Source organism: Mucor mucedo (assembly GCF_025094135.1).
Source record: "Mucor mucedo strain NRRL 3635 chromosome Unknown EV154scaffold_22, whole genome shotgun sequence".
Lineage (NCBI taxonomy): Eukaryota > Fungi > Mucoromycota > Mucoromycetes > Mucorales > Mucoraceae > Mucor > Mucor mucedo.
The window spans coordinates 1-69,096 of record NW_026252306.1 but is presented as its reverse complement, the minus strand read 5'-3'; the positions used below and the strand labels follow the sequence as shown (position 1 = coordinate 69,096).

Genomic DNA, 69,096 nt, shown 5'->3' with positions numbered 1-69,096 from the left:
AAGCTAAATAAAGTCTCGTCCTTTTCTTTCTTTAACTTTGAGCCAGGGAATATACCAGTAACGTCTTGACTATCGATTTTGATAAAGCGCCACTGCAAACCTGGATTGGGAAACAGCTAAATATTCTTGGCAGTACAAAATGCTTTGCTTTATCATCTTTCTTCTTTTTTTCATCAGATTGAACCGTATCTTGAGGTCTTCTTGGTTCTGAGTCATGCTTCTGTGAAGTAGAATTTTCCGCAATGATTGATTCATACTTGGACAGAATGTGTCTTAATGCCGGTAAAATACCAAAAGGGGCAGTATTCTGAGTTGCCTTTGTAATTGTGAACGATGGCAAGCGGTTCTTGAGCTCCACAATTAAAGGGTTTATAAATCCCTGTAAACCATTTTTTGCTTCTTGGCTTAATGGTGGGAGGATATCATTATTTAGAACGGCAACAGGATCAGATGATAGTACTTGATCTAAAACATGTTCATATACAAGTTTCCTTATGACAGATTTTTTAACGTCCTAAATTAAGTTTGTTAATAACTTGTTAGTGCTTCCTGATAGTAACTTACATGAAATTCTTTACAAATCATATAAATGAAGTAGTTGCAGATGATGTTCTGAAAATTCTCAATGTAATAGTTATTATAACACGTAGCAGTAGTTTCACATGCAGTTGCAAGCACTTGACCATAATTTTTCAGCCCATCTTTTTCCACGTTTAAGTTTACTCCCTCTAGATTATTAAGCTCCATTCATACGTCTTCCAAGTGGTGAATTTTGGCATACTTTAACTGAAAGTCTTTGATCGACAGCTGTTTACAAACCACTCTACACAATGAATACCAAAAATTTTGCTGAAAAAATTCATTGGACAAATTATTGGGGTATTGTAAAATGTAGTCATTGACAAAGATTTGAGCTTTAAACAAAACAAGACGTAAGAAACTAGATAGGTCCTGGATCTTGTTTACGGCCTTCTGTAATCGGTCATCATCATCATCTGTTTCATTTAAAAAGCCCTTTAATGGAAGAGATATAGTATATCTTTGATTTTTAGCACCAAAATCCTTTTCGATCAATTCTTGTAAGGTATAGTTATGGTTAGGGCACAATTTACTTCTCGCAGAAGAATGACCACTTGTATCACAAGACTTGCAAATCAGGGTCGATGAGCTTGAAGACGCAGTGGTCCTGTTTCTTTTAGCCACACTCTTTTCTTTTTTCGCTTCAAATGTTTCCTTTCTCTTTAGGCCTGATTTATTTTATGAGTTATTATGTTTGGCTATATACCTGAACATATACAGTGCATTTTTACCTCTGTTTCCACCAGCAGGTTGATTCATTGTGCCGGTACTCGTTTCGTCCCCCATCTTAGCAAGTTTAGCTGTTATTTTGGCATTTATAAAATCTTCTGTAACTGGGTAAATACGAGGTCTCATATTTTTTTTTTTGTGAAAGAAGCACTGTTTGATGTATTGTCAATTAAATCAAGTTACATTATAATGCTCAAAGTCAACGTCATCTAAAGTAATTGAAATTCCGTTTCTCCCCCTTTTTTACTGTTATAACGTATTAACTGAGGATTTGTGTAAAAAGAGCTCATAAAAATACACCTTTAAATACATTATGAACTATCAATGCAGAATATAAAAACTGTAAAATTCATAGGATACATCCTTTGATAGCCTTTGTCTGGAATTTTTTTTTTTTTATTCTATTTGTATATATATATATTACGTTATTCTGAATCATTTTTTTACTTCTGTCTGAAATATATTTTTGTTCATCTGAAATCATTTTTAGGTTTATCTGAAAATAAGTTTTCTTTGTCTGAATTCAAAGTGCTAATACTGTAATAATAGATGTTGTCAAGTATTGTACAGGTACCGATAATTACTTGAGAGTGTGACGGTTGATTTTGCATGCAAATCTCAAGTTTTAGAATTGAGTGGGAAACCCTGTATATCTCGTTCAGAAATTACCATGGAGAATAAAACAAGTGCACCTCCCACCCCTCAAGTGTCGACATCACAGCATGGTCTTAAGACATTAGAAAAAGACTTTTCCGACGACTACAAGTTAAGTAGCGTGCCACCACCCACAAGTGATGATCTCGAAGAAACCAATGGGCTTGTCAGAGCAGGGTTAAGTACCAAACCACGACTGTTGTTAATGACAACCATTGGAACCTTTTGGGGATTCAGCATTGGAGCCTTCTTAGGCGGACAGCAATCAGGCTTGCAGTATTTGGCAGAGAATGCGCACAAATTACCAACCACTGTACAAGGTTGGTATTTCTATCACAAGACAAAGAACTATCGCATGATGTTGGGTGGTGTAAAGCGAGGCTTAAAGTTTGCAGGAAAGACTGGTGGATTATGTTTACTTTATGGTTCTGTTGAGGCGGCGATTGATGATGTACGTGGAGAAGCCGACGTTTTGAATTCTGTTACTGCTGGTATTGCGACAGGAACAATTTTTTCAACTCTTAGTAAGTGTATAAGAAAGAGATACCTTGAAGGTAGCGTCAAACTAATTTAAACTATGTAGCAAAATTGACAAGAGGATCTTTTAGATATTCAGTGATATTTGGTGCCATGTTTGGTTTGGCAGCTGGTGGTCTTTCTGATTTACATCGTTATGCATCAGGAGATACACCTACGTATGGAAAGTGGTTATTGTCCTTGAAGAAAGAACAGGAAAAGAAGATTGAGCAATAAATATGTGAGTGTCTCTGATGCTGCTGGTGGTCTTTTTTTTTAAAAAAAAGATTATGGGCTTTTCCTGTAATAAAATTCGCATTATGTAAGAGTGTAAAACGTGACAGCATGTTTATTCAGGGCATTCAGATGATTCTTAAGCGGTGGTTATAAGGCACGGCAGAAAGTTTTTCAAAGAGTGAGGGTAGATACATTGACCATTGCCCAAACATTAAAGGCAAACTTTAATTTAGTGTTCGTGTTCAAATGATTTATAGGCCAGCATTTTTGGAACACAGAGTAAAGACTAGTTTATCAATCGATCAATTATGTTTTAATGTAATGTGACCAATAGTTGAAAAAACCTCATGAATTCCTCATTTCAACTGTGGATTTCATCAAGCCTCTTTACCATTCCATTTAAGGTTGGAACTACTGAATCCAGTTATTGTGCTTTGGTGTTTGGGAACACGAATGAAACACAAGCACAACTCAAAAGGAAATAAAATACAAGTCACATACCCTTTTTTTTTTTTTTTGAAATAATCGTGAGAAAGTTCTTTTAGAAAAAGACAGCAAAGAAAATATTTTTTTCTTCTTTTTCTTTATACACTTAATTTTTTTTAACATGTCTACCGAATTACAACACATTTTTGAAAAGTACAACCACAAGCACAAGTAAGTTTTTATAAAAGGCTTTGAAAGCAAAATTCCGTTTTGTTAACATTAGCCTCTTAGTTCTGCTCCTGCTCCCAAGATCTCCAACACCATTTTGGAGAACATTGGTCGTACCCCTCTTGTTCGTTGTAGCAAGATTGCCAAGGAAGAAGGTTTAAAGTGTGAACTTTGTAAGTATATATTTACATTTAAAAAATAAATGTAACATGGGAATAGTCCCACGGGGTGCCCCTTGGATAAATTGATATTAAATTTATTTACTAGTGGCCAAGTGTGAATATTTCAATGCTGGTGGATCCGTCAAGGATCGTATCGCTGCCCGTATGGTTGAAGAAGCTGAAAAGGCTGGTACCATTATTCCCGGTGTTAGTACCATTATTGAACCTACCTCTGGTAACACTGGTATTGGTTTGGCTCTTGCTGCTGCCGTCAAGGGTTATCGTGTTATTATCACATTACCCGAAAAGATGTCCCAAGAAAAGGTTGATGTCTTGAAGGCTCTTGGTGCTGAAATTATCCGTACACCTACTGAAGCTGCTTGGGATGCCCCTGAATCTCATATTGGTGTTGCCCGTAAATTGAGAGATGAAATCCCCAATGCTGTTATCTTGGATCAATACACTAACCCTTACAACCCTATTGCTCATTACGATACTACTGCTGAAGAACTCTTGGAGCAATGTGATGGTAAGATTGATATGTTGGTTGCTGGTGCTGGTACTGGTGGAACCATCTCTGGTATTGCCCAAAAGCTCAAGGAAAAATTACCCAACATTAAGATTGTTGGTGTTGATCCCATTGGTTCTATCTTGGCCCAACCTGAATCCTTAAACACTGAAGGTGGTTCTTACCAAGTTGAAGGTATTGGATATGATTTCATTCCTGATGTCCTCAAGCGTAACTTGATTGATGTCTGGGTCAAGTCTGAAGATAAGCCTTCTTTCTTAATGTCTCGTCGTTTGATTCGCGAAGAAGGTCTCCTCTGTGGTGGTTCTTCTGGTACTGCCATGTACGCTGCTGTTCAAGCTGCCAAGGAATTAAAGGAAGGTCAACGTTGTGTTGTCATCTTGCCTGATTCTGTCCGTAACTATATGACCAAGTTCTTGAATGACGATTGGATGAGAGAGAGAGGTTACACTGATGAAAAGTTTGAGGAATCCAGCTTTGAAAACAAGGCCAAGAAGGACTTTGCTGGTGCCACTGTCCGTGACCTCAAGTTGGCTGATGCCGTCACTATTGACAGCGAGACCACCTGTAAGGAAGCTATTGATTTAATGGAAAAGAATGCCTTTGATCAATTGCCTGTAACTGCTGGTCCTCATCGTCGTCTTCGTGGTCTTGTTACCATGGGTAACATTCTCTCTCGTATTGCTACTGGTCGTGCTAAGCCTGATACCCATGTCTCCGAAGTCATGTTCCATTTCACTAAGGGATCCAAGGAGTTTGAAGAAATCACTGAATCTACTCCTTTAGATAAGTTGACTCGTTTCTTCGAGACCAACTCATCTGCTTTAGTTACAGACTCTCATAAGGTCAAGCACGTTATCACAAAGGTTGATTTACTCTCTTACTTGGTCAAGAACGTCAAGGCTTAAACTTACAAAATAATTTCATATTTAGACGTATACATATATTTCATCCCTCTCTCCTCTCTCATATACATTTTCTTGTCAGAAAATCCCAATAAAAAAGTATTTCCATACCTTTTTTGTGTGTACAATGATGGCAATTAAACTTTGTCCGTTGTAATGAATATCACCTACTCTCTGCTTTTTGCCTCTTGATTTTTTTTTTTTTTTTTTTTTTTTTTGTAGGTAGTGATTTTAAGTATTGGTAGCAGACACGCAACTTTCATTAAAATGCTGCTGTCGAGATTTTCAAATTAGTTATCGCGCAGAGCACTTGAATTTATCAATCATGGAGTTTGAGCAGCTTTTTGGACGCTATTTTGCTCTCTACGAACATACTTTTGCAAGCTCTAAAAAGGTGAAAGTTGCTGCTCTTGTATCAAGATTAATGAAACAAAAAGGGTAATTACAGCAGTATTCTTTTGTGAGTTTAATGTGTTTAATTAAGGAAATAAATAAAAAAACTTTGCCCCGCATCCATTGAGGGATCAGGTTCATCAAATATTTGTTACTATTTCGAGTTGAGTTATGTCTATTGTCCTTGCTGTTTACAAGTTTAGACTTTTTATTCAAAAGAGCTTTTGATCTAAACGTCGCTTTAATCAAAAGCAACACGAGAATAACAAAATACACCAAAGTATTTAGTTCATAGCAAGTTTTACGAGCCGGTTGATAGCAACAGGGTGTACAAAGTATGTGAAGGATGGTAGAAAACCAGACTTTTTTTGGTAGAATCGGTCCATGGATACAATACGTTTATCGTTTTTCCTATGATGAAAGTGGAAAACAAAATAATTTCTCGCGGGGTCCTTGAACCACGGCCATTCAGAAGAGCAACTCAACTGAAGGTCATCTGACATTTAGCATACATAGTTATCAGCTTTCTTAAACGACTACAGTTTAATATATTAGTTACCTTTTGTCTCTTTTTTTTGTTAAAAAAACTGCAAAAATCACAATTTGTTGGACCTATCAGTAATGCAATAACTTTCGAGACCATGAATAGTTATAGACAGGCACTTGACCTTCCTTCTAGATTTTTTATGGAATACGTTAAGACCTCCCTCCACTATTAAGGATGGAACGCCCATTCGATACTTCTTAAAGAGCAACAGTCCTGCATAAATGAAAGAGTAAACAATAGTATATCTAGGTGGAATTATATTCGACTCTCTCTTCTTTTGCCCTTTTGTTCTGCAGATTTATTTTGTTTTGTCTTAATTTGTCTAGCTTTAAAGGTTCAGAAACACCCGAAGTTGGATTAGGATTTTTTTTGTCATGTTGCTCCCGAGTATCATTGATGTAATTCGCGCTCGGGATCTTGTGCTTGGGGAATTGTACATGTTATACAGTCCGGATGGTAGATATCGTCCACCCAGTCCATTGCAAAAGGGTCTGGCCTTTCCCACAACTTTTCATGTCTTCGTACCACTGTTACCTTTTCAGGGGCATTTTAAGCTCTGCGATTAAATTTGTTATATCTAAGCGTAAATGCACTACAAGATGTTATTATTTTAACTACTCGTTATGTAATTGATAAATAGAGACAAACAAACACGGAGGGAAAAAAATACAGTGTACCTATAAAGTCATGAGGTGTCATCATCTGCGATTTGATAATGTTTTATGTATAAATTTATATATATATATATGTATATATATATGTGTGTGTGTAGATCAAGTTTGTATTTTATTATCATTATGTAGTATCAGACGGTATAGGTAAAAAGAAAGGATATGTAGATGAATATCGGTAGAAATTCCTAGGACAACGTGGTTCAACACATAGGAAAACATGATGAAAGCCAAGTTGGGTATGAGGCAGAAAAATTACTGTTTAAATGTCTATTGCTGTTGTTTGATGAAGTAAGTGTTTGTTGCTGATCCACTGATAAGTCGGTGATACTGCTATCTATACTGTAGCAATCATCGTTTTCTTCATCTTCATCTCCATTTAGCTTGCAAGAGCTTGGTTTATAGCCTCTTTCTCTCAATAATTGATGTGTCCATAATAAATAAAGGCCCTCATCATCATCATTTGGGCTTATAGTAGATGCAGCAGGCGAAGACATTGTACTTGGTGATGCAGTTTGAAAATATGTAAAATCTGGCTCATTTTAGGTAAGACTCATGTGCGAATTTACTATCATTTTTTTTTTTTTTTTTTTTTTTTTTTTTTTTTTTTTTTTACCTGAAGATAAGGAACCATAGTTAGCAGCCGAAGAGTTTGGACGAGTTGTGTTGATAGCGGTGTTTAACGGTAAACGACCTCCGTCATCTTCCTCTTCTAATGATAATCATTTTTAAGTCAAACATGTAAACCCAATACTATAGACCAACTTACCAAAAGATCTTTGATCCGTCACTAAAAATGACAAGGCAGAAGAAGAAGGTGTTGGAGGTAATTCTTGCGACGGCTGTTGTTGCACCTTTTTGTACTGTTGTGGTTTAAATAATTGATGCTATATTTCGATAAGTATGCTATATTCTCGTAAAAGACTGATAATTCAAGAATTACCTTTTCATTGTACGATTGATGCATAGAATTATCGAATGAGTTAGTATTCATGATGTGAGTCATTTGTAATAATGAAGAGAAGATGAAGAAAAGTGATGATAAATGAACTGCGACAGGTTCGACTTTTGATTTTATTTTTAAAGTAAAAAAAAAAAAAAAATGTGTCGGGGATATAATAAGCCATGAGCCCATTTCTACTTTGTATGATTCAATAATTTATAAATACGAGTGGCATTTGTAACAAACAGTTTTTCTTTATCGTCTTCTGACCAATGATTTACTAATTCGGAAATGATTTCTAGCCAAGATTGCCATGTCGTATTTGCGGCTTCGGACACGGGCCAATCGCCGCCATACATGAGTCTGTCGATCCCAAAGGTCTCTAGCGCAACTTGAATAAACGGTTTCAATTTACGTACGACGTCAGACTTTTCGTCATGATGACTATCATTAAATTCAGTTACTAAACCTGATATTTTACAGGAGACGTTTGGATTACTAGATAATTGAGTCATTTGTTGTTTCCAGAATTCAAATTCAGTATCTCCCGGTTGGCTATCGCAAGGAGGCTTACCCATGTGGTCAAGAATAAATTGAACACGAGGACATTGTACAACCATTTTCTGTATGGGTGGAAATTGTTGAGGTGAACTCCTGCAATCGATGCAGATATCAAAGCTCAGTTTAAACGATTCTAGACATTGAATACCACGGATAAAGTCTGGCTCCAGGACTCGAGCGGGATCTAAGTTTGGGTCTTGTAAAAGGCATCGCACCCCCTTTAAGATGCTATCCGCACCGCCTGTCACACGCACTAGTGTACGCAAATACCCTACAACATGATCTCCTTGTTGGACAGGTGCAAATGCAACAATACCGCCAATTCCTCCAAAACTGTCATTGGTCTGGATCTCTTGTGAATACTTGTAGATCCATTCTGCTTCCACCAGCTTATGGAACACATCCACATCAGTTTCTACATACACTGCTTGTTTCACTCGGGCCAGTTTCACTTGTTCAGCATAATCAACAGCGTCTTTACGCTTATCAAATTGACTGTTTTTCACCCAAGGAACATTCACCTTGTCTGGTTGCCAAAAATGAACATGAGAGTCGATAATTGATTTAGGAAGTGGTGCCATTGATATATTGTTATAGAAAAATAAAACAAAACAAAAAATAAAACAAACAGGAAAGGAATAACTAGTTTAAATAGACTCGTCTTTCTTTCTCTCACGTTACAGTTTGGAAAACCTACAATTTAACTCTTTACCCTTTGTATTTCTCCGAGGTTATTCTCACACCTAAAATAAAAGGCCCGAACAACTTTTTTTTTGTAGGGTGTTTTGAACAGAAGGGTCGAGATTTAACGGGTAAATAGACCAAGTGATAGAAAAACAGGTCAGCATAGATTGCTAAATTTTAGGCGTCTCTTCAACAGCAAAAAGGTTTCTGTCAGCTGTTGAGAAGGGGTGTGTTTTGGTCAAGCAGTCATTGTGTTACACCGAAAAAAGAACGCAACATTTTAGAAAGCTTCCACAAATTCCCACCATCCAAAGCCAACACTTGTACTCAGCACAAGCAATAATAGAAACCGTAGTAAAACAGGGGCCCGGGCTTCATACACATATTAAACTATTGGTTTCTAAACAGGTTTAGAGCATAGAATGATAGTGCATGAACCAAAAACAGAATGATTAAATAAAGAAAATATCATACTGTGATCCGTTCTTTTATTTACATTTTAATACAACCCCTTTTATCTTTCGCTCTCCTCATGTATTAATAGTAGCAGGCTTTTCGGTCTAAATAGAGTGGTCAAAATGAAACACGTTGCATCAGGTCGTTCATGCAGACTGTTGCTTTTTAACGGCATGGAATCTTTGACAGAGAGTTTAAAAATGACGAAGCGTGTGACTGTGATTTACCTAGAGACGCGCAAGCGTCCTGCTAAATTTTGGCCCTTTTTTTTTATTGTTGACGACCTTCATCCCCAATACATACAACACAACAATGGTACCTACAGCCCCTCAACGCGACTGTACATGGCCAAGGTCATTTAACATATTTTTTTAATAGGCTCTTCGTCTCGCACCTGAATCACACCCTGAAACTGTCATGAGCACTCTTGATACCACTCATTCAGAATTGGGTGGTCATGATGCTTTACGTTATGGTACTCGTTCCATCAAGACCGAGGTCATGCCTGGACATCCTCTTGAAGGCAGATTAAATCAAGTAATGTTGTACGATTAGATAGACGGATTGTATACTGACAGATAATGGTTTTTGTTTAGTGGGAAGAGACACAGTGGGAATTAAAGTTGAATTTGGCTCGTCAAGCTTATGGTATGCACGCTCCTATCAAGTTAATGATGGAAAAAAGCATAGTTGAAAAGGTAAGAAAGGATGTGATTAAATTAGAGGTGTGATATTCATGCTTATATTGCAGCGTCAACGTATGCCTATTATGCCCTCTTCAAACTTGCATTTGGATATTTTGATGGGTAAAGATGAGACTATTGATTATGAGGATTTCCTTAATGGTACGTATTTATGATTGTGGACTCAGATTCGTTTAGGATAACTAATATGTGTATTGTGTAGACCCTAGCATGTCAACCGATTCAATTGATTTTCATACTGCCATGGAGCACAAGCTCAATATGAGAATGTAGATTGGTAACATACATACCGTAGTATCATTTTCCCCTTTCCAAATTTTTTTATAAAGAACAAAAAAATATATATCGAATATGAATATGGCTTTGTCACTTTGGTTTTATTATTAGAGTATAAACGGGAGCAATTTATTTAACTTCATCGACAGAACACAAAAGCACTCTGGCATCAACCAATTGATTTTCCTCCACTCTCATTGTTACGACACCATCATGACGACTTAGGATTTTAACTTCGGTTTTCATGGATTCGATGGATAAGAGAGGCATGTTTTTCTTGACGATAGTTCCGGAAGGCACGAGTAATTTAAGGATACGACATGGCATGGATGAAGTATAGGGCGTCACACGATCATCTTCAACAGCAGCCGACTTACTTTTGAGACGATCTACCTTAACTAACTCCACTTGATGACCACATACAAAGTCGTGTACAAAGATGGATTTTTCGTTTACATCTTTTACATCTTCTGCGATATAAAAGTGTTGTTGGCTACCATCAATGGTACAACGTAACAGACCACGACAGCCTTGAATACCTCTGGGACCAGCGATCTCTTTACCAAGATCGTTTTCAAAGAGAACAACTGAAATAGGTAGCTCTTGTTCATCTTCACCTTGAATAGCGTCTTCTTTAATAAGTACTTTTGCTTGAAAGACATGACGTTTGTCATGTTGAGGGTCACCTAAATAATTATATTGGATTTGAATTTCGGGACCATGATTGACCAAGAAATTCATGCGCTTATTCCTCCATTTAATATTTCGCCAGCTTGTTTGAATGCTTTTCAAATGTACTTGCTGACTGCGACGAATTGTCCAGTCAAATAAAAAGGCAGCGATAATACTGTTTTTGGAACACAATACATTGTAAGTTGGGAATAAGCGTTCCTTTTCCTGTACGATAAAGTTCGTATCAAAGGTGCCTGATTGGAAGCGAGGATTGTTCATGATACTGATCAAAAATTTCTGATTAGTGGTGACACCTACAATGACAGTGCGAGACAAAACAGCAATCATTCGACGTACGGCTTCTTCACGCGTAGTAGCATGGACAATGACTTTAGCAACCATCGAGTCATAAAAGATGGAAATTTCAGAACCATCTTCCACGCCTGTATCAAAACGAACACCGGGTATAAAGGTACCAGAATCAGCTGGGCTCCATTTTTGAATAACACCAGTGCGAGGACCAAAGTCATGGTCTGGATCTTCAGCACAAAGACGTACTTCTATGGCATGACCTTGGAATTTGATATTGTCTAGAATTCCAAGTTCCTTTAAATTAGCACCCTGAGCAACTAACAGTTGTAACTCGACAAGATCAAGTCCAGATATAGCCTCTGTGATTGGGTGCTCAACTTGAAGACGTGTATTTAGTTCTAAAAAGTAAAATTTCTTGGTCTTTTCGTCCAATATAAATTCAGCTGTACCAGCACCTTCATAACCTAGTTTACGGCCCAATTCAACGGCTGCGTTAGTCATTGCAGTGCGAAGCTTATCATCGACGGCTGGGGAAGGTGTTTCCTACAGACACACAAAATTCTTCTATATTAGGATAAAAAACAATGACAAGCAAGGCTTTATGTTACCTCAACTACTTTTTGATGTCTTCTTTGGATTGAGCAATCACGTTCATTGATATGGTATACGTTACCATACTTGTCACCAAATATTTGAATCTATGACAAACCGAGTTATATTAAAAAGAGTTATCAAACCCTCATTTTAAATGTTACCTCAACATGACGGATACTTTCAAAATACTTTTCAATTAATAATTTATCAGATCCAAATGCCCGAAGTGATTCACCCTGCGCAGCCTCAATTTCTTCTCTTAACCTATAAATGAAGATGAATAAAACTTGGTTACTTGTAGTTATGCTGAGGGCTTACTTGCTAGTTTCGTAAACAGCTCTCATGCCTTTACCACCTCCACCAGCAGACGCTTTTAACAAGACTGGGAATTCTATTTTATACAGTCAAAATTTGTTACTGGAATAAGTTTTTATATATATTTTTACCAATTTTTTTTGCTTCATTCTCTAATCTAGTGATGGATTGATCTTGTCCGTTATAACCAGGAATAAGAGGGATGCTGTTTGCATGTTCCTTGATGAAGACTTTGGCAGCAATTTTATCACCAATAGCACGAATATTATCGGGACGAGGACCAATAAAATTGATACCAGCAGAGATTACTTTGTCCGCAAAGTCAGCATTTTCAGAAAGAAACCCGTAGCCGGGATGCAGGGCATCAGCATTGGATCGTTTTGCGACAGCTATTATTTTTTCAGCATTCAGGTACGATTCTGCTGCAATTGAAGAGCCGATATAATAGGCTTCGTCTGCCATTTTTACAAAGGGTGCGTTTTCGTCACTAAAAGTCCAGTTATAAGTTTATAGTTTGTGAAATAAAATTCTAACTTGGTACCTGTCAGAATAGACTGCGACAGTAGCAATGCCTAATCTTTTGCATGTTCGCATAACGCGGCATGCAATTTCACCACGATTGGCAATGAGTACTTTATAAATGGGGGCCATGTATATGTTAAGGTAGGTGCAACGAAAAGTTATAGTGGTAGAGAGAAATAGGGAGAAAGGGAAGGCAAATAAAAAAGAGAATGGGTTTTATTAATGTGTGTGTGTGTGTGTGTGTGTGTGTGTGAAAACTTAGTTTCCTTTTTCAAGCATTATGGATGACAATTTTCCCCATAGAAACGATTCGGCATATGAAAATAAGATTTTTATTCATACTACACAAATATGTTAGATTAAATATAATAGATATTTACGTAATGAGTATTACCTTCTTTGCAATCATTCCCTCTGGAGGCTTCACTTCAGTCTTTTTATTGCCAATCTCATTCCAATTTGTTGAAAGACAAGTACCGTTACTTTCAACAAAACTCTTCATCATGGCTCTTTGCGTATCAGGATCGGCATCCTTGTAGATTTTTTGGAACAAGGAATTCAAAGCTTGTTCTCCCTCGGGTTTTGTTTCTTCATCCACTTCACGAGTAAGAGCTCCCCAATCCTTAGCTTTCTTTACGGTGGTAGTGGGTGTGCTTGAGGCCACTAAAAGATTAAATGTAAGCCTTTTTTTTTTTTTTTGTCCTGCAGCAAAAGTACAAAATACACGCTTACTGGGAATAATTTGATCATCTCCTTCTAAAGTACCCCACATGATACCAATCATTTCCTTTCTTAACTTGATCTCAATCTTGGTGGAAAGAATCTTGAAGGAGGATTCTTTGGGTAAAATCTTGTGTGCAAGTGGTTCAAGTTCAAGTGAGTAATCAGATCCAGTAGGTAATTTGACCGTCAATGACAACTAAAAAAAAAAAAAAAACCAATTTATTAAAAATTCCCACCTTACTTTCTTTGTTTTTTTTTTTATTGTTACCGAATTATCAAAGAAGTTAAGATCAACTGCATCCTGCTTTACGTTTTTGATAAACACTTCAATTGTGACAAATGTGTCATTTTGAAACCACTCGTATCTATCAATTCCAATTAATCCCAATTGTAATATTTGAATTAAGCGTACTTTTTTCACCTTGTTGCCTTTACGGGTGGAGCTGAAACTGGAGCTGGAGCTGGAGCTGCAGCTAAAGTAGTGGTAGGGGCATCTTTGGGTAACTTATCCTCATTCTTTCTCAACCATGTTACCAAGGTCTTTTCCTTGGGATTCAGTTCTCTTGATTGTTCCAGGTGACTTTGAGCCTTTACGTATTGACCTAAACGATGTAAAGTGATACTAAACCCCTAATGATTAAAAAAAAAAGGGCCTTTTAAAAGTTTCGAAATAGGTTATCCTTACCCAACTTGTAAGTGAGCCCTTGCTAATAAGCTACGAGAGCCTTGTTCCAGTAGTCTTAAGGCACTTTCACCATCCTTGAGAGCTAATTCCAGCTGATTCAGCTTTTGATGTACTTGACAACTACAGATCCATTTTATAATTCAGTTTTCTTTATTCCCTTTTTTTTTTACAAGTGTATCGTGCCTTACCGTTTTAATATAAATTCGGCGTTAGTGGGTTCCAGGGAAACTAACTTTGTAAAGAGAGTCAACGCTTCGTCATAATCATCGTCAAAAAACGCGTCGTTGGCTTTAGCAAACAAGTCGGCTGAATGGCTTTCCTCTGGTGATGGATTCATTGTAAAGAGATAACGTAAAAAAAAAAAAAAAAAAAAAAAAAATCGAAAGTGCTAGAGTTTTAAAGGAGAAAAAAAACTCCGCTTTCATAATTGATTGTTCTTTTGTTAGCATAACCTGATTAATTACAGTTGCATACTGAGCAGTTTTTATTATCACATAAAGACACATTTATTTTTAAAATTGTCTTCTATTTGGTTTTGAAGGCATTTTGAATCAATTGAAACCCTTCGGCTTGTTCCGCCTGCTTATCCAAGTGATGGATCCAAATCTTTGAACTTAATCCCTCAGAAAGATCCGAGTTATCGTTCTCTTGATCGTCACTACGCGATACAAAATGCTTGTGATTACCAACCATACGCTCTAACCAAACCTTCTTTAACTTATATTCCTCCTTGCGAATCAACCATTCAGACCAACTAGGAACCATAGATAGGGCAGCACGAACACCAGCTCTAAGAGCAACAAATAGATGCTCTGACAATAAAATGGCCAACAAGGTAAAGACAGGTGTATAAGGGGAATGTATATTAGTGGAAGGATGGAAAAGATAGGCAAATGATCCCATTGTAATAGAAGACAACCAAACCAATGTCTCCATATTTCCTAACCAAGGACCGATACTTTCAGCGCGATGGGGTATAGGACGTCTTGTATATTTACACACTTTGATAGCATCACCACGAATCTCTACCCAATTATTAATCAATGCACATAAAGCAGTCAATGGCCACACTGTAGAAAACATGCTGACATAACCAAACTACCACAAATATTAATGACAAGAGCACTATATTTATATCGGATCTTACTTGAATGACCATCTCAACGTAATCGGTATAGATATTATATTCTTCCAGTCCAACTTCCTTGTAAACTTTCGCCATAAACTTGGCTTCCTCTTGATCTTCGACTGTAGCGTTGGTGGAAAGATTTGTGCTTTTTTCCTTCTGATTCTTAACTACTTTGCTAGTCAACTTCTTTGCTTGGGGCATGATACGTCTAAGTGCATAAGGTACTACCATTTCTGTCAAGAACCCAACCAATTGACCTGTCACTACAAAATAAACAAGTTGAGCGCGTAATCTTTGAAAATCTACAGTCTTGTGATCATGCGACACGTTAAATTGAACAAGGTAAGGTAACACATGATCACCAAAAGGAATATAGATCCATGCGGTGATAAACTATGATGTAATTAGCATCATAAAAACGTAATATATGTCATTTTATCCATACTTACTAAAGACAGATAGCCAACTAAAAAGTTGGCAATGAAAATCTTTTGTGTGTAGCTGTACTCCCAAGAAGCGTCGGTTTTATGCATTTCCCAGTCTGTGAGGACCTTGACCCATTTACTGTAGATGTTTGTCATGGTAGGAATCAGGAGTACATAACCGACAGTGGGTGCATAATGCTGTATATAAAAATTTAATAAGAATTAAAACTGAATTAAATGTATCTTACCAAGAATTGATGAAATGGGCCATTATAATACTCATGCAAAAACAATTGAAGTACAAATACAAAACCGACAATGATACTTAATAAAAATGCACCAACAGCAACTCCAGGCAAAGAAGCAACTCTTCTTCCAAACAGTTTCCAAGCAGATACATAAGGCGTATCTTCACCGGTTACATGATCCTTGATCATTTTCTCACCCTTAAACTCTGTTCTTCTTTTTTCGTGCTTGGAATAGTTTCGAACTCCCCAATGGATAGCTAATTCATGTTCTTTGCGCTTCCACATTTCGGTAAAAAGAACGGCCCATATTAACATGGAAAGTGAAAACCAGACCGTCAATGTGTTGGAGTGTGTCAGATATACCAGAAATCCCAAACCGGCAGGTGCACTAAGCCATATGAAATAAGTTTGGATAAATGCGAAATAGTAGGCGATCTTTTCTCCAAAATGATCACGGATCTTTAAAAGATCATTATCCGTGATTAACCATTTCGTAGACCAAGATTTTAACCAAGTCTAAGTAGAAATTTAAGTCGGTTTTTCGGTGTCTAACATAGTTTGTGATATACATGATCTTACATTGTTAAATTTGTCATCATGTAAAGGCAAGATACTGTCAACATACTTGTCAACATGAGATGATATTCCAGCCCCACCTTCAGCTTCGGGTTGTGTCAAAATTTCATAAACCAAACGTAATCTCTCGGCTTCTGTTAGGTCCTGGAAGGCTTGATCGGTAATAGCCGTGGAACTAGAACCATCTTCAATTTCGTCTACGCGCACACCGAGCAAAAAGTCGCGAACTCTATTATAAACAATTCGTTTCAAAAACCAACCCAAATTTACCATGTAACTTTTGAAAATGCTAACCTTTCTTGTCTGTACTCTTGTTTGATAGGGCCTACTGGACTACTGATCAGAATTAAAAGAGTGCCTTCTTCCTTTCCGGGACGTATTTGAAAACGAAGCTTGACCTTGGTCAGACGAAGGGTGATGCTGGCAAGAGAACTTGAAACGTCCGATTCTAATTCAGCACGAGTGGTTTTGTCATCATTCTTGGGTACTGCTGTAGGAAATTTAAAGACAATCACATAATCAATGCCTCCATTGCTTGTAACAATAGAAGGTGTTGAACTGTTGGACGTTTCAGAGACAGAAGGTGATAGTACGAGAGGTGTTTCAACGGCTTTAGGCGTTAATTGTCCTGTAGGAGGAAATAAGTGTTTAAACTCTTTTGTAGGTTGCGAACCAACGAACGGCTCCTGTAGTTCAGCCATTATTATAATTCTTAATTTAAACAAGAGATAAAAAAAGAGAAAAAACAACTAATTTTTGGTTTATGTGAGACACGCTCGGCTTTAAATTTCAAAAGGCATATCCCGCTTTACTTAAATTCGGACCTAAACATGACGTATTAAACATCAGCCTATCGTACTTAAAAATTTAAACGATGTCTTTTACAACCTGTAATAATCTTTAAGCATATCGTTAAATTTAGTTGTTGTTAACTTTTTTTATGGACGAATCAAAATTGATTTCTAGGAGTGTAGCTCACCTTATTTAGGCAAACAAAAAGTAAGATTTAGAGGAAGCGAAGCAAAGGGAAAATAATCTTTAAGCGTTTACCTGTAAAGCTTTCAAAAAACGTAAGTTGTGTGAATGTAGTCATCTGAATACACTAGTGGAAATGTGTTTATTACAGCGATGACTGTGATGGTGCAGTTGTTGTACGTTATTGTACGTTGAAAAGGTGTCGGCCTTTCTTGTCCTTGCCAAATGCTGGTACAAATTGATATCATGTTTCAGGATCCATTGACGTCTTTTTGCGAAAGAGTATGACAAGAAGAACATGCAAATACAGCTGATCTAGTAACATGGAAGGCTGGCAGCAAGGTCAGATTTTGGCATTTACTGCATATCTTGAATTTTCTGAACTCGTCAATTGAGACAGTGATAAGTTGTCCAGCCACATTTCACCTTTTCAACGTACGCCATAGAATACCTGACACCCCGCTTTCGAGAGTCCTGATCTTGTTGGTATCTTTATTAAACATTTCATTTCCAAATACTACTAGAGAGATTTTTGTTTTATCTTTGCAATTGATGGGCCTCCGTTTATTCAGTTTATCCCTAACAAGAAATTTAATTAATAACGCTATTTAAATGTATTCCACTAAAAATGCATGTACCTAACAGTATGGTTTATATTTTGTTTCTTCTTTCTTTTCTTCGTTTTATTTTTCTATTGTTTCCTCATAGTTTTCTGTGCCTTTTGTCCCCCCCCCCTCCTGATAAAGATAGAAGCGTTTTTTGCTGAACTGGAATTGCAAAAGTCAAATAAAAGGTCAATGTTGTTAAACAAGTATTGAACATAAACTAAAAAGCGTTCTAGACTAGATTTTTTGCTTGTCGTAATTGTTGACTCGATATTTTCTATTCCATTTTGACATTTTAAACATTGCTGCTGGGCGGAAAAAATAGTCGAACCGGTAAGATAATAGTACTCTTTAGTATTGTAGCGGGCTATCAGGTGTCTAGCTTTTGTGGTATTTGGCAAAAATAATACACTTGAGAAATAATAAGATAAGAGTATCTTTATTATAGGTAAAAATAAACTAATAAAATAACTCTGCTGTGATGAAATTATGGATTCTTTTTGTTTTGATCAATTTCCCCTGGTGGTTGTGTTGAGTCAACGTTTCTGGTCTTGTAATAAATCTATACTGTTATAATGAAGTCACGATTTAGTGAGTTCTGGGTGATTCTTGTCTGATTAATTAAATAGTTTGAAACTGCGGATACTACTAAGAGGGGTCTGAGGGCTGCTGATATTGTTATTATTATGATTGAGATAAAGAAAAAATGTATATACAACTTGTAAGAGTTGTGTAACTCGGTATCAGGTATTTATACCTATACCAATCACATATTAATAAAACTCAGTTTTACAACCTATCTTATTCCGCTACCTCTTACATTGGTGGAGTAGCTTAATAGCGTTATTGCCTCAATACTACCCTGAATAGATTCATATAGTATTTATTATTGTTAATTTTTGTCGATCATGTCCTCATTTAATGGAGGAGATCAAGCTCATAACCCGTGGAGCCTCGATATTAACCACATCGTGGCTACGGAGAGACAACAGGATGCTCAAGTCCAACACATCCAACATCAAGCCCAACAAATGCGAATGCAGTTTGATAGCGAAATGGATGCGGTACGTTTGTCCAGCGAAGAACAACGTCAACGAGCGGAAATGTCATATCAGAGACAAATCAACAATATGAGACAGGAAGTGGAAGAAAGAGAACGTACGATGGAATCCTCTCACAATCAACAGTTTGAAAATCTTAAGATTTTCTACGATAATCAACTTGCTCAACAAAAGTCGTTTTATGAGTCACTCACTGACAAAATTGACAAGCAAACCGAGAAGTTGGAAATGGAAGTTTCAAACCTGCGACAATCGTTGGAAATAGCTCGCCAACAGCAAGTGCGAAACGAGGAAACCATTGTTTTATTGAGAACTCAATTAAACGAGATGACATCTCGTAGTGAAGATCTTTACGAGCGTGCTGAAGATCTAAATCAGGAAGTTGATAAGTTACAGTTCACTTGTGACACTTTACGCGCAGAAAACCGTAAGCTCACTGGTCAAATCAAGATGGTGTCACCAATCAGGGATGAAGCCGTGGTCACAAGAACTGACATTGAAAGAGATCAGTATAAGCAACAACTGATCCAGAATAAACAACGACACAGCACTCCGTCAAGTATAATATATAATCAAAGATCAAGTGTCACCAATTCTGTAGTAGATGAAGAGGCTCGATCCGAACAATTTGAATCTGTCAATAATAGTTGGGATAACCAATCTGCAGGGTCCGCCACTCCGTCTATCGTATCACAGGCACGACAACTGGCAAATATGGTGTCCACTAATCGGGTGAATACTGGTCGTGCAACCAGCCAAAAACCATCTCAATCTAGGAATAAACACCCTACACCCGCATTTTTTGGGACTACCAAACCCTCTGCTCAAGAGTGGTTATCCCAGTTTCGGAAAGTGATCATCTATCATCAATATTCGGATGAGGAATGTATCGCTGAATTTATGATGGCTATGCAGCAAGGCCATGCTAATTCATGGTGGGAAGCTCAAACGCAAGCGGTGAAAAAGGATTTTGAGAAACTAATCGACGCGTTTGAAAAATTTTATGGAGGCTCTAAAGCATCTATGGCTCGTGCTATCGCTACCCTAAAGACGTTGACACAAAATAAGGAAGCAATGGCTACGTTCGGACCTCGCTTGATGAACTTGATCACTACAGTTGCAAACGGTAATGGCGAGCTACAATTAAGCTTCTTCTATGCAGCTGTCGACTCGAAGGTGGCAGATGCAGTTCTGGCAACGAGACCTAACTCTTTGGTTGATGCTGTTAACGTGGCCATTGAATTAGAGCAAGGCATGCTGTACAAAGCAGGTGCTTCGGGTGGACGCTCAACCGTTATCCCCAAGGTAGACTGGTCCCCAATGACGGCTGACAATACTGGTGTTGAACCGATGGATGTGGATGTGAATGCTCAGTACCGTCAGCACAAATCTGGACCACGCGAGAAGAAATCTACAGTAATGAAATGTCATGTTTGTGACAAACCAAATCATGTCATGAAGGATTGTTTTTTATTACGAGACGCCAAGGCTCTAGCAAAGGAAAGGCAAGGCAAGAAAGTCAAGAGTAATGATAAAGAGAAGAAGACTAAGGAGGATATCAAGAACTCTCATAACCAACAAGCCTTTGCTGTTTCGAGTAAGGATTTGAACCCGGAAAAGGATGAGAGTGATAATTTAGGCACGGATATTACTAATAATTTCTATAATCTGTTATATCAAAACTCACAAACATTTATGGACCCAACTGATCAAGATGAGCTTATCCCAAGTATCGCAGGTGGAATGAATGATGCTACAAATTTTATTTTAGAGGCGTCAGTTACTATTCCTTCCTCCGGTGAAGTGCGAAAGACCAACGTATTGGTTGACACTGGTGCCAATATCAGTACTATCACGAGACAGGAAGCTGAAAGACTATCATTGGAGTTCACGGAAGCAGCACCTTTAAGAATCGTTTATGGTAATGCATCGAGTGGATTATCCAAACTAGCAGTATGGATGCCGTGTCGTATACAGAATATGGAGTTTGGAGGATTTTTCCTACGTGTTGTAGAAACGCAAAATCTGACAAGTATTTTGGGCATGAACTGGTTATTAAAAATGAAACTGTTACTAGATCCTCTTTATAAACAGCTTATTCCTCGTTCAAGTATTCAAGTTAACACGCAGGTCGGTGGTGATGATTTTATAGGTATACCAACTGAAATTGTGGATATCTTATTATTACATCCTCAGTTATACAACGAAGGGGCCGTACAGTCAATTACAAATGCTCCTATTGTTCATTACATTGATACCGGTGATCATAATCCTATTGTATCTCGTTCTCGACGTTATTCCCCGAAGGAAAATGAAATCATTGAAAAGGATGTGGCGAAAATGTTGGAGATGAACGTGATAAGGAAAAGCAACTCAGCGTGGAGCTCAAACCCTGTAGTCGTACCAAAAGGAGATGGGACTAATCGATTCTGTACAAATTTTCGACCCTTGAATGCAATCACAACCAAGGACAAGTATCCATTACCAAGAATGGAAGATCTATTAGATCGTTTGGTTGGCTCGTCTCACTTTAGCAGTATTGACTTGAAATCTGCGTACTGGCAATTGTCGATTGCCGAAAAGGACCGGTGCAAGACTGCATTTCGGACGAGTACTGGTTTGTACGAGTATAATTGTTTGGCATTTGGCTTAACCAATAGTCCTGCAACATTCGCTCGTTTCCTAAATACGCTGTTTAATAGTGTAGCTGCATTTACCATTATTTACCTAAACGACATTCTGGTGTTTGCTGCTTCTCGTGAAGAGAATATCCGACAAGTGCAAGAAGTTCTGCGTATCCTCGGTCATTGGAATCTAAAAATAAATCTGAAGAAATGCCAATTCCTTGTATCCGAACTCAAGTTTTTAGGGTTCATAGTGTCAACAAGTGGTGTTAAAAGTAATCCGGCCAAAACCTTACCGATCAAGAACTGGCCTCGACCATCCACTGTTAAAGAATTACAGCAATTTTTGGGAATATGTACTTTCTACCACAAGTTTATCGACAATCTAGCAGGTATGGCCGCGCCCTTATACAAATTACTGAAGAAAAACACGGCGTGGAACTTTGATAAACAATGCGTACATGTATTTGAACAGTTGAAGCAACAATTGATCAAGTTACCCGAGTTGGCGTACCCGCAAGTCAATTTGCCGTATGATTTACACTGTGATGGCAGTAATTTTGCGCTGGGAGCCTGTTTGGTTCAACAAGGTCGACCAATTGCTTTCGCAAGCCGTACCCTTAACTCAGCCGAACAAAATTACACAACTACGGAGAAAGAATGTTTAGCAGTGGTCTGGTCCTTAAAATATTTTCATTGTTATGTTTGTAGCAAAAGTAGGCTTAAATAGGATAGTTTTGCAGAAAAAAAGGTAGAAAAAAACAATAGGATCAATAAGAATTCTTGTCAGAGTTTATTGATGTTAAAGTTAACTGAAGATTTAAGAAGAGGAAAAATCAAGAGTATTTATAATAAATGGAATGGACGAGGCTGAGGATACTACTCTTAACAATATGAGTATGCTATCAATAACAATATCTATATTGGACAATTAGTGCTACGCATAGTCAATAGAGAAATAATAACAATAACATGTCTTAAGTTTGGACATTGGTGTTACGATACCGTGACACTTTAAAATGGTGACCGGCTTTAGCGAATTCCTTTTTTATGCCTGATCATGATTTAGCTATCATTTATCAGTGATGAGGAGATATGAATTTATTATATGTACAATCTATATGTGTGATTTAGCACAATGTTCACGGTGCAACTCTAAATATTTATACAGATCATGCTGCTCTCAAGTCAATCTTGGCAACAAAAGACCCGAAAGGTCGTATTGCTCGCTGGATTGTGGAAATTTGGTGTTATGAGTTTAATTTGTTTCATCGCAAAGGCAGTGAACACTTGGATGCAGACGCTTTATCTCGAATTCGCGTAACTGATAGTTCTGGCTCTTATGTGGGATCGAAGGACGTGGCTGTAAACGCTCAGAATGATGACTCTCCAGCAAAACAATTGAAACAACAGCAATTCGAGGATGTCAAGATTAGAGCTCTACTAGATCAGGGTACCAAATGGGAACTACCGTTCGTGGTCAAATCCGGTGTACTATGTCACATGAAGAAGGATAAACCTGCAGTATTGGTTATTCCTCGGTCAATGGTTCATACCTTTTTGGTGGCTGTTCACAAGGATCCAACTAGTGGTCATGTGGGTCGGGACAAAACATTGGAACGGGCCAAAGAAAATGGTTGGTGGTGGAATATGAACAACGATGTGATCGACTTTGTCAAGAACTGCCAACAATGTAAATTATTCAAAACACCGACACATAAGTATAAAAAGTTAACGAGTATCGAAGTGGGTTCACCTATGGAGAAATGGGCTGCTGATATCGCGGTTCTCCCGGAATCAACATTAGGAAAACGATACCTCTTGGTTCTAATAGACTATTTTACGAAATGGACAGTTACTGCTGCATTGGAATCATTTGACACGAAATCGGTAGCTGATGTGCTTATATTCTCAGTAATACTCATCTTTGGCAAACCGAACCAGTGGATAACAGATAATGGCAAAAATTTTATCTCGCAAGCAATGAAGGTGGTATGTGAACGAATGGGAATCAAAAAGTTAGATACCAGTGTGGAACACCCGCAGTCGGATGGCCTCATTGAAAGAATGAATCGCACGATAAAGTCGGCCTTGTCATTGTATTGTGAAAACAACCCTCAAGCATGGGATTTGTACCTACCATTTGTAACATTCAGTATCAACACTTCAGTCCAGAAGTCGACAGGATTCACTCCTTTCCAAGCCATGTTTGGACGGCAAGCGGTTTTACCAGCCTTAGCGGATTTTCCACGAGTTGACAAGATGAGTTACCAGGCCGAGGAATGGATAGCATATCTGAATCACTACCTGCCAATTATTCATGAAGAGATCCAAGTGAATATCCAGCGTAGTCAACAAAATCAACAAAAGTATTACAATCGTAATCGTAAGGAGAAGGAGAAACTCGAAGTCGGCGACAAGGTTATAAAAATTGAGATGAAGGATAACTGGAAATTTAGTGAACCAAAATTTTCGGGTCCGTGGAGGATAGTGAAACCGACTAGCAAAAATGATGATGCTTTTCTTTTAGAGTTAATTGACAATACGAAATCCAAACGAAACATAGTCAAGACTACGACGGCCAACATCAAAGACATATATAAAATCTGAATAGTTATAGATAGAGAATTTATTAGTATAGTTGATAACATCCTTTTATAAGGGGGACAATGTAAGAGTTGTGTAACTCGGTATCAGGTATTTATACCTATACCAATCACATATTAATAAAACTCAGTTTTACAACCTATCTTATTCCACTACCTCTTACACAACTGTTACACTACCTTTTTTCCTTTCTTTGGGTTTTTCCCCCAAACTCCCGACTGTTTTTCTCCCCTTTTTCTATAAAAGGGGCCCCTAAAAACAAATAAACATTTCTTCAGTCAGTGTCGTGATCGAGGCTATATACTTAATATATGACTCTATCTACACTTCTTAAATCTTCCATTTGATAATCCTAAATATAATTCTTATTGGTACTTTATATTAAATACTGATCATTTACTTTATGTACAGGCTTGATCTCATATCATCCTTCATACAAGTATAAGGCATACATCAATATTATAATGATTGTTTTGACTTTGCAGTATATACCATATTTAGTAATTCGGACTGTTCTTTTTTTTTTTTTTTTTTTTTGCGCGGCCAAGCGAAGCGCAGGTCGAAGCAACAGACATGTATGAGTATAATAAACACCTACTGAGCTGATAGGGGCTGTAAGTCCCGACCAACACAGTACATAAAACATTGAGTGAAAAAAATTGATTAGCATTGAATGAGCTGGGAGGGGCTGTAGGTCCCAACCTACACAGTACACAAAACATTAAGTGAAAAAAATAATGATTAGCATTGAATGAGCTGGGAGGGGCTGTAAGTCCCGACCAACACAGTACATAAAACATTGAGTGAAAAAAATATTGATTAGCATTGAGTGAGCTGGGAGGGGCTGTAAGTCCCGACCAACACAGTACCCAAAACATTGAGTGAAAACAATAAGGATTAGCATTGAATGAACTGGGAGGGGCTGTAAGTCCCGACCAACACAGTACATAAAACATTGGGTGAAAATAATAATGTGAGCATTGAATAGGCTGGGAAGGGCTATAAGTCCCGACCAACACAGTACACAAAACATTAAGTGAAAAAAATAATGATTAGCATTGAATGAGCTGGGAGGGGCTGTAAGTCCCGAACAACACAGTACATAAAACATTGAGTGAAAAAAATTGATTAGCATTGAGTGAGCTGGGAGGGGCTGTAAGTTCCGACCAAGGCCAAACTCTTTCTTTTGCACCAATTGTCTGATCATACCCGTTTTCACGCACGGTCAACTTTATGTTGCTTTATCACGGGTCCGTAACCCTGCTAATCTCAAAGTAATGTTACTGAAAGAGCAGTCATTTTCAACACTCACAGACAACGTTGTATTTACTGAAGTACTAACTCGAACACAAAATAAAACATAAAATATTCATTATCAATAAAATCTATTTTTGTCCCATTTATAAACATTGAGTGGCGTCGGTGGCCCGCTGCAGGCGCGAGATCGCCCCCAGCATGAACGTAGGTTATTTTTACCGTAGCGAAGCGAAGGTCAAAAAATTACCGAAGTGGGCTGGGGCCGCGATCTCGTTTAAATAATAACATAATGTGAAAACATATGAAGGTTACATCAGCCACGTTGAGGTGCCACAGCTACCTTTAATAAGAACTACATTTTCCCCTGAATGTTGTGCTACAAGACATACACAGTTTAAGAATGAATGTTTTTGTTATTGTTATTGACATCTCATTATGGTCTTTCTATATGGGATCATTACATCCGAGTATTATCTGGATAAATCTACCCACAACCGTCATCAGCCCATCTGTGATCAATGTCTGAAATAATGTGTATATAAAGACCCCCATTTATTTGTTTAATAAAGCTTTAGTTTATTTTTGCAGTTTGATAATTTCACTTTGTTAAATTTCACATTTTTTCTTAATTCGCTATTATCACTCTCGAATTTCTCAGTCAGTCTTTACTTCACTTTGAATTTGTCATTAAGTCTCGTCTTAATCCTTATTTTTAGTTATTGAACTTAATAAGATCTTAATTATACTTGAACATAACTTCCTACTTAAATCATCAAATTAAAGATTTAGTTGTATATTACTACTCCTTCGAATTCTGCATTGAACTGATTTCGTCGCAAAAGTTATCCAAAGCTATAACCTTTTATTATTATTTCTAAATAAGTTGACTACTTTCACAGTCTGGTGCTCACTATAAATACATCTGTTATTCTTCTTTTTATTCCTTATTTTAAATTTCATACCGAATACCTTACAACACCACCACTAGTATTCGAACTTTTCGAGCTTGCACCGATCTTGCGCCAGTTCGAACGAAGCTCGAACCGAGTTTTTGTACTCGAGCTTGCGCCACTTTTTTTGGGTTCGAGCGAGCTTCGATCGATGCTCGCTCGGCTAAAATGTCGATAGTAGTCACTTTAAAGTTAAGGTCCTTGAAAGACTACAGATGGCATTTCCCCTTGATTTTAATCTTTTCTTCCCTTTACCATTTTTTTTTTTTTATGCTCTAATAATTCCAATTAAAATGCTTTGGACTTTTATTTAATTGTACAACCAACAAACAAATTTACCATAGAAAATGAAACAGTGTTGCACACTATACCCAACTAAGCCAATTTTTTACAGCAACCATAGTTGTCGTGAAACGTCGATGTCATCGGTTCACTCATCGGTGTTATAATATTTACACAACCATTATGACTAACATTATGCAATGTGATAATATGACTAACAATCCTTCACCATGACATTCAGACTGTAATAACTAGAAAACTCAATTACTATAAATATAACCCACTATTTCTCTTAATAAACGTTATCTTATTCTTATCTCAAAAAGTCTAGTTCCTGTTTATTGTAATAAATATATTTCACTTATATTTATTATGAGAGCCTGTATATACCACCCCTCTTTTTCCAAATATAGTAATTACCACCCCTGTTCGGTCGCACCGGACAGTAGATGTCCGGTGGAAGTGGATCACTTTCTACGCATTTATTAGGCTCAATTGTGGATCACTTTCTACGCATTTATTAGGCTCCTTTGTGGATCACTTTATACGCATTTATTAGGCTCATTTGTGGATCACTTTATATGCATTTTTTAGGCTCATTGTTGGATCACTTAATACTTATTTTTTAGGCTCATGTATAGTGTATTTTTGGATCACTTAATACTTAATTTTTAGGCTCATGTACAGTCCCCTCCAAGATAAAAGTATCATTTTACAACTCCGCGATACATCACAGATGTATGATTAATATACTTTGAAGGATATACTCGACATTCAAATATTTAAAATTAGTGAGATGTATATGGAATCCATAAGGAACCTTTACTAAATGTGTTCATACAATTTTTTACAAAAAAAAATAAAAATCCATTTTTTTCATTTACTCAATAATCGATGGGCTATCCTTTACTTCGGATCACATCCTTCATTCGTTTTGGCATTGAATCGATTAACTTATTAATCTTTTCAAAGCCCATTAAGTTCCATTCAGATTCTACGAGAATCCTCAATGATTCTATGTTTCGAACATACTCAAAACGTCTTTCTTTTGCTCGTTTCAAGATCATCCAAAGATTCTCGATTGGGTTCAAATCTGGTGATTGAGGTGGCCAATTCAATCGAAGAATTTGGTGATTGTCTTTCCATTTACGAGCAACTTTTGCAGTATGGATTGGAGCATTATCCTCCATCAATACTGGTGTGCTGCAGCTGTTGTAAAAATCCAACAACACTGGTTCATAAACCTGCTTTATGAAGTCGTTGCTAGATCGCTGGCCTTTGTTGAAAAAACCCAAACTGGTTCGACGATTATAGGTTATTCCTCCCCAAATAGACAGCGACGACCTTCCACTCTTAAATGTTGGTGCTAAACAACTAGGAAGCATTTGTTCCTTTGGGCCTCGTCGAATTCTAATAGGACAAGAAGAACTGCAAGTTTGGAAGCTGCATTCATCTGTCCAGATTACTCGACGCCAGTCTTCCAAAGTCCAACTTTCGTGGTCCCTGGAAAACTGAAGACGTCTTTTCCTCTGTTCCTCGTTCACAAAAGGCTTTTTCTTCGCGATACGGCTTCTCAAGTTGAGGCGGCGAAGCTCTTTTCTAAAGGTGTTCTTTGTAGCATTAACCGCCACATTAGCCATGATCTCGGCAAGAGTACTTCGTCTATGAGTAATCACATAGTATCGTAAGGCTCGTCTGTCTCTTTCAGTAAAGATCGTACGTCTACCAGTGCCTTTTTTTCTCTCAAATGAACCTGATTTCTCACAACGTTCAATCGCACGCTTAATTGCAGCATGGGTAAACTTCAGTTCGCGAGCAATTTGGGCAATAGTTACGCCTTCATTCTTTTTCGCGACTGCATAGGCTTTTTGAGTGGGACTTAATTGAGGCATTGTAAAGATCTTTATTTTTAAAAATGAGAAACTTAACGAATAAAAGCTTTCTTATTTCGGGGGGTCCTTTGAAGAAAATGACGCGGATTTGCAAAATGATACTTTTATCTTGGAGGGGACTGTACAGTGTATTTTTGGATCACTTAATACCTATGTTTTAGGCTCGTGTACAGTGTATTTTTGGATCACTTAATACCTATGTTTTAGGCTCACTATATTTTCATACATATGAATCTTCCAAACATAGTTTGGTGATGAGATATTGGTAAATGGGAGAGACATCTTCAATATATTGTACATAGGCAAAATCTGGTCTCCATACACCATCAGACGTATCCCATAAAACCTTAAGGTTTTCAAGAAGGTCCTTACTCTCCAACATAGCCCACTCAGCTCTCTTCTTGGCGTTTACCGCCTCATAACTGATTTGTTTCCTTATTTGCTTCTTAAGTTTTTTTTCGTCGACTTTCAAAACAGAATTTCTATCGGCCTTCTTTTGCTGCTGGCGGATATAGTATGCAAGCCTTCCACCTTGGTCAGGACGCCCATGCTTGACACCAACGATTACAATATGGTGTTTGACCTTCAAGTGCTTGATCAGGGATGATCTCGAGTTGAACGTCTTATGGCACTTAGCACATGTCAACTTGTCTTTAATTAATGTGTCATCAACATCTTCGACATCAACTTCCTCAAGTGATACTTCATTCTTTGACTGGTTCAATTTTATGAAGAGTGTCTCGATTAAAGGATTTCTTGGGGCTACTTCTACTCTTTTAGGAACAATAAGACGCTCGCCTTCAGCAATACTTTCTTGATTGTTCATTTATATAATCGTTGTAAATTGTAAAATGGAAAAAGCAAAATGGTACCTAAATCCCCCCGCCCCTCCTCAAACAATTATTCGGACCTGGTTCATAGGCCTAAAAAATTGGTATTAAGTGATCCAAAAATACACTGTACATGAGCCTAAAATCTAAGTATTAAGTGATCCAAAAATACACTGTACACGAGCCTAAAAAATAGGTATTAAGTGATCCAAAAAAACATTATAAATGAGCCTAATAAATGGGTGTTAAGTGATCCAACAACGAGCCTAATAAATGGGTATAAAGTGATCCACTTCCACCGGACATCTACTGTCCGGTGCGACCGAACAGGGGGGGTAATTACTATATTTGGAAAAAGAGGGGGTGGTATATACATTTTTTCTTTATTATATCTCTTAAACTCTAAGCCTCACTTCCGGCACTCTATTCGACTACCGACTTCATACTTATTTTATGGTGGAGTAGCTGCTCTTTTCCTGCGCCGCTGCCTATATCTAACTATCTAACTATCTCTGATCTCTAACTCTCTGTATTTACCTTATACATCGCTCTCTCAGTCCCCAAATGACTACTCCTATTCCTACTCCTACTCCTGTTCCTGCAGATCCGCTTGCAGCCAATCAAGACGTCCATGATGGCCGAACAACGTGTCAATAATACCGCACTTGTTCCTCCTTTCCAACCCGGCCAAGATATTACTGCTTGGATCAAACAATTCCATCTGGCTGCTAAAGCTCTTGGTATGAACAATGAAGGAAGCCGCAACATGCAATTGTTGAAATATTTACCTCAAGAAGCCACCGACTGGTTGTTACGCGTTGCCAACTTGACTAGCGCTAAGGATGTTCGTTCTAAGCTTGAAAGTGTCTATGGTATCGACCCTCTGCTACAAAAGACATTGTGCCGTCGAAAGCTTGAAGCTCTTAAACAAGGTACCCGCCGCGTAGCTGAATACCGCATGAACTTTGAAACCATTGTTGAGGACTTCCCTGAATCTCACACTTTACCAGATGATGTCTTAAGACATATCTTTTTTGCCAATCTTCGAGTTGAGCTCCGTAACGCGTTGATGTCTATAATTGCTTCAGAAGATACTTAGAAGACTCTGGCTACTGCCGCTGCTATTCGTGAATCTGTCCTACATCTTGGTAACGATCATTTTCTCGGAGCTCCACATTTCACCGCTCCTGCTGAAACTGGCCCTTCGGAACCCACGCCTATGGATATCGATGTTATCCAACATCAACGCCGTACCAACCAGGGTAAAGATCAAGACCCAATGCGTCGTTGGGCTGAGGATGGTCAACCTATTTGTGGCCATTGCAACGCTATTGGTCATTTAACCAAGAAATGCCGATCCCAAAGTAACAATCGGGGTAATAACTCTGGTCGTAATCAATGGAAGCCTAAACAAGTCCATGGCATTGACTCATCGTCTCCATCCACTCCTGCTCCACTACCCACTAACAGTACGTGTTCGACAGTACGCTATGTAAGCTCAATTGACATGCCCAACTACGCTGTTATACCCATTGATGATGATCCGGTATACACCTTCCCTGGTGTCCATAGTATTTCGATTGCTACATCTTCCTCAGCTGCTACACCTCGAGTTACAGTTCGTTTCGGTAGCATTACTGCAGCCGCCCTGATTGACACTGGTGCATCTGTAACGGTAATGCGTTTATCTCTTGCTGAATCACTTAACTTACAATATGATGAACTGTACAAGATTTCTTTTACCACGGCCAACAACCAGCCGAATCAATCCCTCGGTGTCGCTAAGGTTTCCTGTCTGATAGGTGAACTGGCGGTTGTGCTCACTTGTCATATTGTACATGAGTTAGCTCATGAAGTAATTATCGGATACCCGGATTTGAAGGCTCTTTGTGCTGTGATCGATACCGCTTCCAACGAAGTCCGTATCCCCAAGGCTATCTCTGGTGACTCCTCTGGTGTTCCTCCGTCTGGTGTCCCCGTGGTTGCTAAGGTGTGTTCAATGGCTACTACTCTCCGTCTACCAGGGTTCCATCACGCATATGTTGATATCAAGGGTCCTGCAAACCGACTCGCGTTCGTATCTACCCCACAAGACGTGACCTTGGAAAAACTCTTGTCTGTTGCTGCTGGCGTTGTCCAATTTGATTCTTCTGGCATGGCCACAGTAAAAATAGCTAATTTAAACACCACTGATGTTATTATAAATAAAGGTCAGCATATCGCTTCTTACGAGTATTTACCTTCGTTTTTTGAACTACATTCTATTTCTTCTAAAATTCTTTCTCAGTCTAGTCCTCCTTCAGATCCTAAGTCTTCACCTAGTACGTCTACTGCATCTCTTGATTTCACACCTTCCATATGTGAAGGTCTGTCTGGCTCTGAGGCTGGTGCTTTGAAAGATCTTTTGGGTGAATATTCAGATTGTTTTGCTTCAAAAGCCTCATCGGTGACTCCCTTGGTGCAACATCACATCGACACTGGTGACCATCGGCCACTATCGTTAGCCCCTTATCGTGTATCTGCTGCCGAAAACGATACTATTGCTGGTCTACTCGAGGACATGTTGGAACAAGGTATCATTCGCGAGAGTAATTCGCCCTGGGCTTCAGGTGTTGTGCTGGTTACCAAACATGATGGCTCTCCAAGATTTTGTGTCGACTACCGCCGCATTAATGCTATTACCACCCGGGATGTATATCCTTTATCTCAAATTGATGATACGCTCCATAGTCTCGGTAATGCTCGTATATTCTCCACGCTGGATCTCACTTCATCATACTGGCAAATCGAACTTGACGAGGAAAGTATCCCTAAATCCGCATTCATCTGTCGTAATGGTCTCTATGAATTCGTTCGTATGCCATTTGGCCTCTGTAACGCACCTGCCACCATGCAGCGTCTGATGGATTCTATACTGGCTGGTTTAAAATGGCAATGTTGTTTGGTATACTTAGATGATATTGTAATTTTCTCACCCTCTTTTGATCAACATATTCAGGATCTTCGTTCGGTTTTCTCTCGTCTTCGTGCAGCACATTTATCTATCAACTTGCGCAAATGTAAGTTTGGAACCGATCGTATCTCTTTCCTTGGATATGTTATCTCGCCTACCGAGTTACACACCGATCCTGAAAAGATTCGAGCTGTGTCTTTTTTTTGTGCTAAAACCACATAATAAATGCTACTGTCGACAAAAGGAAAGATGTTTCACGGATAAAAGATCGGGAATAAGTAACCCGGCTTTATGGAAATTTCTTCATTACAACACAACTCTAGGCTCCGACCAATGAGAGATCAGAGAATTTAAGGAACAATAATAAATCAAGAACAGCTATCTTACGATCTTCAATAAACCAAATGAATGGTCCATCATATAAAATTACGATGGATCTGAGCTGTCAAAAATACAAGCCACAATATCTTCAATTTTCTATAAATATCAGGGCAAACCTGCCCGTCTAGTTAGCTCTTAATCAATTTTTATACAAATAAATCGACAAGACTTATAATTGTATTCTCTTTGTTTTTTTATCTATTTTTTTCTGTAAAACTATTCTCTCTTAAAGTCTACTTTTACTACAGTTCTGATGTCGTACTTATAATTCATATCACCTCCGATCACCTATAAAATAGAATTAATAATTCAATTAAATAAAGGCATCTTTTGTCTACTCTACATTTATTTTATATACTAAAATATTAGACTCTGTGACCATGTCTGTAGTTGGAAAAAAATTAATTAAAATGTTGAGGAGAGGGCCGGTAGGCCCTCCTAGAAAAATTTAAAAGTCGGATCGTCGACAAATAATTGAATTTAAGAGATGAATTAGATACTTTATTGAGGCTTATATGTACAATATTTTCTTTTAGAGCTTCCGGGGCAGATATTGCTATGGCAAAGTGCACATGTTCTTGTTTTTTTTCGCTTAGGGTTTGATTCACACATTACAGTGGGTGGTGGTGTATTGGAATAAAGGAGTCGATGTTTTCGTGACGTTGTATGTGATGGGCTTAAAGGTAGATTCATAAGGTTTTGAGGCATAGGGTTTTGAGGCATAGGGTTTTGAGGCATAGGGTTATGAGGCATAGGGTTATGAGGCATAGGGTTATGAGGCATAGGGTTATGAGGCATAGGATTTTGAGACATAAGGTTTTGAGACATAGGGTTATGAGGCATAGGGTTTTGAGACATAAGGTTTTGAGACATAAGGTTTTGAAGCATAAGATTTTGAGGTAGGCGAGATGGAAACATGTTATTTGGGTGCATAGAATAGTTAAAATTGGGAGGCATATTGGAGTTTTGTGCATAGATGTATTGAGATGGCATAATTTTAGGAAGAGGTTTGGATGTCGACGAAGCGTTATCTTGTTGATGTATTTCTTTTGAGTTTTGAATATTTGGCATGATTGTTTGTCCTGGTAATAGGAGGAAACGATTAGCTTCTTCGAGTGGTCTTTTTTCGTATGATTCTTTAATCAAGGTAGAAGCAGAGTCAACTCTTTCTTTGTTTAAAATTACTGAGTTGAGATATCTGCTTTGATCCTCTCTTTGATTAAAGTAATGACGTAGATTTTCTGGTGTTTTGTAAAAAATATTTTTTTTCTTGCCATCATTACACTGCTGAGACCATAAGATGGTGAAATCTTGCCATGTTTTTTCAGAGAACACTTGATTTGCAAGCGAAGGATTATTTCTTCGTAATAACAGATACAACTCCATTTCTTCTTCAGTATGAACTGGAGTAACGGCTATCTTTGTTCCTAGCATATAAGAGAGATACAGATGTTGCAAACCACCAAAAACGGACTTGTTTCTGTTTGTAACTTGTACAGTTGGACTGACACATAGAACTAGCTTGCTTTTGACGGTCATACTTTCGAATTTCTGATAGCAGTTACCATTATCATAGTTTGTAGTATTACGTTGCATATGATATGTGTCAATAAGCTGTTCTGGCATACGACAAATACCGAACGTTTCTGAAGATGCGGCAAGAAAGAGTGTATTTCCACTTGAATCACTATAGGAGGGCAATACATTTTGTTTCATTTCAGCCCTGAGAAAATTAATCGCTTGGTTGATCCAAGGCGAGAAATGGGTCTTGTGAATAACGCCGTATCTGTTTTTTGACCCAACCTAAATTAAAAATCAAGGTGACATTAGATGAAGTACTCATAAGTACTATTAATTATTTTTATAGCAGCTTACTGTTATGTTGTGACGGAGACGGTAATCTGCTAAGACACAGTCGGTAAGAGCGGGACTGGCATTGAAGGACGAGAATTTTCGGATGATATTCTGATGGACACCTCCTTCAACAGAATTTGTGCCTCTCACGCATCTGTACACCTGAAGACCATTTTGATCTTTGCTCATTCGATAGTACCAAGAGACACCAGGAGGATCCGAGACATGCCCAAGTCGAATGGCTTCAAGTACCATGTTTGACACCTTCCAAGCCTTTTTGTCAAAAAGCTTGTTTCCAGAGACAGAACAAATGGCATTTCCATACACCTCAAAAAGCTTTTTCACGACAGGGTATAGCTCGGATGGACTGGGGACATATCGTCTAACTCTCTTGAGCACCCAGTCGGAATTTTTCACCATCATTTTTTCTAGAGATATGTTTCTAGTTTTCAAGTATTCCGTCACAAGTCTTTCATCTTCCGGGTCATTTACAAACAAGACATCTCTAAACTTTCTTGAGAATTCTTTGGAAAATCCATGCGTTTTTTGAATCGGGATCATATCCATGAGATGGAAAACATCTTTAAGTACTCTTGATGGTAAAATGTTTTGAGCATCAGAGTTGTTTAAGCTGGTATCCAGAGTTTCTTCAGGGCGATTTGCATGATTACTTGTATTTTCAAGACAATCTTCACTAGCAATAAAAAGCTGGTAATGATTTAAATCAATTACAACTTCAAAAGGTGTGTCACCAAAATCACTCAGGGATTTGTTGTTGGTGTTGTCGAAAGAGTCAATCATCGTGGTACCAGGAATAGCAATTTTTGTTATCTTAATTACCGCTTTGTTCTTCATACTATGCATTGTGTCAGTAGGCACCGTAGTGTAACCAAAAGCACAAGCTGGTTTGCTTCCTTTGACATGAACAGATACAAAGGTATTTGGGTTAGGATTTTCAAAAATTTGAGTACCAATTGGAGTAACATGTTGTAAAAAATTGAATATTTCCAATGATACATAGGCATCGCATGCGGCATAGTTGATTTGATTTTCTGACAGACTGGTGGAGCACCAATCACTAAGTCTTGGTGAATTGCTATCTTTGGGTAATTTCTTTTTAAGAACGGCGGAACAAATAAAATCCAGCCCAACGTTTGCTTTTTCAATTGCACCTTTGCTCTTACAATAAGTCCCCAATTCTAACTTCCCATGACCCTCGCTCAGCTTGAAGTCTCGCTCCAATTTTTTCATATCTCCACCAACTGCCCGGCCAATTTTAATTATTTTATCATCAACTAAAAAGATCTTCAATGCCTTTGGAAAATTGTTTTCGTTAAACTTGTTCAATCTTATAAGCCAGACGTTATTTTCGTGAGCAATTTGAACCAGAGCCACTTTACCAATTGAAAATGGAGACCGGTTGAAGTACCATTCACAATCAAATCCAACGCATAATGGGCCACGATCTTCAGATATCTTAATCAGATCATTGAGTACTGAATTAATAGCTGTCAGATTATCTAAAACACAGACTTTGACATCTAAAGGAAGGGTATACATCGGAAGAGCCAGATCAGTTTGCACCATTTGATCAGTTTCATTTAAAATTTCTGCGTTGTCTTGATGCTGGTTTTCATTAGAAGTGCTTGCAGCAGCAATTTCTTTTCCCTTGCCCTTTTGATCAATTTTTTTTTTTTGAATAGTGTGAAACATTTTCTTTCAATGTTGGGATCACAGACTCGAGAAATTTTTGATCTGCAGTAACATTATCAGTGAAGACAAACTTTGGGAGATTGCAACCATAGATATTGTAGCTTTCAATCAATTTATCGTAGACAGGTTGAAGATGACTATGAGCTTTAGTCGGAACTAAAGCTTGGGCCCGAATTTCTTCATATTCGTTACACACTGTATAGAGAGCACCAAAAACAGAAACACCATTGATTTTTCCCATATGATCCAAAATCTTGAAAGAGTGATCGGCTTTAAGAACTTCTCCACCCAATGACGATGTCATTTGGTCCATGAAAGGCCGAAGATCATTTATGATCGAGCAATATACAAAACTAAGATAACTTGCGGAGGGAATTGATCCGGCGTAATGTTCCTTGTCACCAAATGAAGAAAACTCGGTACTCTCTGTGGCTTTTGTATTCCATAATCCCACCAACGTGTTGTTTTGTGTGTGCTTTAACGAGTCAAGATAACGAAGCTCGATTTCGTCGTGTCTAAGAGTATGGAATTCTCTTAAAAGGCGACTGACCTTGCTTGGACCAAGAGAATTTTGTGCACCAGCCCTCAGCAGCTTACCCAAATCTTTAGATATTCCTGATCTGTGGGTCAAATGAGCAGGGAAATCCAGCTGAAATCTGATAGGCAGCTGCTCAATTATTCGTTTGTCAGATCCAATACATGTACCATGCTCCTTGTTTGGACATTCGTAACGATATGTCATCAAGTAAAAATTTCTAAAAAAAAATAGTTAGATACACCAGATTTAATATAAATATGTATACCGGGGAACAAATAACTTACTCATGCACATCCACAATTTTTCGCGCCTTGGGGTCATCCAAAAAACTTTTCTTGTTCAAGGGGTTTGTGCAACCTGGAGTTACGCACTTCAATTTATCATCTCTAGTATTTAACAATGCATGAGGCAGCCAAATAAATACTTTAGGCAAATAAAGGGCTTCCGGGGAGGGCCTTTTTGACAAGGCGAAGTTTGACATCATAGGATTGATCCAGTATGTACCGTTCTTGTACGGATTACGCACATCACATTCTAATTGGATTTTTTGAAGATACTTATCCAATGGACCACCCTTGGTGATTTTGCCTGCATCTTCATCAATATTCAAAAACTCTTCTTCAGTTATTTCATACTCCTCTTCCACAATCGCACTGTAAAATATACAGTTAATCTAAAGTCCCAATTATTTATATAGGCCTAATCTATAAACTCTTACTCGTCGGTGCTTTCTTCATCCACAAGGTAATGTATTCCTTCGACCTCGGACGTAGCGCTTTGCTATAATTAGAAAATATGTTTTTAGCTTGATTCGACTAAAATAATGTTGGGAGTTTACCTCAACTTGTACACTGTTTGGTATTATGGAATCTCCGGAAGATGTGGATACTTCAGGTTCATCCAACGACCCTTCATGGACAAGAGATCCATCTAGGGTACTTTGATCATCAATTACTTCACATTTTTTTGATAAAAAATTCAGAATTGATGTATTCCTCTTGGGAAGAGTAGACTTTCCAAGACTTTTTTTTGTCGGTTTCATTTAATATGTAATTGAAGAGAGAAAAGTGTTATGTACAGCATTTAAATCAACATTTATAGTGATTGATCCTCGTGGCAATATCCACTGCGGGTACGAAAGTTACAGAAAATACAGACATTTAATTGGCTCTGAATCTCAACTTACAGAAATTTAAGAGAGAAGATTGGCTTGAGATTGAAATTTACAGAATTTATTAAAATTTGGTTGGGTGAAAAAACTACAGCCATAAGGAGAGAGCCAAATATTATTGTCACACTTATTTTAGTAGAAACTCCGTATCAATTATAAAACTTATTCAGAATCTCAATTTAATAAAGATCATCTTTTTACTACTTCATTACTAGTCTACATAACTATATCTATTATAAATCTTCTGACAATTGGTAGCACCAGTAAAAATATAATATTGAAATCGATCATTCTGTGCGAATGTCGTCGTCGTCAAGTAGTGATAAAAACATATTCGAGTATCCTACACATATAATTCAAGAAATAATCAAAGAAATCAAACGAAAATTAACAGTAACAGAACAAAAAACATTGGAAGAATTCATTACAACCAGAGGAATTATAATAGATAATAAACATAAACACACTAATTATAGCAAAACAGACAAGCTTACAATATATAAAGGAATTCACACAGTATTAAAACAATTTAAAGATTACAAAATTCAAAATCAAAAACCCATAAACGAGGACATTGAAATGGAGAATACAAATCAACCTCCAAAAACATACGCCGAAGGTGATATTATGCAACTCTTAACGGCTTTATTGCAACAACAACAATTACAGCAACCATCACAGCAATCTGATAATGGGCATGTTAAAATCCCAACACCACCCTTGTATGATGGAACAAGAGATGTGACCAAAATTGATAATTGGTACACATCTGTGGAACATTATTTAAACTTTAACAAATTTGACAAATCCCGATGGGTAACTTACGCCATATCATTACTAACTGATCATGCACGCTTGTGGTACTATAGAGTCAAGAAAACATATGATTTAACAACATGGGAAATGTTTAAAGCCCACGAGGCTTTTTCAAACCAAACCTCCGTTTCGGTAAAAATTTTGACCTTCGCTGCGCTGCGGTAAATTTTTGACCTGCACTATGGTTCGGTACGCTGCGCTTTGAAAAAGCCTCGTGCTGCCGCAGGCCTGTTTTTGAAATCAAAAACTTAACATATATTTATTAACCATGAAGCCCACGCGCCATTATAACTTAATCTACACTGCTGATTATCAGTTTGACACTGGAGAAAACTTTGATGTTTCTCATTATATGTTTAAATAAAAGACGATATCCCTAGACCCAGGCTAGAAAGTTGATCTACGCAAAAAGTATTAGTTGTTTATATATCTGATTAACTATTTTATGCGCAATGTTTTTGCTTCATAACGAAAGGCTTCATAATCCAAAATATTAATTTCAAAGGCGACCCCTCCATCGACCTAAAACAAACAATTTTTCAGTTCTTCTCGAATAATAACATACTGTTTGTGAAAACGTGTTCATACACTGTTTCTCTAACCTCGATAATATAATGTTTAATGCTATTGGCTGCTATACTGGGGCGAAGGGTAACCTTTGCCACAAAACCTCCATAGTTACTTTTTTTTGAATGTCTTTTTCAGTAAAAGTCACTTTTATATTATGACTCTCTCCAAAATAGTCAATTTTTATATAAACTCTTTTTTCAGTTTAATGCTTAATGTTATGGGTCGTATTCTTAGAAGGAGGGTTTTTCGCAGCCTCTTATTTTGTACCTCTGCTAAAAAATATTACGAAGTAAAAAAAAATAACGCTTTAAAAACATAGGGCTGTAAAAAAATTCACAGTATTAAAAAAAATTATACTTTAAGATATTATGCTGTAGAAAAAAAAAAGGTACATTGTTTTTCAGAAGGTAACAATTTCATGCTAATACTATGGGCCGTATTCTTGGGTGGAGGGGTTCCCCCTCCCCCCAAACCCCCCACCCCTCTTGCGGGGGAAACCCCCGCACCCCCAATTTTTTTTATCACTGCTTAAAAGTTACACTGCTAAAAAAAAAAAAAAATACTGTTTTATACGATATAAGCTCTTTCATGCTAATACTATGGGCCGTATTCTTGGGGGGAGGGGTTCCCCCTCCCCCCAAACCCCCCACCCCTCTTGCGGGGGAAACCCCCGCACCCCCATTAAAAATTCTAACTTTTGTAACTTTTGTGACTGAAAATTAGCTCGCCTTGTGACTGCGTAGTTACGATTCCTATTATTTTTATATAATAATATGGATATAGAATTTAAGCCGAAATATACTTTGCAATCGACAAGAGATAGACTCTTTGAACTTAAACAAACATCATCAGTCCAACAATATATCAATGACTTTCAAAATATTTTATTAGAATTGAATATCGCTGAGGATGAAGCAATGGACAAATTTTCGCGTGGTCTTAAGGATCAGGCACGTACACATGTATTATTGAAGGATCCCATCGATCTGGAAAGTATGTACCAATGTGCCCGAACATTTGAATCAGCCATACAATACAACCACTCTGCTCCTATTTCAAATCAGTCAGTTCCACCAACAAATGTTATTTTGGATGACCCCATGGATCTTTCTGTCGCCGCATTAAAGGAGCAAAATAAAATGTTACTCAATCTACTCAGCAGACAAAAATCACCCAATTTCAACAACAAAAACACTAACGCTTCTATTGTATGTTTTTACTGTAACAAAGTGGGACATAAAAAACACGAATGCCGTAATAAAAAATGGGATGAAAATCGTGGTATATTTCAAGCCAAACGATCAACTAATAACTATCGTACACAACAATCTCGTCCTACCATGAATAATTCACATCCAAAACCTAATAATTTTCGCCAACAGCTTAATGCTTTATTGGATGCTTATGACCCTCTTCATAATAATGGAAATAACAATCATAATGCAAAATCTTCTACCGCTGACACTTATCTTGATAATAAAAGTTTAATTGACTTATCTGATTTTGATAGTCAAGATTCTTATTCGTATCCTGTCCTAGCACCTAAAAGCATTGCTGAAACTCATAACTGCCTATCTCTTGACTGGTCCTTCTTAAACAATTTGGATAATGCTTCAAATGGGTTACCTCTATACCATGCCATGGTGGGTGGATCTAATTTTAAAGTTCTCATTGATAGTGGTGCCAGTACAAATTATGTTCATCCCAAATTAATATCACATGCATTAAATATTAACAATGTTGACAACCAAGCAGTTGAAACGGCGGATGGAAAGCAGTCTAATATCAACAAGCGAATTACATTTCGTATGTTTCTAGGCGATAAGCATGAACACCAAGAGGTTATATCGGCTTATGTATTTGAATCCAAATTTGACATCATTCTTGGTCGTAAATGGTTGAAAGATACTGCACCATTACCGGATTGGTTTGACGATACATGGGAAATCAAAGGTAAAAACACTAACAAAACAATTAAAATTCATCCTATCAAAATAGCAAATACAAGATCGATAAACACTATAAAAACTATTTCACACAAAGATACTACTAATCCCAATGACACTTTCAATGTTGACTACCTAGCCTCAGCTACGCAAGTGGCTCGATGGTTTAAAAAGGAACAAATAGAAGAATGTTTCGTAGTAAATTTTATAGATGAAGCCACTGGCAATAATGCAACAATCACTCCCATATCACCGATCTCAGCAGCCAATTTGCAATTAGATAAGGAATGGAAAGAAGAATTTGCTAAATTATACCCATACGCTTTTAAGGGTGATGTTACAGAATTACCACCACATAGACATACCAGAGATATTATTGTTACTGATCCACAAAATGCTCCGCCTATTTATCATCAACCATATCGTATGAGTCCACTTGAACTTACTGAATTGAAGAAACAACTAGCTGATTTAGAAAAGAAAGGATTAATTGTACCAACAGCATCCCCTTACGGATTCCCAATTTTATTTGTACGAAAGGCTGGAGCCAAAAATTCTGATGGCACACCAAAATTACGTATGTGTTGTGATTTCAGAAGTATCAACAAAATCACTATCGCACAAAGAATACCGATTCCAAGAATAGATGAATGTCTAGATCAACTACATAATAGTACATGTTTCTCACAAATTGATTTAATTGGCGCATTCAACCAAGTTCGATTGTCTGAATCCGATTCTCTGAAGGCAACTATTTCACATCGTTTCGGTCAACACAGGTTTTTAGTAGCGCCATTTGGATTAAAGAACTCTGGCCCATATTTTCAAGATGTCATCAATAAGGTTCTGAAACCTTTTGTCGATAAATTTGTAATCATATATGTTGATGATCTGTTGATTTATTCCAAAAACGAAATAGAACACAAAGATCACGTTAAACAAGTATTGCAGAAACTTGATGAAGCAAAATTTGTAATCAATATTAAAAAATCACATTTCAACATGAAAGAATTAACATTTTTAGGATACCATATTTCAAAAAATGGCATTTCCCCATCCCAACAAAAAACCGATGCAATTCGTGTCTGGCCTGTCCCCAAAAACGTACAGCAAGTTCGTCAATTTCTTGGCCTTACTCAGTATTATCGTCGATTTATACCAAATTTTGCCCATATCGCTTCACCCCTCACTGATCTAACTGCTGGTACTGGCTATAAAACGCGTTCAATTGTCTGGTCACCACAATGTCAAACTGCTTTTGAATTATTGAAAGATAAATTATCATCGGCTCCATTCCTACTGACACCTGATATGAATAAGCCATTCCGCATAGAATGTGATAGTTCCGATTTTGCTGCTGGCGCTGTATTATTACAACAAGATCAAGATGGGCAATGGCGACCATTAGCATTTGAAAGTAAGCGTTACAGTAAAGAGGAACGTGTTTATCCAGCTCAAGAACGTGAAATGCTAGCCATTCTAATTGCATTACGAAAATGGCGTTGTTTCATTGATGGAAAATCATACACTGTATTCACTGATCACCTACCCCTCAAATATTATCGTGATCAAAAACATCCTGTACCTAGATTAGTTCGATGGATGTCTGAAATTGAATTATACAATCCTGACATTCAATATAAGGCTGGTAAGGACAATATCATTCCAGATTTACTATCGCGTAGAGATGTTCCTGACTGCATCCCTGCAAATACATCTGTACAACCAAAATATCTTTATAATACTGTTACTACTAATAATTCTAAATCATTAAGCAAAGCCGTCAAATCTATTAAAGACGACCCTATTCAAGATTGGCCACTTTTATTTTTTCGCAATCCGGAGCAATGGCCTCCTTCCTTACATCAAGATTTACTCAAACAGCAACCTAAATTTTTAGTAAAGAATCAACACATATACAAATTATCCAAAACTCCCAAAACCGATGAGGTTATCGAACTCAAATTTATTCCTTTTCACCAACGTGCCGATTTGATCGATGATTTTCATGCTGCTTATGGACACCTTAGCCAAATTTCAGTTTATCATCAATTAAAATCCAGAATCTGGTGGCCTGGTATGCAACACGATATTACCGAGTGGTTAAAATTCTGTCCACAATGTCAACTTTCAAGTCGTTCAGAGAAAAATATTCACCATTCACCAATGAAACCTCTCGATGTTCCTCCTGCTTTCTCTCGTTGGCATCTTGATTTTATAGGTGAATTGCCCACAACAAAAAATGGAAACAGATGGATATTAGTAGCTGTGGATTACGCAACCAATTGGCCCATTATCCGAGCTCTCAAAAATGCAACTGGCGATGAAATCGTAAGATTTATCTATGAAGAAATTGTCTTAAAGTTTGGCAACCCTGTAGAAATTTTTTCGGACCGAGGTAAAAACTTTATGTCAAAGGTTCTCAAACAATACATGAACAAAATCAGATCAAAACATACATTCACCAGCGCATATCACCCAAGAAGCAATTCTAAATGTGAACGCCTAAATCAGATTATCAAAAATATGTTAAAAAAATATGTTAACGGTGACGTACATAGTTGGGACGAGTATATTGACACAACTACCTTTGCTTGTCGTATTCGAAAACATACAACAACAGGACACAGTCCATTCTTTCTAGTTTACGGTACACAACCCCGAATTCCAGGCGACTTTCACCGTCCATATATGAATGAAATTACCGAATTTGATGCTAATTTAATCACAGAAGATGCTCTTACACGAATACGCCACCTTCGCGAAGCCCGCTTTGTAGCTGAGGAGAACATGAGGATTCAAGGTATAAAGGATAAAGAAAGATGGGATAATTTGATAAAAGGTAAAGAGGTACAGATTTTCAACAAAAACGACTTTGTTCTACTTCGCAACGAATCCAAAAAGGGACTAGAATACAATTGGATGGGTCCATACCATTATCAATTGCAACACTGACTTCAACGTCTATCAAATCAAAGAAATTGAAGGTCAAATATACAGTTCCTGGGTCCACACAGACAGATTAAAGCCTATCAACATTAATAACTCCAACATTTCAGCCAGCTGGTATATTCCTCGTACTGCAAGAGCTCAATAAATATTACAACTTACAAAAAAAAAAAAAAAAAAAAAAAAAAAAAAACATATATAAAAATATATCTCACACTTATCAACCACAAAGACAACTCCCTCTTTATCATTTAAACATAATTATCTTATTAATCTTATACTTTGTATTTTTTTTTTTCCAAAATGTCATCGTTAGCTTAAATTTACAACATTTTAGGGAGGGGATATTGTCACACTTATTTTAGTAGAAACTCCGTATCAATTATAAAACTTATTCAGAATCTCAATTTAATAAAGATCATCTTTTTACTACTTCATTACTAGTCTACATAACTATATCTATTATAAATCTTCTGACATTATAACAACTATCACGACACTGACAATCAACATGTTTTGTACTCCGACACGACAAAAAAAAGCCTAAAAAATATAAAAGTTGTGCGCCCTCGGGGAATCGAACCCCGGCCTTCACCTTGGAAGGGTGAAATTCTACCACTAAACCAAGAGCGCTTTGATGTTGTTGTCAAGCCTGTAAATGTTGATGGATCGGATGCCTCAAAGAATCACGTGACTAGCCGGGTTAGTCCGACCCGAAGTCCGGACCTTGACGTAGACATGCCTCTAGAAATCGAACTTAGGCTTAAGAAGACCAAGAACCAGAAAAGGAGATTTGTACCAGTCAAGAATAATCACATGAATAGGAAAAGGCCCAAACCGAATAACACCACTTAAATGTATATACATAACGCCACTTCGGGTTCACCTATTTCACATCAACAACCTGTTTATATTACTCATCATCATTACTATTATTACTATTATTACCATCACCATACCTTATTATTATATTTATCACATCACCTATATCTTTACATTTAGTATATATATCCCTTAACATTAGAACAATAAACCATTATCTTCTATTTTAGTATTAAATACTTATTTACCTATTTCCCCTTCTAATTAACCACTGAGAGTTGAATTAGAACTATATTGAAACTTACATTGTTGTCAAGCTTGTAAATGTTGATGGATCTAATGCCTCAAAGAATCACGTGACTAGCCGGGTTAGTCCGACCCGAGGTCCGGACCTTGACGTAGACATGCCTCTAGAAATCGAGCTTAGGCTCAAGAAGACCAAGAACCAGAAAAGACGATTTGTACCACTCAAGAATAATCATATGAATCGGAAAAGGTCAACGCTGAATAACACCACTTTATTATATACAACATAACGCCACTTCGGGTTCACCTATTTCATATCGATAACCTGTTTATATTATTCATCATCATTATCATCATCATCATCATCATCATCATTATATTTATTATATTTATCACATCACCTATATCTTTACATTTAGTATATATACTGTATCCCTTAACATTAGAACAATAAACCATTATCTTCTATTTGAATATTAAATACTTCTTTAACTACTTTCCCATTCTAATTAACCACTGAGAGTTGAATTAGAATTATATTGAAACTTACAGTGTTGTCAAGCCCACAATTGTCCATGGTTCTGATGCTTCTCTAAGCCACATTCCGACCCGGACTCTTGCACCCGACCCGGACTCTACCATGGACGTTGAAATGCCTCTGGAGATCGAATTTCGATTAAAGAAAGCTAAACTTCTAGAAAGGAAGTTTGTACCCAAGATAACCAATGCCAATAGAAAACGGCCAAAGAAGTAACACCACTTTATTATAAATATCACAACACTGCTTCTACATTCAATAACCTGATTACTTATATTTATCACAATCAATCTTTATATCTATCACCATACTTTTATTATATTATCACCATACATATCAACATTATATCATCACATTATTATCTCATTCTATATATTCCCCAAACTAGTATAAATAGCTCCTAGCTTTGTATCAAATAAACATTATCTTCTATTTTATAATTTCAAGTACTTGCTTACTTACTTACTGATTAACCACTCAGAGTTGAATCTTACATACACTACTGTTGAGGATGTCATAGATTATAATAAAAGAATCATCACATTTTACATAATAATGGATGATCATGTATAAATATTCATGGCTTACACTTCGCCCCATTTGTTATCATCAGAACCGTTGGTGTCTGTGCACCAGGTGATTTGCCTTGTGACGAGTAAAATATTATAATACCACAAAAGTATAGTACAATCCCATAGGCGGAATATTCGGTTACTGAATATTACACGCACTAAACTTTCTCTTTGGCATTTACGTAATGTCACCTGCGGAGATGAATTTAGATCCTCACGTACTTTTGTCTTTACTTTGTAAGGCAGGAATTACTTCATAACATATTTATTTAAACAGACATTACGTATAACATTATATCATATTTCTCTAACGCGTCACATATATTATCCGAAAGCCATCTAATCATTTAGTATAAATACCTGTAGTTTTTGCCAGTAGAATTCCCAAATCGAAATTTTCTTGAAATAAAAGATATACACAGTTCTAACAGTATTTTCTTTTGTTACCTTAATTTACATTTTATCTCCATCCCAAACAACTACTTAACCTACTACAAGACTGATAGTGTTGTTTGTACCAGAATGGTAGAGATGCCTACGATGAAAGTACCAAGCAGTCCGACTCGCACCATTCCGGTAGACACGGACATCGACATGGATATTCCGGTAGAACTAGAAATCAGGCTAAAGAAGACCAAATATCAGAAGAGGAAGTTCGTACCACTTACTAAAAACAATACAAGGTCAAAGAAGCGGAAACAATAATAACACCACTTTTATTAAATCAATATCATACCTCTCGGGATTACTATCTCTTCATCATATATATTAAACAGGTGCTCAACTTATCAAGACATCACCTGTTCATACAATTACTATATTCATTATCACACTATCATTTATCTCAAGTATAAATAACCAACTTGTATTATTAATAAATCATTATCTTTTATTTTGACATTAAATACTTCTTTGACTATTCTTTATAATTAACCACTGAGAGTTGAATTATAATATACCTTGAAACTTACAGTGTTGTAATCCTCAGATGTCTAGTTGACCCTTACGTAATAACCTAGCACGTGACTATCACGTGAACCTATTCCTATTGGCCAGAAGAGTACTCTTCAAAGTACAAGTACAAAATAAAGTATGAGATAAAAGATAAAGATTTACTAATTATAATGTGGGGTTATTTATACTATCTAATTTGATTGATGTTTCATATGTGTGTAATTGTTTTATGCTAAATTAGTTTATGGCTTTGCTTGTTTGTTCTTATGACATATAGTTTTGATTTCTTGTTTGGTCTTGCTTTCGTGACCTTTGGTTTAAACCTTCGTTTGGGTCTTTTGAGTTCCATTGCGTCATAGTAGTTCTCGGTACCGAGCTGTTGTGCCGGAACTATTTCATTGGCCGGATTGGTTCTGACAGTGTTGTCATATGCTTTTCTGGTTTTGTCGGTTGTTCAAATTGAGCCGATCACATGACTTTCACGTGAGCGCGTAAACCTTCGGCCGAAGCGAGAGTCGTTTTTTATCCTTCTGGTAAATCCTCTTTGGTTGGTGTGGAATGTCGGGATGAGGTGAATGTAAGGTGGTTTTGTTTTCGTTTTTCTTGGTGTTTGTCTTTGTTTCCTTTGTGTTTTTGCTCTCGTGCAAGTCTTGCCTCACCTTTGATATTCGTACTTCCCTTGTAGTGACACTGTAGGTCGTAAAGAGTAATACTTTGTGTCTGAGCACAAGTTTAGATTCAGCTCGTTTTGGTCAATTGTGCTGCAGGTCACCAATTTGTACTCAGTGCGAGGTGATATATTTCTGTTGTCTGTGTCTGTGTTCGTGTTCCTGTTTTCTTGGTCTCTTCTCGTGTTGCTGAAAAATCGAAAAATCCAAAATAGAAAATAAGACAAAGTATTAACCAGATTGCAAAAAGGAACTAAATTTTATTGAACACAAAAATAATGATTTCTTTTATACATAATGAATACAACTAAAACTACAAGCGGGACCCTGCCATCGTGGGTAGATTATATCCAAATATTGTTCAAGCTGTCAATAAACCCGCAAGGAGCAGTAAGGAGAATATAATAAACAACCCGTACTTGAATAGGCAGTTGGTGTTACGTGAACTCTGAAATTACCAGCTGACATATGATAAATATGACAGCAGTGAGAATACTGACCTAGTATCGCTAGTTACAATATCAATTAGATAACAGTCACCGGTTAAAAAAATGTTAAAAAAGGGTCTAATTGAGAATGGCAAAAACTATCACACTGACAAAAGTGGTAGTTTTTATCTACCTACCCTGTAAAAAAACTAGCTGCTTAAAACTCACATGCCAAAAAATGCTTATATAAATGAGAAAGAATAGCATCCCCACTGGATTAACATGTACGAATTTCTTTAAAAATCACATAGATGATATCTAGATCACCTGCAAATTAGATTCTACTGTAAATAATCCTTTACTATGTGCTATAATAAATAGGTTAGGTAGATACAGCATACGTTCTAATTCAAAATCCCGCTAAGAAGCTGTATAAAAAACTAAAACTTTGAAATAAGGGTAAACAAATATAAGGCTGATGTACCGAAATTGTATAAAATTACATTAATGCAATTCACCCCCAAAAGAAGGGAATTATGTTCTGTAATTTCGCTTTTTAGGACAGAATGTCATTTTGGGTTTTAAATAATGTCACACTGGAAAAAGATAATGACCCCCCAACGAAAACGATAACATCGTCATCAGTATGTTATGCATGAATAGTGCATAAATTAAATACACCGTATATATTTCTAAAAACCGAAATTCCCCTTCTTTCTCTCATGTACTTTTTTAACAAACATATACCTCTAGCGCATAATGTTGATGTCTTACGAAGTAAACTCTATGTATAAGACAAAATTGTGTTGTACGATAAGCAAGATTTTTTAAAGTCGGTCAGTCTTTCTCTCCCTTCTCTTAATTTTACATAAAAAATAAAATAAAAACTTATGCCAAAAAGCAAAAACACTCCTAACCGTGGATACGATCCTAGACTTCTACCTTCTGGTCATTGTTTTTGTATGTATGAACCCTATGAAAGCTGCGATGTATTGGAACTCAAGCAGGATTACGTATATGAATTTCTTGACGAGGGTGGAGTTTGTCCTTGCATTATAGAGAACAACAAAAAATTTAAAAATAGGATTAACTACTTAAAAAGAAAAGCAAAGAAAACTGGTTCCTCATTCTGTAAACCTGGTCCTAGAACTGAAAGAGTATATGATATGAGCGCTTTTGATGATGACGATTCAGACTATGGTGATGGTGATAACAATGATGATTCCTTTGGCTACTGCGATGTAGCATCTGACGACAGTATTGAGCAGGATCATATAAGATCACGCGATGATGAAGAACAGCAACAATATCAGCAACAGCAACAACAGCAACAACAGCAACAACAGCAACAACAGCAACAACAGCAAGAAGAAGAAGAACTATCACCCGGCGTCGAATACTTTAATACTAGACCAAACAAATCTAAATCTAGTATTACAACTGACAGCTGGAACAAGTACAAAATATTTTATAGGGATCAATACTTGACCTCTATGATGTATGGTATCGAAAAGCCCACGGCAGTAACATTGCGACAACTACCAAGAATTATTAACCACAGTTTAAAATGCAACGGAGAAGCAATGTTTAGTCAAGTAAAAGTATATTATCAACACGGTATGTCTTGAATGCAAAATATCTATTTTTTTTAAAAAAAAAAACTAATTATGTATTGCGGTTACTGGTAGCCCACAAGATTGAAACAATAGAGCATTGTCACTGTAGAAATTTGTTGAAGACTATGATGCAAATGCAAATAATGCCCAGCTCTCCGAAGAGACAGATTGTTGGTGTATCCTTCTCTCTTTTGAGAGAAATAAAAGACATGCAAATGATAAACAAGGTCTCGATTCATGGTATGGCAGCATACCTGAACAAAGTAATTGGGTGCCTGATGTATGTTTTTATGTATTATTTCCATACGAAAATTATGGCTCTTTACTAATTGTAAAATTAGAGCTTTATTCCTCTTTCTAAGGCAGTATTAAGTAGATCGTACTATATCCACTCTCGCCTTGAACAATATGCCGAAGAGTTTATCCAGGAAAGGTTTGAGATTAGTAACCTGCTACCAACGGAGTGTAGTGCATGCACGATAGGTGATACGTTAAATTAAAGTACTATTGAGACAAAAGAAAGCGCATTCTCAATCTTATTAGAACTCGGAACGTATTATGGTTACTATGGATGCCAATTTCTCGTTGAAGCGTCAAAAACGCAAAAACGAGAATACGGCCGAAATCTTTGCGCTTAAGGAGGAAAGTCGTCTTTGGTGCAAGCAAGAGTTTGTTGATAAGTTTGCTACGACGAATGAAAAGAAGAAAAATGAAATTAAGAAGGTTTTGTATTCAGTTACAACACAGTTATTGAGATTACTAAAGTTTTTATTCGACTTTCCTTAGTGTGATCTTTCACTGTTGGAAAGAAATTTTAAAGCATCAGCAGATGCACGAGACAAATCTAATGTGTTCGATGAAAACGGTCTTTTTATTTGTTCTTGTGCTAGGCATGGAATTGTCAAGCATATTTTTGATGTGTTTGAGGGAGAAGGGTAAGCACAAAATAATGATAAAACCACAGATCATGCTTTTCTTTACTAATGTTAAATTACATTAATGTGTAAAGACACAAATTTGCTCTAGCTTCTGTAGCCCTGGTAGAACAAAACAATTCAGAAAAACTTCCTATTGATATCATGTATGATATATGTTGCTTGGTACATCCATCATTTAAGGTAATACATTTAGGAGATTTGAATGAACTACTTAGCTTAATCAACATCCCGAAATTCTTTTGTATTAAGAGACTTTTTCCTTTCTTGGAGGAAAGGGAATCCCGCTTTGCGGTAAGTGTATTTCACGCTTTCGCGCATATTTGGGAATGTCAAGCTCTTTTTCATCCTCGATATATTAAAGGGTGGGGCTATACTGACGGCGAAGGTAATTAAAAGCAAAAATAATATATTGCATACAATGAAAACTACACAATAAAGATATTAATCTTACATTAATTAGGCGTAGAAAGACATTGGTCTTACTTGGATGGATTTGTTTCGATGACCAGAAGTATGGGAAATCCAACCGAAAACAAATAGTTACTCAGGCTGTAATTCACTTCACGATTACAAAAAATTTGAAAATGGGTAACATAATTACAATGAGGACATAATTTTACAGCAGATTAACAAGTAAATTTACATCGATGTCATTTTTCGTAGGGACGTACCTCGTAGAAAAATGGAAAAATGCCAAAGCTCTGCATAATGATGCCCTGAAAGTAATTGGTATTGACCGTATTAAATACGTCGAGTATGAGGAAGCATGGAAGACCGCTGTAGCAGTAAAAAGCGGAATTTATACAGATAGTTCGTCTTCTGCTGGAAGGCTGATTGAAATAGCCAAATTGATGGCACAAATTCGTGCTGGTGTTTTGGGTATCAGTGTTCAAAGAAAAAGACTAAGTCGTAAAGGTAAAAAAATAAAATAGAATTCTCTTGAATTTCAAATTTACTTACCATACTATTTTATGATTTCTGAAATCAATTTTTTGTATTTCATCATATAGTTGGTAATGCATTGGCACAAAAAATTACTGCCACTATTTCTCCTGCCATTGCCAAAGTGAAATCATGTATTGAGGAGTTTAATACATTTTTTCCCGAGTCCGGTATGTAAAAGATACAAAATACAAATAGTAAAACTATTATAAATAAGAAAATAATATTTAACGCTGTAAATTTATGGTACATATAGACCATTTGCCGGCCGATCAAATATGCAAGTCTTTGCAAAACAATAATCAGGAAGGCCGAAATTTATTGGAAAGTTTTGGTCTTTCAATTACAGACAAAACTGCAATGTGGATTCAGTGGTGCCGTGCTGAAGAGGAAATGGATATTGTTCAGGTATAGATATACGATACGTGATAATAACTATTTATATATTGAGAAATTAATGGCGATCCAGGGAGAAATTCAAAGATTATGGCAATATACAAGAAACTTCGAAAAAAATATTGAAGATTTACTATGCAAAAATCCACTCGTTGATCTTAATGACTATGAAAAAGGAGCCGCTAGACTTATAGAATTATATTACCTTCCTTTAGCAAAAGATTGGAGAAGGAGAACAGCAGATGATTTGTCTAGTTATGTTGGAGATTCTAACGATCTTCCTATGGAAATTAACGATGAAGAAGATTCGGGAGATTCGTACAATGATGCATATTATAACGATGAGTAACTATATCGCCCATTCATCTATCTTTTTGAACTTTATGCTTTTTAATTTTTTTATATTAAATTTTTTTATGACCCCCCTTTTTTATGCTTTTGTTAAAATTCTATGCTACTGCCACTTTTATTTTACTCTCTTTTATATACTATGCTGTTTTATACATGTATGCCGTTCTCTAATTACTTATACCTTTATAATATACACTTAATAATACGCACTCAAAGTAGTTTTTTAATCATATATAGATTGTCTCTGATTCCATAACTTATGTAGAAGTAAGGATTTAAAATTGGGGCAAATAGCTTATTACTGCTTCAATAAACATTTTGTTATAAAGTAAATGATCAACTAATTTAAAAATCTAAATAATTACACCCATCTACTCAGACATACTGAGGCTATTATGTATGAAACTCAAGGTTATGATAGTACTATTTTTTATTTAGTATGTCCTCCATAAATGTATTCCGTTACTCATTGCAAATTAATTCAATTATTCAAGTGAATATTATAAAAAATTGAGATTGTGACGAAAATACTATTAATTCAACTACGTATGTCTTATAAAAAGTAATAACTTCTATTTACAAAACCATCCTTCTGAGTTCGTTAAAAATAAAGAAGAAAAAGCATTTATTTTAAATCTTTTCGCGGTATTATACAATGTTAAAGTCTACCAGTTACTACTGTTTCTGTTGGAATCAGACAGAAATTATATAAAGTCTTACTCATGTCCATTTGAGTTTTGAATGAAGGCTGTACAATAATAAGATTAGCAACACATCTGAGCTTTTAATGTACTGATGTAAATGTGATTATATAAACTGCGTGTATAGAAAACTTTCATATATTCAAAGACAAGCTCATAATATATTTAAAAGGTTTATCATAAGCAGAAATAACAAAACCATTAGAGCTACATCTATCATGCTTCTTTACATTTCCTATTTTTGTTTATTCTGCTTCGAATGTCATAAAATATTTAGCAAGTACAGCGTTTCCAGCTATTTAAACAAGTTCTTGAAGAGTATATACATATGTATAAGTGTAATAACTATACTTAATCCAAATTTATTATATTTCTTGTAGACAACTCAATGGTCCCTAACTTTGATTTATTTCTAAATGACAATGAAATGTATACCTGGCTTTTAACATAGCACACAAAGATAAAGACTCATATTTGAATCTCTATTCTAATGGTCATTTGTCACAAATACCTTAGTATGGTGTACAATGATTTAGGATAATTATTATCGCAATAAATGAATAGCCCATTAAATTTGTCAACTGCAGTAATACTATTAAGTTATAGACACTATTCAAACAATAGTCCGTTAGAACTAGGACGATGTTCATCTATTCCCCTTCAGTTAAACACAGATTTAATATATAAAAGTAACACATCACTCACGGAATAAGCCAACACTTATATGGCAGACTTTGTTTTATCTAATATCTCGCAATTGATTCATAACAACATTTTGCTTATTCAATACCAATATCCCATGTAAAAAGTGACAATATCCGTTCTCTTAATTTTTTTGCAGCAATTATATTCCTTCGATCAATTGAACCATCAAATCCTGTCTAGATCACTAATTCTATAGACAGGTCTAATTGATAGACAACATAAACACTTATTTTATTGCCAATCCATTATCCTATATCACAAGGGTTGACAAACCAAAGCATGAAGTTTATCTACTAAATCTTTCTTTAAATTTGCTGTTATTATCATTCGTCTATACTAGGAACGTCGTAACTATAAAATCAAGGTACGGTACAAAAATTTAATTTATGCGATCAAAAATAGGAATAAAAAAGGTATGCTGCACATTCCTCATATTAACAAACAAACTTACATTACACAAACTTCGGAATGTTTTTAATATCTACCACTGATCGTATAAATACAGTAAAAAATTTCAGCTTTCGCCTTTTTCTTCTTTCCCATTTTACGTGTACATTCCTCTTTATCTAATATGAACTAAATAATTAAGAAGGTAAACTAAGTAAACATTTGTATCTACAATTATTCGGGAAGATTAACTTACACTTTGTTCAAATAGTTATTATCTTCTCAAAAATGCGTATTCTTGTAAAACGTTGTTTTTTGTGTGGCACAGATCCTATCTCTCTGTCGGTAAATATTGACAAGGTATGTTTTACAGTTGTTCTCATTTTGTAAGCCCATACTAAAACTACTCTTCATTCTGATTTAGCCTGCTATGTGTTAATCATTTTGTGGTGTAGTTTAATATGACTCGTCGCTGGTCCTTACGATTTCGCCTTTCTATGGAGTTACTGAAAGTATGCTTTGTTGCTTTAGCGCTCTCTTGCTGCTGGTTTTTAGCAGCTGATTAAGGGTCCTATTTCTCAATCTGTTGAGAATTATTTGAAGTGCTATTCCAAGTTAAATGGGATGCAATGACTATTAAATCCATATTAATAACTTTGTATGACATCACAATAAAGAACATATTGTATTTTTAAAATCATACATTCAGCAGCATATACTGTTTATATATATCTTAATAAGACGTGTAATAGGATTGCTAAAACCTCCCATAAAGCCGTTTGTTTCCCTCCTTACTCTTGAAAACGTGGTTCAGTTTTATTGCATTCTACCTGATCCTATTTGAGATGTTTATTTTCCATCTTCGTAACTCAAAGATGCAACAAATCATTTTAGCTGATCAACGTATTGTACTTTAGAGGTTTTCTTTAAAATGAATAAAAATTTGCGCCGATGGAGATTGTTGTAGAAACTTAAAAAAAAAAAAAAAATCGCGGTCATTTATGAATTTAGCTAGGGCAAAAATTTGTTTATTTAGTCGGAACGACACACAAAACACCGCTTTTTATGGCGTCAAGAATAATTTGCAGATCTTCTACTTTCACATAATCGATTCTTTATTTCCAATAACCCCATCCGGCCAACTTAAAGTTCATAAATCCTTGTTCGGTTGTAACTTGATCCCAGGGTACAGTTTCCAGCTTACTAAGTTTCGTTGCTTTTCCTAGATACAGGAACTTTTTAAAACACTGGTCATTTAGACATTAACAACTACATACTTAAGCTCTCCCTCAACAACCCTCTAATATCCTTTTTCAAAACTAACTTCATTTGTGTGCTATTGCACAATCGTCTTTTTGAGCTTGAAGGCTCGCTCTGGACTGTAAAATTTATATAAGGAACTGTTTGTAAAAACGCACCTACGCATACCTTCGGAATGGTCGACAACTTGCCTGGGTCGCTTACTCACTATATATTCCGTAAGAGAGGTGTGTTAAAGAAAGATTGATCATGATATAATGACAGAATTTACCGCATCTACTCTCGGACACATTGCGTAGAACAAATTTCTGAAATTTGAGAGCCGTATTAGTCTTGTCGTTTTCTGTGGATTCAACCTCATACTTCCGTGCTAGACCTAATAAAATAGATTTGAAAGTTTTAACATGCCCTGTTAAGTCAAGTACAAAAAAGTTACCAGAATTCATAAACTTAAAACATCCCATCTTCATTGTTTGATCTTCAAATGCGCCATACATAATAACGTGAATACGATGATTTTTATGCAGCTATTTTATTTTCTCATTTACATCTTTCAGATCATCATCTGCAGATGTATTAGCTTTAACTCTTTTTTGAGAAAGCTTGTAAACCTCAAATCTTTCCATAATTTCACACATTTTATCTCTTCTATCAGGATCATCTGAAAGCTCAAGGTAAGCTTCCCTGGCCTTGTGGATATCGCCTTCTAATCAGTGATTATATGTTTTCAGTGTTAGGACAAATTAAAGACTCGACTGGTAAAATCTTACTAAATTTATCCTTATACGCATGTCTAAACGCATTCCACTCATTTGATCCCCGTTTTTCTTCAGAACAAGAAGATATAATTCTTTTTTTCAAAGAAGGGCAGAGAGTGGCGGCAATAGTTCCCATAATTTCAACTTCCGTGGCAGTATTTGCGAATTGGAACAAAAGTCGTCCTGAAGCTTTTTGACTTGAGCCAAATAGCCGTTAAACTCTTCAATGAATTCTTGTCCAAGCGAGTGGCTGTTAAAATCAATAAAAGTGCCCATCATGATGTGTAATATTTGCAATGAAAAGCGCTTGACTGAATAAATTTCCTCTTCGCATAATTGTAAATGTATAATTTTTAATTTATGCATGCCAATGCAGAACATAATAACTCTTAATCTAGAAATCACGGCCAATTGCATATGTTCTTTTATTCATTCTTATTATGACGATAGCTGTGATTATGGAAAATGACAGTCTTTGGAATGCGACAGTTTTAGTTTGTGCTAATTGACTTATCAAAGATGTTATAGCCACGATTATTCCAACTCACCAGTTACCAAAATTACGAGTAGGCCTAGCATTCCTTACGTTGCCAATAAATGCAGTAGTGTAAAAAGAGGAATAAACAATATACACACACTCGTGAACTATTAGATTCTGTCGTCTACTCAAATTTAACAAAAATTAAAAAAATTTTACGATAAGACGGTATATTTGTGGACCTGGAACTGTGTCTAATGGTTGTAACCAGGAATGCGTTATAGACATAATACAAAAAGTGTTTGGACTAGACATACGCACATATTATATTAAAAACTATTAGATTATCAATAATATTTGTACCTATAAAATGATAAGTAATAGGTAAGATAAATAGCAGTTGAATGGAATTATGAAAAAAAAAATATGCGTAGGAAAAAGTGAGAAATAAAGAAAAGAAGGACAAAGTAAAATGAGAAGGAAAAAAAAAAGGAAGAAAGGTTTTGAATATAGCCTCCGTTTATTTCGGGAATTTTGATCAAGAATGTATGCAAACAAGTATTTTTTTTGGGGGGTGTGGGACTTAAACTGACTAAACAATGCCCATACAGCGTAATTGAAATTGAATGTTGTGATTTCCTTTTTAAATCGAAATTTCGCATTAGCTACCTGTAATAAAAAACCCTGCAATTCCAAGTTTCATGTGATCGTAACTTTTTGAAATTACACCTTGGTCGAAAGAGGGCGCATAGGATTCTAAGTTCCATGCACGAATAGACGAAATATTTATGTGATAGTTTTTGAGTTTTAATTCTAAGGTAACTGGTAGTCTGTTGTGTAGACTATTTTGGAATACCAGCCATTTTGGCATGAGAGCAATTCACACAAATCAGTGATAGGCCATAAAGTTATTGCTTAAAATCAATACATTTTTAGTAAAACTTTTGGGATAAATATACGTGTCTCCACATAAAAAGAGAAATTTAACTACCAGAAACCATGAATGGGAACATTCATGAATAAGTAAAAAACAGGCACACAGAGGTAGTTCGATCTTAAGCTGTTAGTTTTTCTCACATTAATAGTTGACAACTACCATTCAAATTTTCCGTGGTAGTTTTAATTTCACCTCAATTAGAGCTCCTTTCAACATTTTTTTTACTTGTGACTATTATCTAATTGATAGTGGAACTAGCGATATGTGCTTGAATCGTCGTAGCACAAGCGTATTACCTTAGCTAAGGTGTATTTACAGCTCGCATACAACAGTTGCCTCGTTTATCTTGTTCACACAAGATTTGATTACTGCAATTTCGATCCTGACATCTAGTCTTACGTGTGATATACACCCTCTTTACAATAATAGTATTAATAATCTTCTTATTTTGCTCTTGCAGTACAAGATTGTGATAACTATGGGTCAAGAAATAAAATGAAACTTTTGATAACTTTATTGTTTTTTTCTATAATAATAAAAAGACAAGAAGGATCCGTCTAGATGAATAGTTAATTTCTGCTTTTATATGAGGTTATTAGAAGTCACAATAATGTCAATTGTTGTGGATTGTGATCGTGTAACCTAATTCGACTACGGTATAATATGGCTAAATACCACAAAGATGTCGTGCTTAAAGAATAATCTCATGTAATCACAATTAATGTAAAAGATATAAAAGGCCCTCAAAAAGCTAGAATCTTAATAAATCTTATCTTATTTTTATCTCTAAATTTCAGACCTGCGTGTAGTTTTGTATACTATTGGTTTCTCGCTTAATTGAATTATTTCTATTAGCCGTCCAATAACGTAGGTGTATTATTGCAATAATGAATCGTTTGTCGAAACATATTAACATGACTATTTATTTGCTGGGCAATATAGTCTGCTGCTACCTATCATTGATTGCCTTATTATCGTTTGAGAACACTTCCCATTGTCCAACCGACAATAACCCGAATAAAAAACATATTCATATCACATTTTGGAGACCACGCCGTGATCTTTTAAATTTAATCTGCAATCTATTACTATTTTCATTTGTTGTCTATCTCGTTTCTCGTACTTCGTTCTACAAGTATATTACTATGGTCTCGCCTTCAAGCTCTAAATCATCCAACACAAGTGCTCCCTTGCAAGACGTTCGCCAATCCATGAACGCTGCGTCTGCTAGTCGTATTAGCAAGTTTCTGGCCAAACCTGAGGTTTTTCGTGGCGATGCGTCCAATCCAATGGTATGGTTACACTCCATGGAGAGAATTTACAATTGTATAAATTTCTCTGACGAAGAAATGATTATCGTTTTAGCCTCTTACTTCGCTGGTCCTGCTGCCGTGTGGTGGAACGTAATCAAATCAAGCGTGAAAATGTGGGAGAATTTTGTCACTTAATTTACCATTCAATATGTTGAGGATGTAATAGATTATAATAAAAGAACCATCACATTTTACATAATAATGGATGATCATGTATAAATATTCATGGCTCACACTTCGCCCCATTTGTTATCATCAGAACCGTTAGTGTCTGTGCACAAGGTGATTCGCCTTGTGACGAGTAAAATATTATAATACCACAAAAGTATAGTACAATACTATAGGCGGAATATTCGGTTACTGAATATTACACGCACTAAACTTTCTCTTTGGCATTTACGTAATGTCACCTGCGGAGATGAATTTAGATCCTCACGTACTTTTGTCTTTACTTTGTAAGGCAGGAATTACTTCATAACATATTTATTTAAACAGACATTACGTATAACACTATATCATATTCCTCTAACGCGTCACATATATTATCCGAAAGCCATCTAATCATTTAGTATAAATACCTGTAATTTTTGCTAGTAGAATTCCCTAATCTAAATTTTCTCGAAATAAAAGATATACACAGTTCTAACAGTATTTTCTTTTGTTACCTTAATTTACATTTTATCTCCATCCCAAACACAATATGCTTCTAGAACTCAAAAGGATGAATGGTGGGAAGAATTGGAGAATATACAACAGGGTCCTAATCAAAGTATCGATGACATCAAATTCCGTATCATGGAGTTAGCTACCTTGTTAGGTGTACCTGATTCTGCAAAAATTCGTTATTTTATGCGTGCGATTAACAAATGTATTGCTTTACGTGTATCTGACATCAATGCCTCTTTGTCTGACTGGAGTGAAGTCACTAATTCAGCCAAGCGCATTGAAATGAATGACAACAAGTACGGTGATGTACGCCAAGTGGTGGAGAGCAAGGTACCTAAGCGTGTAGAATACCAAGAGCCTGTAGGTTTACGTACTGGTGGTGATGCGGCTAGCGTAGTTTCACTTAATTCAGTTGCCTCAACAGTTGAAAGACTCTGTCAAGGTTTCGATGCTCTACAATTGCAAATCAATACTAATGGCAACAGCGTTTCTGGAAGTGTTCGTAGTAAAACCTTGTACGCATTGCGGAACCTGCTACCGTGGTGTCGAATTGGTCACCGTTATTCTGAATTTTTTTTTCGATCTCAGATTTTTTGAAAAATGAAGGTGTTTTTCAAATTGAATAAGTTATTAATAAAATGTCATCTTAATATTGTCGAAATTTGAACAGAGCAAGTTTAACAGGTGTACTTTAATAATAAATGTTTTTATTTTAAAAATTAATACTTTGTGTTACCACCTTTGGCTTTTATCACAGCCTTACACCGGGAGTTCATACTTCCGACCAATTTCTCTAAAAAAGTTTTGGGTATATCATACCACTCATCACGGAGAGCTGCTTCTAACTGATTGATATTTTTTATCTGATATCTACGACCCTCTATGCGTCTCTCCAAGTAAGCCCAGACATGCTCGATTGGATTGAGGTCTGGGCTTTGGGCAGGCCAAAAATCGAACCCTTCAACACCACATCTCGCCTTGTACCAGCTTGCATAGCTGCCAGTGTGACAGGAAGCGCCATCTTCTTGGAAAATAAAGTTCCTGGATGTTTCTGCAGTTACATTTTCAAGCCAGGGGAGGAAGTGATTGGACAAACAGTCGATATACGCTTCTTGATTTATGATGCCTTTCATGACAACAGTAGGTCCTAACCCCCCAGCCCAAATACATCCCCAAATCATCACGGAACCGTTCCCAAATTTTACTGTTTTCTCAACAAGATCTGGATGATATCTTTTTCCTTCTTTTCTGATCACTCGGACCCTTCCATCACTGCCTTGGACGTTAAACTTCGACTCATCTGACCAAATAACGTTTTCCCACTGTTCTGGTGTCCAATTCACTTTGTTTTTGGTCCAAGCGAGTCTTCTGTGCATGTGTCGAGGCGTCAACTTTGGTACATACGCTGGGGAGTAAGAGCCAAACCCATTGAGAGTGGCATACTTGCTCAAAGTCTGTCGATGTATGTCGATACCGGCGGTCTTTAATTTCTCTTTGTGAACTACAAATGGCATGAAGGGCTCATCCTTAAAGCTGCGTACAACGGTACGTTGGTCCCTTTCAGACAACTTTGGGTGCTTTCCTTTACGTGTCTCTGAAATTCCAGTACCGGTTTCCTTCCAACGATTGACGCAATCGACGATCGTTGATCTAGGTAGCGACATGGCGCGTTGAATGTCCGCGATGCTTTGATCAGCTTGAAATCGTCCAATAATCAAGCCACATGTGTAATCATCGAGTTGCATGCGACGCTTAGAAGTGTTATTAGTAATGTCTGTCAAGGGCATAGTTGGTTTTATTATGCAAATGGAAGAAAAACGGTTTTATTTCAGACGCCTCAAAAAAAAAAAATTCCTAAAATAGAAATAACGGTGACCAATTCGACACCACGGTATAGGTTACACCCCTTTAAGTGAACGGTAGTGTTACAATTGTCAAGAGTACGGTCATCGACCGTATAGCCATAGTTGGGCCATTGTTCAAAAAAGATCATTTAATTGACCGAATTTTGCATTTAATTCAACTAAATTTGGGTGCCCTTGGGCACCCAAATTTTTGGAGATCTTTTCCACTAACTTATTAAATTGGATGCAAGTTTACAGTATTTTCTGATTTTTACTTGATTTTTATTAGATGAAACTTGAATTAAGCAGTTAGGAAAATATAACAAAAGATTTTTTTTTTTTTTTGATAATGTAAAAAATAAAAGATTTTGAGCATGTAACTAAAAATGACGGGTGGCAATTCCTGCATACATTTTAGTTACATTTAGATGTTAAGACAAGGCAGAGGCTGACTGAAATTTCTTCTGCCGGTTTTTGGTTGTTTTACGTGTCTTCCAGGGCAGGTATCTTGTTTACATTTACCGCATTTATTGCTGCATAGCGATCCTTTTGAACTTCCAGAACAGTCATCCATCTTGCATACATTACACACTCTTTTTCGTTTTCCAGAATTAATAATTATTGAATGGGCGAAACGTGGAAGAGGCAGCGAAAGAGAAGTAGATGTTTGTCGGGGACGATGAACCGGTCTGATAATCGCAAGTTGGGGAGACGCAGGAATGTTTGTACTCACCGGTAAATGCTGCAATGTGGGATGTGTTGGCTGAGGCAAAGCAGGAATTGGTCTATTAAATCTTGAAGCATCTTCAGCAAGTGCCCGCACTGCCTTTGAAACTTCAAGATTTTTTAAAACCGTATTACCGTACTTCTTTCGATCCTCTAAAACATTGTAGTAAGCTTGTAAGTGTCCAGGAGTTTTGTAATAGATATTGCTGTTTAAAATGCAGTAAGTTGAATTCCAAACATACGCAAAAAGATTAAAATTCGGTTTTTTGGAGTCGAATGGTTGAAAGATCAACGTGTCTTCTTGGCCGTGGGTTGACAGGAGATTTTCAAACAGAGAAGTTTCTTCTTTTGTGTGAACCGCTGTAATAGCATACAAGGTGCCTTGACAGATGGAGAGGAACTTGTAACGGAATTGCTTTGTTGAGTATCCAGCCTCAAACAATTTAGCTACGGGTAAAGAAGAAAGTTCCATTATACGATTTAATGTAGTTCGAAGTCTGGGTTGCTGGGTTGTAGCTGGTATGATCCCAATTTCGTTGGCCAGATTACGTGGAATTTCAACAACACCATATGTTTCCCTTGTTTGGTCGAAGTTAAGGTAGCATCCATATCGTTCGCACATGTAATCTTGAACCGTTGCATGACCAACATCATTTCTCAAAACATTAATAGCTAGAACAAGCCAAGGACTGTAATGTCCTTGATGTTTTTTGCCATACCTGTTCAAGGATCCAACCTAAAAAATTGTTTGGATATCTAATTAGACCACAAGATACTTTTTTGTTTTAAAAGATATATCAACATGCAACTTACATTTATATTGTGATACAATCTATAGTCTGCCAAAATGGAATCTGTTAGTCTTACAGATGCATTGTAGGAAGCAAACCTGCGAACAATATTCATGTGACAAGCCCCTTCCACCGAGCTAGTTCCCCGCGAACACTTATACCTCATCAAGTTGTTCTTGTCAGGTCCCTTTTCTGTGTACAGCGGGGGACCATCTACGACATCTGATACATGTCCTTGTTGTACGGTGCTAAGAACATGCAAAGACATTTCGACAGCTGCTTCATTAAAAAGTTTATGTCCGGAATTTTCACACCTCAGAGGGCCGTAACTGTCGAAAAGAAACTTGAGGGCCGAGTGTAGTTCATCAGGTGGGGGCACAAATCTCCTAACTCGTTCAAAAATCCACGCTGGATTAATCAGCATCCTTGTATTCCAATCCGTTCCGATGCTAGACAAATATGATTCCACTATCGCTTTATCATCTTGATCACAGACATATAGTATATCCCGAAAGCGTCTCATGAAGTCTTTATGCATGCCATGTGATTTGTTGAGTTTGATCATATCCATAAGGTGAAAACCATCTTTGAGAACTCGAGAGTTTACAGATGTCTGGTTGCTGGGGTTATCGGATACTTGGCTATTTGGTCCATTTCTGTTGGGAGATGTTGACTCGGAAATGTTATTGGTGTCACCATGGGCAGGGAAATGAACCCTTTCAGAAGCTGTAAATAAAAATTTGCGTTTGATGTAAACCTTGAAATTGGGACCATTGAAGTCGTTCAACGTAAGATTATCATCGTAACAATCGACTGGAAACCCTGGAACTTGAACTTTTACCACATTCACCACCAAAGCACCATTTATATTGGTTGGGTTGTGTATTTCGTTGTTGTCAGGTGTATTGTCGGCACACAAAAAACCATAAGCAGCAGCAGAAGATTTTGCTGTACTGTCTAAGTGAATAGCAACAAAAGAGCCAGCTCTAGTATTATTATTGACTTTTTGATGAACAGTGGGCATTGATTTGAACCTGTTGTATATTTCCAAGGAAACCCAGGCATCCAAGGCTGCGTAATTAATCTGCTCCTCCGACAAATTTTCTGCTTCCCAATTGCCACAACGAATCAAGTTTTTCTTCGGGAGCTGGACTTTTAATACAAAACCACAGATATCGGCTAGAGAAAAACTTCTTCTTTCAATCAGATCCTTGTCTTTACAAAATGTACCTAGCTCCAATTGACCTGGAAAATTTTGGAGACCAAAATAGCGAAACCTTAACAGATCTCCACTAATATTCTTTCCGATTTTAACAATTTTAGAGTCAGTAAGCACTTTGACCAGATTTTGTGGGAGCTGCTCGGGTTGAAGAGAGTGTATCCTAAACAAAAAGACGGTGTTGCGAAAAGCAATCTGCACCAAAGCCACCGGTACGAATCGTAATCTTGTTTGCTCACTTCTAGATATGGCTGAATTACCACCTCGAAACGCCCACTCGCAATCAAATCCAATATGAACGTTTCCTTGCTGAGTGCAATCATCCAAAATTTGCTGACATGACTGGTTTATTTGTTGAGTCGTTGTTAATACAGAAACAATCACATCTGTAGGCAATGTGGCCAGAGGACAGTCTTTGAACTGATTGTTTGTATCAATTCGTTCTGAAATAGTAGGCTTGACATGAATGACATTTTCCAAAAGAGAAGGGATCGCGGATTCTAAGAACAGTCTATCACCTAAAACGTTATCCGTATAAAATAACTGTGGCATCTTGAAACCGTACTTCTTGTAACTTTCCATCATGTTATTAAAGGATGGTGTCAAATGGTCTAGTGATTTTGTGGGAGCAAGTACTTGCAAACGAATTTCTTCGTATTCGTTAAGCACTGTGTAGAGACAAGAGAACGTTGATACACCATTGATTTTTGCCATATGATTAATGATCTATGCGTATTACTTTAGAAGTTAGATTTTTTTCTCTTTTTTTTAAAAAAAAAAAAGTACCTTAAATGAATGATCTCCTTTTAATATAACACCATCTAATAAGGACGTGTGCTGATTCATATACGGCCTAAATTCAGCAATTATAGAACAGTAAACATAACTCAGGTAGTTTGCTGAGGGGACATATCCATTATACCCATTTATATCACTGAATGATGAAAATTCGGGATAACTTGTAGCTGATGAAAAGTTTCCAATCAATTGCTTGGCTTTTCTTTGTTCCTCAAGCTTGTCTTTCATAGCATCATAATATTGGAACTGGATTGTATCGTACTTTTCAGTATGGTTGGATCTCAGAATTTGATTCATTCTATGTGGACCAGTTGCATTCTGAAATTGTGGACGCAATAGTTTGACAAGTTTGGTTGAAAACCCAGAACGGTGAGTCAATACGGCAGGAAAATCAGCTTGAATTCTTGCGGGTAGCTGCCTGACAATTTCCGATGCATAACCCATGAAAGTATGAACTGTGGTTTTGTTAGTGCATTTAAAGCGGACGCTGAGCAAATAGAAGCAACTAAGGAAATTGTATGTTAATGCGACTGAATTATATTGAACAATATTAACATTTTGCTTACTCTTCTAAGTCAATAATACGACGAGCTTTTGTTTTCTGGACCCATTCCTTCGCGAGCAAAGTGTTATTACATTTAGGACAACGCAAAGGGGTTCGAGTCAAATATTGGGGAAGCCATACGCATACTCTTGGCCGGTAAAGTAATTCAGGATCAATTTTTTTTTTCAGAACGAAAGATATACTTGGAGGGTTAATCCAAAATGTGCCCTGATTATATTCATCAGGAGTATTTCCACCTTTAAGTTTATCTTGGATTGATCCGAGATATTTGTCAAGCCATCCTTTCTCGGGAATCTCCGCTGCCCTATTTTCGATTGAGGTGATTTGCTCCTCAGTTAACTCTTCGATATTTGAATTATCATCTTCACTTTCCGAATCAATTGGGACATTGGCGTCATCTTCAACAAGAGGTACATTTTCCTAAATTTGAAATGATTCAGCAAGCCTTTATTTGATCATTTAAAATATTATCATGTTACCTCATCTTCGGCATTTAAATCAATGCTATGGTGCGTACTTTCCGTGGAAGAAGAGGGGTCTCCATTATTATCAATAGCATTTTGATTGACAAGGTTTTGATTTAGTACTTGATCGTTCTACGGTAAGTAAAATAAATATCCAAATAAAAAAATAATACCAATACTTTAAAATAAAAATTACCTCCTCGTTTGGGTAAACATTGATTTCACCAGAGCCCGCAGATTCAAATCCTTGTAATACTGCTGTACTGAAAAATGATGAATGTTGACTTCGTCCGGTGGTACTGCTTTCAGCTTCTTCTGCAACAATGGGAAAGTCTAAAAACGTCTGATTAACTAAGTGAGCTGGCTTTGGGCCTGGTGCTTTGGATCCAAGCTTATTTTTTGAGCCCAAGCGGCGGCCTTTCTTTTTAATTTGATTAGTAGACATTATCCCTGCTTTGTTTTAACAAAGTATATCAGTACGAAGCATAATCAATATATAATTTTGGTCCCAAACGGCGTCTGCTATTCTTACTTACAAAAACTTATATTATGAGGTTATATATATAAAGAAATGATAAAAAATAAAAGAAGTACAGTCAAAGTAGAAAAGACAGTTATTTATGTAGATGTAGATTGCGCGAGGATAAAATCAACATTGACAAACAAAAGGGGTACACACGAAAAAAACATTTAATTACCCGCTGGAGATTACAGCGCTGCCTGTTTGAAACCCGCTACACTATTCCTGGCATTTGTATTGGCTCACTACACTATTCCAACCAGTTTTACTGGCTGGATTTCTTACACTACAAAACTTTCTAGCACTACTATTGGCTCCTTACACTATTCCCAGCACTTTTATTGGCTAGATTTGGCCCGACTATAAGCGTACCGTCCGGTCATCTGGCTACATATTGTCCTGAACACCGTCCTACTCGAGGTCCAACGAGTAATACACCTGCTTCTGGTGCCAATGCCACTCCCATAGGTGAAGTTAACGCGGATAATGAACAGGCGGGAAAAGAACAAGGACGTTATTAGTCAGTCCACCTGATAATGTCCGTAATCCTACCACGGACAAGGACAAGGAGAGTCAAGAAGTACATCTGATTGAAGCCGCTGAAGTGTATGCAGCTAAGAGAGCTAACCATGGTGATTCCATTACCAAGGAAGCGACTACTCCTAAGAAAACTAGAGTAAGAGGTTCTGGCGGTAGGCCTATGTTATCTATGCAACAGCCATCTTCTACGGTACCTCCTATCCAACCTATGCCTTCTATGCCTCCAGGTCAACCAAGTCTTGCTATGCCAACTATGCAGCCTACGCCTATGCCAGATTACCAATCGTATCAATTACCACCTATGAACCTGAGCCCACCTATGCAACATGGTGAAGCTTCATATTCAAGACCGAGACATGAACCAATGGTGTTAGATGGTAACATATCGAGCGGTGCTGTTATGGGTGATAAACCTAGGAGAGTGAGAGCCCCACCACGACGTTTAAAGGTAACCGGTCCGGTGTTAGATATCTGGGAGAAGATGGGTGCAAGTCAAGCCTCATTATCTCTAAAGGATTGGATTATACTGGATAAGAAGGTACAAAAGGATATAAAAGATGGTTTAAGGTTCTTGCGTGGTCGTAAACCTCGGAAGGGTAGAGGTCCTGCGAACGGTGTGCCTCAAGGTAATCTACCTAATCCTACTCCAGCTGTGGTTAATCTGGTGCAAGACGCTACAAGTGAATTAGATAGCGAAACGGATACCGATACGGAAAGTAGTACTACTACCTCTGGTTATGAATCTTATTCTGAATCCTCGTTGGATGAAGAGAGTGACAACGATTCGGTGTATGACTATCCATACGAGAGGGTGTTGATGGTAAGTTCATCTCCGTTGGCTATCTTAGGTATGGTGAAAGATTATCCCGTGAAGCTCGTATTGGATTCTGGTTCGGCTATTTCGGTGATCAACAGGTCTTTTGCTGAAAGATTAGGACTAGTAGGTTCGGGCAAGGTGTTGAATATCAAGACCATTGAGACTACTAAGATGAATTGTAAGAGAAACCAGTGTGAGATTACTGTTTCAGTACCGGTGAGAATCGGTAGTTGTTTACGCATGGAACACATGGTTATAAAGGAGGATAATTATTCTAATTCTGCGGAGGATGTTGTGCTTTATGGTAAAGTAAAATTATAAAAAGACTATAGAAGTAGTTTGAGACTGTTTATAAGATTGTCCTTTATTAATAAATGAAATGTACGAGTATTTATATAAAAGACTGTCTGCTGTGTTCATATCTCTAGTGCTATCTTGAAGTTATCATTGATTAACCAAAAATGTATACGATTATTACATAGTCACTAATTTAGTCTTGTTCTAATAAATGTTAAGTCTTCTTAACTCTCTTTGCTTTAAACTAAATTTTAAGTATTTCTCAGACGTACTAAATTAGACTTGTGATGTAATATCCTTATAGTTCTTACTATGACATTTATTGTTAAGCTTATATCACAAATGGTATCAGCATGGATAAACCTTTGTTAGCTCTAATATGGCTATAGCCTTGCTAGGTCACCACAGGAAGAAGAAGAAATCAAGTCTACTGGAACTGCCCCTGCCCCTGCCCCTGCTGTTACC

General features: G+C 36.9%; 17 protein-coding genes and 1 non-coding gene across 18 annotated transcripts; 9 read left to right on the top strand and 9 right to left on the bottom strand.

Annotated features, from left to right (window-relative positions):
• Positions 1 to 31: 31 nt before the first annotated feature.
• Positions 32 to 747, bottom strand: EV154DRAFT_416401 (uncharacterized protein; the record flags this gene model as incomplete). Its single annotated transcript, XM_051595733.1, has 2 exons — positions 32 to 514; positions 565 to 747. 2 exons carry the CDS (start codon positions 745 to 747, stop codon positions 32 to 34), a joined length of 666 nt encoding a protein of 221 aa, XP_051460121.1.
• A 1,100-nt stretch (positions 748 to 1,847) lies between these two features.
• Positions 1,848 to 2,876, top strand: EV154DRAFT_460479 (uncharacterized protein). The gene is made up of 2 exons (XM_051597518.1): positions 1,848 to 2,486; positions 2,546 to 2,876. Exons 1-2 carry the CDS (start codon positions 1,979 to 1,981, stop codon positions 2,713 to 2,715), a joined length of 678 nt encoding a protein of 225 aa, XP_051460120.1. The 5' UTR covers positions 1,848 to 1,978; the 3' UTR covers positions 2,716 to 2,876.
• A 392-nt stretch (positions 2,877 to 3,268) lies between these two features.
• EV154DRAFT_130786 (cystathionine beta-synthase) lies at positions 3,269 to 5,167 on the top strand. The gene is made up of 3 exons (XM_051594016.1): positions 3,269 to 3,372; positions 3,433 to 3,542; positions 3,637 to 5,167. Exons 1-3 carry the CDS (start codon positions 3,323 to 3,325, stop codon positions 4,965 to 4,967), a joined length of 1,491 nt encoding a protein of 496 aa, XP_051460119.1. The 5' UTR covers positions 3,269 to 3,322; the 3' UTR covers positions 4,968 to 5,167.
• Positions 5,168 to 6,558: 1,391 nt separating this feature from the next.
• EV154DRAFT_500522 (uncharacterized protein) lies at positions 6,559 to 7,623 on the bottom strand. Its single transcript, XM_051600598.1, has 4 exons — positions 7,519 to 7,623; positions 7,345 to 7,462; positions 7,192 to 7,287; positions 6,559 to 7,107 (listed from the first exon to the last, which is right to left on the bottom strand). Exons 1-4 carry the CDS (start codon positions 7,579 to 7,581, stop codon positions 6,779 to 6,781), a joined length of 606 nt encoding a protein of 201 aa, XP_051460118.1. The 5' UTR covers positions 7,582 to 7,623; the 3' UTR covers positions 6,559 to 6,778.
• Positions 7,608 to 8,957, bottom strand: EV154DRAFT_500518 (uncharacterized protein). Its single transcript, XM_051600597.1, has one exon. The coding sequence runs from the start codon at positions 8,658 to 8,660 to the stop codon at positions 7,713 to 7,715; it is 948 nt and encodes a 315-aa protein (XP_051460117.1). The 5' UTR covers positions 8,661 to 8,957; the 3' UTR covers positions 7,608 to 7,712.
• Positions 8,958 to 9,460: 503 nt separating this feature from the next.
• Positions 9,461 to 10,279, top strand: EV154DRAFT_500516 (proteasome maturation factor UMP1-domain-containing protein). The gene is made up of 5 exons (XM_051600596.1): positions 9,461 to 9,534; positions 9,598 to 9,756; positions 9,816 to 9,917; positions 9,971 to 10,064; positions 10,126 to 10,279. The coding sequence occupies exons 1-5, from the start codon at positions 9,532 to 9,534 to the stop codon at positions 10,194 to 10,196; spliced, it is 429 nt and encodes a 142-aa protein (XP_051460116.1). The 5' UTR covers positions 9,461 to 9,531; the 3' UTR covers positions 10,197 to 10,279.
• A 49-nt stretch (positions 10,280 to 10,328) lies between these two features.
• Positions 10,329 to 12,554, bottom strand: EV154DRAFT_536885 (carbamoyl-phosphate synthase L chain, ATP binding domain-containing protein; the record flags this gene model as incomplete). Its single annotated transcript, XM_051604171.1, has 5 exons — positions 10,329 to 11,726; positions 11,792 to 11,881; positions 11,939 to 12,041; positions 12,096 to 12,147; positions 12,224 to 12,554. The coding sequence occupies 5 exons, from the start codon at positions 12,552 to 12,554 to the stop codon at positions 10,329 to 10,331; spliced, it is 1,974 nt and encodes a 657-aa protein (XP_051460115.1).
• Positions 12,555 to 12,800: 246 nt separating this feature from the next.
• EV154DRAFT_460468 (calcium-activated chloride channel-domain-containing protein) lies at positions 12,801 to 17,101 on the bottom strand (the record flags this gene model as incomplete). The annotated part of the gene is made up of 13 exons (XM_051597517.1): positions 12,801 to 12,955; positions 13,009 to 13,533; positions 13,606 to 13,702; positions 13,759 to 13,959; positions 14,023 to 14,142; positions 14,211 to 14,336; positions 14,585 to 15,120; positions 15,170 to 15,544; positions 15,601 to 15,774; positions 15,825 to 16,340; positions 16,404 to 16,629; positions 16,695 to 16,934; positions 16,968 to 17,101. The coding sequence occupies 13 exons, from the start codon at positions 17,099 to 17,101 to the stop codon at positions 12,947 to 12,949; spliced, it is 3,279 nt and encodes a 1,092-aa protein (XP_051460114.1). The 3' UTR covers positions 12,801 to 12,946.
• An 11,772-nt stretch (positions 17,102 to 28,873) lies between these two features.
• EV154DRAFT_478995 (uncharacterized protein) lies at positions 28,874 to 29,479 on the bottom strand (the record flags this gene model as incomplete). Its single annotated transcript, XM_051598227.1, has 1 exon — positions 28,874 to 29,479. The coding sequence occupies one exon, from the start codon at positions 29,477 to 29,479 to the stop codon at positions 28,874 to 28,876; it is 606 nt and encodes a 201-aa protein (XP_051460113.1).
• Positions 29,480 to 30,111: 632 nt separating this feature from the next.
• EV154DRAFT_581876 (uncharacterized protein) lies at positions 30,112 to 32,714 on the top strand (the record flags this gene model as incomplete). Its single annotated transcript, XM_051606657.1, has 4 exons — positions 30,112 to 30,531; positions 30,583 to 31,054; positions 31,286 to 31,849; positions 32,686 to 32,714. 4 exons carry the CDS (start codon positions 30,115 to 30,117, stop codon positions 32,712 to 32,714), a joined length of 1,482 nt encoding a protein of 493 aa, XP_051460112.1.
• A 483-nt stretch (positions 32,715 to 33,197) lies between these two features.
• EV154DRAFT_581873 (uncharacterized protein) lies at positions 33,198 to 35,304 on the bottom strand. Its single transcript, XM_051606656.1, has 2 exons — positions 34,693 to 35,304; positions 33,198 to 34,620 (listed from the first exon to the last, which is right to left on the bottom strand). Exons 1-2 carry the CDS (start codon positions 35,236 to 35,238, stop codon positions 33,319 to 33,321), a joined length of 1,848 nt encoding a protein of 615 aa, XP_051460111.1. The 5' UTR covers positions 35,239 to 35,304; the 3' UTR covers positions 33,198 to 33,318.
• Positions 35,305 to 38,288: 2,984 nt separating this feature from the next.
• EV154DRAFT_500490 (uncharacterized protein) lies at positions 38,289 to 39,108 on the top strand. The gene has a single exon (XM_051600595.1). It carries the CDS (start codon positions 38,394 to 38,396, stop codon positions 39,072 to 39,074), a length of 681 nt encoding a protein of 226 aa, XP_051460110.1. The 5' UTR covers positions 38,289 to 38,393; the 3' UTR covers positions 39,075 to 39,108.
• A 5,569-nt stretch (positions 39,109 to 44,677) lies between these two features.
• Positions 44,678 to 45,229, top strand: EV154DRAFT_549615 (uncharacterized protein; the record flags this gene model as incomplete). Its single annotated transcript, XM_051604877.1, has 2 exons — positions 44,678 to 44,685; positions 44,917 to 45,229. 2 exons carry the CDS (start codon positions 44,678 to 44,680, stop codon positions 45,227 to 45,229), a joined length of 321 nt encoding a protein of 106 aa, XP_051460109.1.
• EV154DRAFT_t36 lies at positions 44,937 to 45,007 on the bottom strand. Its single transcript has one exon. It is a non-coding gene; the product is annotated as a tRNA-Gly (tRNA).
• A 5,996-nt stretch (positions 45,230 to 51,225) lies between the features above and the next one.
• Positions 51,226 to 51,549, top strand: EV154DRAFT_416433 (uncharacterized protein; the record flags this gene model as incomplete). Its single annotated transcript, XM_051595737.1, has 2 exons — positions 51,226 to 51,336; positions 51,406 to 51,549. Coding segments are annotated over 2 exons (255 nt in total), but the record flags the coding sequence as incomplete, so codon positions are not given.
• A 4,204-nt stretch (positions 51,550 to 55,753) lies between these two features.
• Positions 55,754 to 58,005, bottom strand: EV154DRAFT_478990 (uncharacterized protein; the record flags this gene model as incomplete). Its single annotated transcript, XM_051598226.1, has 8 exons — positions 55,754 to 55,860; positions 55,916 to 56,017; positions 56,067 to 56,105; positions 56,170 to 56,274; positions 56,335 to 56,425; positions 56,447 to 56,604; positions 56,669 to 56,845; positions 57,804 to 58,005. 8 exons carry the CDS (start codon positions 58,003 to 58,005, stop codon positions 55,754 to 55,756), a joined length of 981 nt encoding a protein of 326 aa, XP_051460107.1.
• A 1,277-nt stretch (positions 58,006 to 59,282) lies between these two features.
• EV154DRAFT_416411 (uncharacterized protein) lies at positions 59,283 to 60,647 on the top strand (the record flags this gene model as incomplete). Its single annotated transcript, XM_051595734.1, has 2 exons — positions 59,283 to 59,510; positions 60,105 to 60,647. 2 exons carry the CDS (start codon positions 59,283 to 59,285, stop codon positions 60,645 to 60,647), a joined length of 771 nt encoding a protein of 256 aa, XP_051460106.1.
• A 7,267-nt stretch (positions 60,648 to 67,914) lies between these two features.
• EV154DRAFT_581861 (uncharacterized protein) lies at positions 67,915 to 68,559 on the top strand (the record flags this gene model as incomplete). Its single annotated transcript, XM_051606655.1, has 1 exon — positions 67,915 to 68,559. A coding segment is annotated over one exon (645 nt), but the record flags the coding sequence as incomplete, so codon positions are not given.
• Between the last annotated feature and the right edge of the window lie 537 nt (positions 68,560 to 69,096).

Bases quoted from the DNA above. Each gene is read 5' to 3' on its own strand.
- EV154DRAFT_500516 (XM_051600596.1), top strand. The intron at 9,918-9,970 runs GTAAGAAAGGAT...CTTATATTGCAG, and splicing joins AAAAAAGCATAGTTGAAAAG to CGTCAACGTATGCCTATTAT. The intron at 10,065-10,125 runs GTACGTATTTAT...TGTATTGTGTAG, and splicing joins TTATGAGGATTTCCTTAATG to ACCCTAGCATGTCAACCGAT.
- EV154DRAFT_581873 (XM_051606656.1), bottom strand. From the start codon at position 35,238: ATGGATATGATCCCGATTCAAAAAACGCATGGATTTTCCAAAGAATTC. The intron at 34,621-34,692 runs GTAAGCTGCTAT...TTTTTAATTTAG, and splicing joins GTCTCCGTCACAACATAACA to GTTGGGTCAAAAAACAGATA.
- EV154DRAFT_130786 (XM_051594016.1), top strand. From the start codon at position 3,323: ATGTCTACCGAATTACAACACATTTTTGAAAAGTACAACCACAAGCAC. The intron at 3,373-3,432 runs GTAAGTTTTTAT...TTAGCCTCTTAG, and splicing joins AAGTACAACCACAAGCACAA to TTCTGCTCCTGCTCCCAAGA. The intron at 3,543-3,636 runs GTAAGTATATAT...TTTATTTACTAG, and splicing joins AGGTTTAAAGTGTGAACTTT to TGGCCAAGTGTGAATATTTC.
- EV154DRAFT_500490 (XM_051600595.1), top strand. From the start codon at position 38,394: ATGTCGTCGTCGTCAAGTAGTGATAAAAACATATTCGAGTATCCTACA.
- EV154DRAFT_500518 (XM_051600597.1), bottom strand. From the start codon at position 8,660: ATGGCACCACTTCCTAAATCAATTATCGACTCTCATGTTCATTTTTGG.
- EV154DRAFT_460479 (XM_051597518.1), top strand. From the start codon at position 1,979: ATGGAGAATAAAACAAGTGCACCTCCCACCCCTCAAGTGTCGACATCA. The intron at 2,487-2,545 runs GTAAGTGTATAA...TAAACTATGTAG, and splicing joins AACAATTTTTTCAACTCTTA to CAAAATTGACAAGAGGATCT.
- EV154DRAFT_500522 (XM_051600598.1), bottom strand. From the start codon at position 7,581: ATGACTCACATCATGAATACTAACTCATTCGATAATTCTATGCATCAA. The intron at 7,463-7,518 runs GTAATTCTTGAA...ATCGAAATATAG, and splicing joins ATCAATCGTACAATGAAAAG to CATCAATTATTTAAACCACA. The intron at 7,288-7,344 runs GTAAGTTGGTCT...GATTATCATTAG, and splicing joins GACGGATCAAAGATCTTTTG to AAGAGGAAGATGACGGAGGT.